A 72,089-nucleotide genomic window follows, 5' to 3' on the forward strand; every position below is an offset into this window, starting at 1 on the left:
CGTTAACAGTTATCTCAGATTCAAAAGATCCAATCACTTCTAAAGGTTGTGTTCTCCCGTATGGCATGAAGACTTTGTCAGGATTTTTTATTTGATTATAAACTCGGATCTTCTTGCTTTTCAAATTTACCCACGTTTTATCCGTTAATAAGTTGCATTTACTTCCTGAATCTATTAACAATTCGACAAGTACTCCTCCCAAAGTGACAGTAATAAGGTTATCGTCATCGTCAATGTGAAATACATAATCATCTGCATCATCGATATACCTGGTATCGTTTATCTTCTGCTTTTTTGTGTCTTGAGTCTCTTCCTTGCCGCTGCTCTTAAATCCAGGGTGTTTCCTCTTGATTGTTTTGCAATATTCTCTGTAGTGACCGATGTAACTACACTTGAGGCATTTCTTATTTCAAGCTGGGCATTTTTTGTCATCAGCCCAATGGTTTTCACTCCCACACCGGTAGCATTTTGTTTTGGTCTTTTTCTGTGTCGTCTTTAATCTATTTATTTCTTGCTTTATGTCTGCTCCCGAGAAATCTTCTAATTGTCGGGTCACAGCCTCCAAAGCGTTGGCTTCTGCGATGATCGCGTTTAAATTAATTGCTTCGTCATTCATTAGTAATATTTTCTTCCTTAACTTTTTCATTTTACATTTTTCCGTCACTTGATCAATTATGCGTTTATTAGCATCAGAAAATTTACATTTCTCTGCTTGACTCCTTAGACGGACCACAAACTTTTCGAATTTTTCTCCATCTTCTTGTTTCATTAATCTAAATATGTGACGTTTGTATATTTTACTCTGCTTCGGGGCGAAATACTCGTCTAATTTCTGTATAGCTATCTCATAAACTTTCTCATTTTCCGTTCCTGATCTTTGTGCTCCTGGAATGCTATAGAATATTTCTTGGAGTCCCAAACCTCCAGTATGTAGAAGAGTAGCTCTCCTTGTTTCCTCTTTTTCGATATTAGCCGCTGTAAGGAATATCTGGAATGCTCTCTTCCACTTCTCCCATTTTAGGCCTATTGCCCCTGGATCACCATCGCAGTCAAATTTCTCCAATGAGAGTAGAGTGGAAACCATCTTGGATCACCTTGTATTTATTTAATCAATTTAATTTTAGAGGCTTGTAATTAATTTTGTATATATATTTTGTACAGTATGTTTATATATTTTATACAAACTTCATAATAAATTCATTACGTGGCCCTACTTGCTGTAGTATTCTATATAGGTACATCAGGTATTTAATCCTGCATGGCCCTGAATATTAATAATAAATTCATATTACGTGGCCCTTAGTTACAGTAATACTCTATATAGGTATATCAGGTATTTAATCCTGCATGGCCCTGAATATTAATTTGTATTGTATTTTATACTCGCATAGTCTTTAATGTCCAATGCGCCAAGTTTTACTTGCGTGGCCCTTACGTACTTCACGACTTAACGCGATGACGTTATGTGTGCTTGATGCACCAAGTTCTACTTGCGTGGCCCTTATATACTTCACGACTTAACGTGATGACATTTATTATGTAGATTATTGTTGTCCTGGTTTTACACTTGCTTTGATTCTAGATCAGCCTGAGTGTGCGTGATCTAGTCTCATAACCTCAAATGTTACCTTACCTCTCGATAGTGAGATTTTCTTATATTGCTGCCAGCTGTTCGCACCCGAACTCCGGCTAGTTAAATTTAATTAATCCTCATCGCCAATGTAGTAGTCCTATAGGGCTATACTAAATTAATAAGGCCTTTGTTACGCTGCGTGTTCTTCAGTCGATCTTTATTCTCCTCTCTCGCTCACATACATACGTATATATGCGCCATCCGCGCCATCTCCCCACTCTGCTCTCGCAGCACACTACAGGTACGTCACGCTCGGAGCGCGTGAACACCACGTCCAGAGTCGTACGAGAATTCTGTCGCCAATTATCTTAAGCTAACGCAAGTAGAAATCGTGGCGCAAGCCACGTCCCAACGTAATGAGGACCGAACTCAACGCAATAACGCGAGATAAATTTCGGCGCGATCGCGAGGAGACGCGGAATATTATAACTAACGCAAAAATACGGACTTAATCTAACGCACGTAATAACTAAAGTTAACGCAAGTCATTCTGCTCGAATGCGGCACACTGTCTCCAGTGACCTTCGAACGCGAAGAAGGATACGCCGAGGTACTCAACATAACACGAAATACTAGAACGGACGCGAGGTAAAATACGGCATTACCGCAAGCAATAATGGAACGCAATTATGAATGCAACGAGTCTGCCGCGAGAATTGAATAAACCACGCGAATAACGTTCTCCCGCCAGCACGACTAATTCTCACACGCAATTACCGAAACAACGCATCCGAACATAACTATCCTAACACGAATAATATCCTAATGCAATTAGCCAACGTGAACGGCATGTTAACGCGATTAATGTGCCGACGCGGACGACATGCCTACATAAGTAATATTTGGTAATTCGATACGCCGTGAACACCGTGTGCGCGAGACGCAACCACGAGCGCGGACATTACACGAAATTATCATTTCATGAATATTCTCACCCTTGACAATTAAAATTAATTTGTATTAATATTTTTCACAGCGATATATCTTCTAAGAATAAGAAATATCACAGAAATTACCATTTGATTAATACAAAGTATAATACAAGAGATGATATCAAACTGCCATCAGTAATTAAGGAGAAGTCACTCTGCAAGAATTTATCTGTACTTTCTGTAAGTATTCAAATGTATTTTGGGGATAAAATATGTAGTTGTGGAGAGTAGTAGTGTATGGTTGGATGTGTGGAATATGAGTCCCCAACAATATCATGCAACTCTTTGCGGGTCACGATGATATGACTTTCCACATGTACATGTCTGCCTATAGCTTATATCGTCGATCGGGACAATGAATATTGTTGTCGAATTTGTTTACTTAAGTCGGCGCTATCTTTGGTAGGGCTACCACATGTAATCTCATGTATTGAAATTTTATTTTTTATCTTTGCAGGACGAAATAATTCTAAAAATATTAAAAAACCTAGATATGAGGTCGTTGAGTCATATGTACGCAGTAAATAAACGTCTCAGAAGAATAAAATGGGATCGTAGTCTCTTTAAATTAAAATGTTTAAATTTACGTATTATACAATGTAAAAATTCTACTCACATCCATAATATAATATCTTTTTTTTGCACCCACAAGTAAATATTTAAAGCAGTTGGATTTAACATTAAGTGGATTTTCTGCTACACATTTGTTAAGATTGACAAAATTTTGGCAGGTTTTTAACTCACCTGCGATTAAGAGACTGCGGCTCTGTCAATGACTATGTTTTATAAAAAATTTTTGAGGATATGTAAAAAATTTGAAAGGTAATTAAATTAATTTATTTGTTAAGATTACGGGTAAATAGGATATGATACCAATATATATATATATATATATATATATATATATATATATATATATATATATATGGGGCATTCCACGCCAATTCGCAAGGGGTCAAACTTCGACCTTTTTATTTTTGATGGCCGCTCGTTTTTTAACAGGTCTTTACGAGTATTAGACCCCTGTTAAATCGTTTCTATAATAAAAGTAGCGTTTCCGAAATAGAGCCTGCGCAAAATGAGGACTGCAAAATTTTCAATGAATTTTTTTGCCTATTAGCCAACGTCTAAGAAAAAAATTTATTGAACATAAAATACGCTATTTAAATCATAGTTTAAAAAAAAATTATCCCAAATTTTTATAATAATGATTTTAAACTAATAAAGTAAAAAAACACACAAAAATTTGAATATCTCAAAAATCCCATTTTCTATTTTTTTGAAATTTATAGGAAATATTCTAGGGAGTATTAGAAAAATTTTAAGACTAGTTGGAAGTTGCGCAGAATTTTTGGGAATTTTCTATAAATTTTTTTGTGAGGCAGTAGTAATATTTGACTCACAAAAGTGTAGTTAAAAACGCGTTTCAGACAATTCTGAATCGATTTAGATATACTTTTTTACTAAAGCATGATGAAGATCTCGGCATAACACACGACAATTGCGATGAATAGTGTGGGAAAGGCGAAAAAAATAGATTTATGAGGAAGTATAATTCAATAAGTACATTTGTTTAAGAACATATTATTTATAATTTTATTATTTTGTGCTCAGTATAATCATTCGAAAATGAGTAATCTTTAACAATTAATTTATAATTTTTGGTATGACTTGGTATGACGCAGTGGACACGTTGAGTCTGAGGTATTCTTTTTGTTTGATCGTACCGATCTGTCAAAAATTCGGCGGCGATTGCAAGTATTGGGACAAAAAAAATTATGAAATTGCCGCCGAATTTTTGACAGGTCGGTACGATCAAACAAAAAGGATACCTCAGACTCAACGTGTCCACTGCGTCATACCAAGTCATACCAAAAATTATAAATTAACTGTTAAAGATTACTCATTTTTGAATGATTATACTGAGCACAAAATAATAAAATTATAAATAATATGTTCTTAAACAAATGTACTTATTGAATTAAACTTCCTCATAAATCTATTTTTTTCGCCTTTCCCACACTATTCATCGCAATTGTCGTGTGCTATGCCGAGATCTTCATCATGCTTTAGTAAAAAAGTATATCTAAATCGATTCAGAATTGTCTGAAACGCGTTTTTAACTACACTTTTGTGAGTCAAATATTACTACTGCCTCGTAAAAAAATTTATAAAAAATTCCCAAAAATTCTGCGCAATTTCCAACTAGTCTTAAAATTCTTCTAATACTCCCTAGAATATTCCCTATAAATTGCAAAAGAATAGAAAATGGGGTTTTTGAGATATTCAAATTTTTGTGTTTTTTTACTTTATTAGTTTAAAATCATTATTATAAAAATTTGAGATAATTTTTTTTTTAAACTATGATCTAAATAGCGTATTTTATGTTCAATGAATTTTTTTCTTAGACGTTGTCTAATAGGCGAAAAAATTCATTGAAAATTTTGCAGTCCTCATTTTGCGCAGGCTCTATTTCGGAAACGCTACATTTATTAAGGAAACGATTTAACAGGGGTCTAATACTCGTAAAGACCTGTTAAAAAACGAGCGGCCATCAAAAATAAAAAGGTCGAAGTTTGACCCCTTGCGAATTGGCGTGGAATGCCCCATATATATATGTATATATTATTTTTAGTATTGGATTTCGCTGCATATCGAGACAACGCATTAACGGACAAAGGTCTCTCGAACATCCGCAACATAAAAGGTCTAGAACATTCGGACTTTAGAATGACGTTTAGAACAGCTAAACCTGTTTGTAAAATACTGCAAAAAACTCGATGAATGCGTGTCTTACTTTGCCCTGGCGGCGTAACAGAAGATCTAGATACAGACGCAATTACAATGCAGTTAAGAAATTCGTGTCCAGATTTGGAAATTTTAGATATATCGGGAGGTATTATTTCGTCGCGAAATATTGATGACCTCTGTGAATGCAAAAAATTTACGAAAATTGTATATTTTATGGATGTAAGTTTGCGCTATATTTTTTTATTGCATATTATCATATTCTTTATTATTGAAATTTGTATGTTTTCGAAAATTAAATCTCTTGCAAACATCATGAACGGTTGTTGTTTTTTTTCTTCTTTGCGATTGAACCGTAATAATAGTATGGCTTTTGTTACAGGAACGATGGCACACTCAATAGACATTTGTTCCATAGATTGTTTTCTTCCTGTCAACGCTTGGAAGAAATCAATTTGGTGGATCACCATGACGATATCAACGAGCTGACACTGAGTAAAGATGTAAAAGTAGTATACTTGCGGCAATTATCTAGTTCCGCAATTTTCGAGCAGCATCCTAAACTGAAAGCGATTCATGTAATGCATGATCACAATGGCGACTTCTTTGCTCAAATGAAGGAAAGATATCCACATGTGTATATCTGGAGTCTAATATCCGGTGAATGTCTTGTCTGACTATGTCAAGAGACACGATAGTGTTTTGCGCCAAATACCGTGTATCTTTACGCGAACAGATTGGAAACTTTCTACTTTATTAATGCCGGGTCGTTGCATATGAAGTATGAAATATTATGTAAAAAGGGTTAAATAAACGGATTTTTTTTACAACTGAGTGAACGATGTAATTTCTTTGCGATTGCATACCGTAACATAGAAGCGAGGCGCCGATGTTCTGGCGGACGTCGGCGCTCGCTTTTGTAATGCGAGACGTATTGCGATTCGCGATACGATCTATGTATTCATATAAAATTCATATAAAATTAGATCCTTTTATATCTAATTTAGATCTTTTTATTTTTAATAATATATTTTTACATCTGACCATATTATATTCATTTTTTTTCTCGGGTATGATCATACTCTTAACATGTTCTTAATGTGTACTTAAACTTATAATACTGCATATAATAGTTAAATAATAGAAACGGCCAAATTACGAGCTATTAATAGATGTTTATTTAATAAAGTCAATTTAACAACAAATGTGTTCGCAATATAAAAAACAACGTTTACGTTATTAAATAAACATCTATTAATAGCTCGTAATTTGGCCGTTTCTATTATTTAACTATTGTTATCGAGCGAAATCGGACACTTAACTGCATATAATATTTGCACGCTGATAGGACAAATGTCATTATATGTATATGTTTATATATAATTATATATGATTATATATAATTATATTCAATAGACATCACATTTTTAATTACCCCATGCCGTGGAATCTCCTCACAAAATCCGACAAATCATGCGCTACCTGGTTGATTCGCAATCTCCATGGATTACGATGGGAAGACGGAAACGTGCCGTACAGCATGGTAAAACGCCTGATTACATCGGCCGTTCTTGGTGTAGAAGAAGACGAAGAAGAAGAAGAAGATGATGACGACGTGATGCCGACTCTCGTGTACATACGTCAAGGGATGCCAGAAACGAGAATGGCTGGTGGATCTGCTGGAGAATTATGCGCGAAAAAACCTAATCGTCGAAACTCTGGATGCGCATTACGAAGATATCGAATCTTTGAATAAACCCCTACTGAAAAAAATCACGTCACGAAATCACGTCATGAAATTACATCACGAAATCACGTAACGAAATTACGTAATTAATGACATAATTAATCACGTAACGGATTGTTCCAAATCGGTACGTGATTTTAAAAATCACGTAATTTAAAAAATTACGTAATGCTGGGAAACACATTTTTTTTTTTAATCTGGATAAAGTTATATAAAAACTACTAAGTTTGTTTAATTGCTTCTTCGTCGTAACTTATGCATGTAAAACATGATTTAAGCAAAATAAGTGGTTCTAAATAAAAAATCAATACTGTAAATTAATTATATTGTCTATAATTTTATTTTTATGAGTCAACTTTTTAAGTATATAAGTGAGTATAAAAGTGCATAAGTATAAGTATATAAGTATAAGTACATAAGTATAAGTATATAAGTATAAGTATATAAGTATATAAGTATATAAGTATATAAGTGAGTATATCAATATATAATAATATAATAAACTAAATAGCATATATAACATAGACAACTTAGATATATGTTATGATAACGTTAACAAGATTAACTCATTTTAACATTGGTAATATGGTAACACTAAACTTAATCACTATCCGATAATGATTCACTGGAATTTGAATCATTGCTACTTTGTGAAGAACTTGATGAATTGGGCGATGTTGGGCGTCAATGACGTTTTTTTTGTTTTTCTTCTTCTTCTGCAAAACATTTTTAACATTATTATTATTAAGGTGTTTTTAATTTTTTATTAGTAACTTTTAGAATATATTGTTTTCTAATTTTTTGTATTTATTTGTTAAAAGACTTTGTTTTAAAAAATCTAGACTGTTAAGATCTAGCATGTTAATTAAAAATGTTTATTATTTTTTATAATCATCTATGCTAACAAATGTTTAAAAATATTAAAATTTTTTATTTAATTCAATATCTTATATTTTACATGTATACACAACTATATTACAAACTATTTTTTTAAGTATCTTTTTACTGTTAAAGAGTTCTTTAACTGTGTATAAAGCAATGAGAAAAATATCATATATTAAAAGAAAAAGTACTATACTTTAAAGATTAATTCCATTAAGTTACTTGTTTTTATAAATTTTTATGAATATATCAATCTATAAACACATATTTTCCATTAAAAATACAAAAAAAATATTACCTTTAAACATATAAAAATTATTTGTCTATTGTTGTTTAAAAAGTATTGACAAGCAGGTATGACGAGAATTCTTGAGTAGGTGAGCGATAGAAAGAGAGTTCCTTTTAAGAAAATTTCGTTTTTATTGTATGTAGTTCTTTCTAAAAATATGCCAACGTAAAACAAATTGATATGAACTAAAGAGTTTTTACGTGAATATAAACAAACAAATCAGTAATCAGTCCTAAAGATAAAATAGAGAATAAACTAAAAAGAGTCAGATCTTACAGGACGGAATCAAAGTATCTAAATTACTGACTGAGAATGAGAGTCCGAAACGTATTTGAATGTAATGCTGCTGACAAAAAAAAAGATAGAAAAATGAAAAAGGGGGCCCTCTCTGCATGAATGTCTATTAGATCGATTCTTGGGCTAGAATTTTAGGCCAGACCCACAAGAACAAAATGCAGATCTCAGATCTGAAAACGAGAATGAACCTAGCAGAGGCCCTTGTACTTTGACGACCAATGTCGATCTTCAATATGGCGTCTTAAGATTCGGAATCTATCAAAGGCCCCGCTCATGGGATTAGATATCTCGCCTCGATCTTCCCTCACGGACGCTAGTCGTTGCAGCTCTCCTTTTCCTGCTGATGAGTCCACTCCTTGGTCATCTGAATCTTGCTCGGTCAGAGTCCAAAACCTTTGCTGTTGTCAAGATGAATCCGAAAGAAGGGCAGAGAATCGATTCGTCCGAAAGATCGCATGCAACTGCGGCCATGACACCTGAGCGCTCCCACCTCCTTCTTCTCTTGTCCTGAACAAGGTGGGGGCGCTCAGGTGTCATGGCCGCAGTTGCTTACGATCTTTCGGACGAGTCGATTCTCTGCCCCTCTTTCGGATTCATCTTGACAACAGCAAAGGTTTTGGACTCTGACCGAGCGAGATTCAGATGACCAAGGAGTGGACTCATCAGCAGGAAAAGGAGAGCTGCAACGACTAACGTCCATGAGGGAAGATCGAGGCGAGAGATCTAATCCCATGAGCGGAGCCTTTGATAGATTCCGAATCTTAAGACGCCATATTGAACATCGACATTGGTCGTCAAAGTACAAAAGCCTCTGCTAGGTTCATTCTCGTTTTCAGATCTGAGATCTGCATTTTGTTCTTGTGGCTCTGGCCTAAAATTCTAGCCCAAGAATCGATCTAATAGACATTCATGCAGAGAGAGCCCCCTTTTTCATTTTTCTATTTTTTTTTGTCAGCAGCATTACATTCAAATACGTTTCGGACTCACATTCTCAGTCAGTAATTTAGATACTTTTATTCCGTCCTGTAAGATCTGACTCTTTTTAGTTTATTCTCTATTCTATCTTTAGGACTGATTACTGATTTGTTTGTTTATATTCACGTAAAAACTCTTTAGTTCATATCAATTTGTTTTACGTTGGCATATTTTTAGAAAGAACTACATACAATAAAAACGAAATTTTCTTAAAAGGAACTCTCTTTCTATCGCTCACCTACTCAAGAATTCTCGTCATACCTGCTTGTCAATACTTTTTAAACAACAATAGACAAATAATTTTTATATGTTTAAAGGTAATATTTTTTTGTATTTTTTAATGGAAAATATGTGTTTATAGATTGATATATTCATAAAAATTTATAAAAACAAGTAACTTAATGGAATTAATCTTTAAAGTATAGTACTTTTTCTTTTAATATATGATATTTTTCTCATTGCTTTATACACAGTTAAAGAACTCTTTAACAGTAAAAAGATACTTAAAAAAATAGTTTGTAATATAGTTGTGTATACATGTAAAATATAAGATATTGAATTAAATAAAAAATTTTAATATTTTTAAACATTTGTTAGCATAAATGATTATAAAAAATAATAAACATTTTTAATTAACATGCTAGATCTTAACAGTCTAGATTTTTTAAAACAAAGTCTTTCAACAAATAAATACAAAAAATTAGAAAACAACATATTCTAAAAGTTACTAATAAAAAATTAAAAACACAATAATAATAATGTTAAAAATGTTTTGCAGAAGAAGAAGAAAAACAAAGAAAACGTCATTGACGCCCAACATCGCCCAATTCATCAAGTTCTTCACAAAGTAGCAATGATTCAAATTCCAGTGAATCATTATCGGATAGTGATTAAGTTTAGTGTTACCATATTACCAATGTTAAAATGAGTTAACCTTGTTAACGCTACCATAACATATATCTAAGTTGTCTATGTTATATATGCTATTTATTTTATTATATTATTATATATTGATATACTCACTTATATACTTATACTTATGCACTTTTATACTCACTTATATACTTAAAAACTTGACTCATAAAAATAAAATTATAGACAATATAATTAATATACAGTATTGATTTTTTATTTAGAACCACTTATTTTGCTTAAATCATGTTTTACATGCATAAGTTACGACGAAGAAACAATTAAACAAACTTTGTAGTTCCTATATAACTTTATCCAGATTAAAAAAAAAATGTGTTTCCCAGCATTACGTAATTTTTTAAATTACGTGATTTTTAAAATCACGTACCGATTTGGAACAATCCGTTACGTGATTAATTATGTCATTAATTACGTAATTTCGTTACGTGATTTTGTGATATAATTTCATGACGTGATTTCGTGACGTGATTTTTTTCAGTAGGGACTAAATGACACCAATACTATGCAATGCGGAAAACATAAAAAGAATTGCGCGTTACAAAATGTAATAAAACTATTTAACTGGTGGTCGCGCGCGACGCCATAAGAATTTGTGATCTTTTTTAAAAAATAAATTATATATAACTTTTTATAATGTTTTATTTCTTACTCCCTCTCCCTTTCCCCATCATCACCGTTAAAGTAGGCTTTACTTCCCCCTCTCCTAATAAAAAATCTACTGCGCAGTTCTATAAACATTAATTCCACCTCCCCCTTCCCCACACATCATTACTTTTAGAATTGTCGCGTATACTCGATTAATTTCATATGATCAGTCTTGTCGCGATCGCTTGTACTGACGGTCAACTTCTCAAAGCCTACAGGACGAAAATGTTCTCCTTTGAAGGATGCAGCAGCTGCAGCAACAGCAACAACGATGCAAAATGCGCGAATGCCGTGAATTATTACGTGCCGATTCATGACGTTGAAACTGAAACGTATGAGGCCAGTTGTGATAGGTAAGTTTCTTTTAGGATAAAATAACATATAGAGCCCAGCTTTTATATCTTTGTAAATTGTATTACTTATAAAAATAAAAAACTAATTTCATTTTTTTATCCAGTATTTCGGGGAACCGTCGCGCGGTTCGTATACTCGGCAGACGATACGCGCTAACAGCTACGGGATACAAATTCCTCGAAATTGGCATCAACGTGGGCCCACCGAGCTATGTGGAGATCGTCGTTAAAGATCATCGAGGAAAGGAACTGCTGTTGTCTCTCGAAACGTGGAAGGCACTCTACGAGCAACGGCGAAATATTCAGAATTTCTTTTGCAATGTATAAAGATGTCCATAGTTTTATAAACGTTGGACGGCTTACGGTGAGAGTTTGTACGGTTAAAAACGTCAAACTCATACGTTTAGAATCTGCAAACGTACGCTTGATGATGACCGAATCGATGTTGCATCGTATGTTCGATCTCGATCGGTGCATGATGCGAGATTCGATCGTTTGGTCAGAATACTTGCGGCAATCGATGCAAAGTTTGCGCAGTTCTCCGATATCGCATCCACCGTGAAGGATCTCAGGGAAGCGTCGAATGTAATATACGCTAGCGATGCGTTCAATACGAATCAGCTCATCGATTGTGACCTCGCAGCTTTAGTTTTTTTAGTACATGAGGTATATTATGTAAAAAAGAGTTAAATAACCAGGCTTTTTTTACACCTAAATGAACGATGTAATTTCTTTGCGTGCATGTCCTTTCCTATACCTAACTTTTATCATCGCTTCGTTGCAATCGATCATCGTCGATCAGTCATTTTTTGCTTCCTCATAAAGGAAGCTTTGTTTTCGTTTAAAAAAATTTTTTTGTTTTTCTGAATGTGTTCAGAATGTTCTAAAACGTCGAAAAATTGCATTTTTAAAAAATGTATGTGTGTGTGTGTGTGTGTGTGTGTGTGTGTGTGTGTGTGTGTGTGTGCCAAATTTACCAAAATTTCTATAAGTCCAGAACTAATCAACCAAATCTTAACGAATTATATATGAAATAGGGGTAGAAAAAACTGAAGAATATAATAGAATTAATAAAAATTGCTAATAATCAAGGGGTTCTTGTTTAATAAAATTTTGATTTTTTTCAGAAATGTTTGTTTATGCTTTAATTTCCGCAAATTTGGAGATATCGATCTATTTCTAATTTTATTATATTTTGCAGTCTTTTCTACCCCTATTTCATATATAATTCTTTAAAATTTGGTTGATTAGACTCAGCTTTATACGCGATCAAAGGTTTGGACCTAAAGGACCTAATTTTTAGAAAAATGTCTGTAATAGCTTTAACTTCTGTAAATTTGAAGATATCGGTCTATTTTTAATTTTGTTATATTTTTCAGTCTTCTCTATTTTTATTTTATATAATTCTTTAAAGCCGGTATTCATAGTCGGGTCTTATATTCAAGATCGTCTTAAGTATAGTCTTAAGGCGTCATCAGCCAATCAGAGGGCTGTATTAGCATCTTAAGACGTCACTTCCTCTATGAGGAAGCCAAGTGCAAATTTCTAATTTGCACCATTTTTTTCTTAGCACTAATTTTTTAATTGGCTTTATAATTTTCTATTATTCTTATAATATTTCTGCAATGTTGTTCTAATATTTCAACGAAATGTTGCAATTGTCTCTACAACATTGCATTGCAACTTGTAACGTTCTTGCATTCTCTTGCAAGTTTCATGCTATATGGGTCTGTTTTAATTAAAAAAAACTCAAAAAATAAAAATAAAATTATCGTGTACCGGTCTTAAAATAACGTCTAATTCATGTCCTTTTCATGACGTCATACTTTCGTCCACAATAAGACGCCAAATACACGTCATATAAATGACATATGACGTCTTGGACGAAAAATGACCTTAAATTGACGTCAAAAAGACCATGTGTTAGTTATACGGTCTTTACAATAGTGATGGTTTCCATTTGAGAGATTATTAAAAGCGTAATTTACAAAGGGCTTCTGCACGATAACGTAATTAGCACTTGCGCGAAGTAATATTTAAAAAATATCTCTTATTTTCATCGTGTAACGTTAATAATCTCTTCCTCTCCCTACCTTCCTCTCTCTCACTCTCTCTTTCTCTCTGCTTCTCTCTGCCTTTCTTTCTTTCTCTTTCTCTTTCTTTCCCTTGGTTCTTCATGTGCGCACTATTTTATATATTTTTTATATTCTATATTTTTTTATATTTTTTTTTTAAATCCTATGTTAATATGTTAATGCGTTATATGTTATATGTTAATATAAAATTACTGAAGAAAAAAGACATCGTCAAGGAGACAGCAACAATTTAATTAATGAAATGGCAAATAATGATTCTGTTTCGTACAAGCTCGCGCAGGAGCCTAGGCTTTAGATTTAATGAGTAGATGAAACGACACATACACTTTACTTTTCGAGGGAGAGATCATATATTTTACTTGGCAGAAATAATTACAGAATACCAACATTTGTTGCATGGATAAGGAAAACTGCCAAAAACCTTATCAGTATTCGTTCAACACATAAGAAATAATGATACAAAGAAATAAATAGCAAGTAATATAATACATAATATTTCTCAGACGAATGATCCTTTTGTCAATTTGCATAAACTAAAATACGCTTCCCAATATTCAGATCATAAAATAACTTTTGAATGTTGATTTCTTTAATGAAGTAATATTATCTTAATCTTTCTCTGGACTGTATGTAACTTCAACTATTGTTTGTAAGACTATAACTTACATCGTAATAAGTTCGTGGAATTAGACCATTCGTATGAAACAGATAATACATGAAATAAAGTAAATTGTTACACAAGACAAACAAGAAATAAATACATAGCACTATAGAATATGTGATGGATAGATTGATACGTCGCATTAACTTTTGTAATGTAATTTCCTTCTAGTTCGAATGACCAATATCTTTGGAAGTAACTCATAAAATCAGAAGATAATAGAGAATGTGCAATAAGTTATACACTATATTATATGTCACTGTTTTGTATATATATCCCAATATCTAAGAAAAGACGTATCAATCTATAATTACTTCTTATCGGTAATCGTCGCTGCATTGCATCGGTCAAAATGAATACATTAGAATATACGTAAACATGTGAAGGAATATAATTATATCCTCGAAACAATCTATGACGCAAAGAATCGAACTACTTGTAACACAAGTGAGGAATAAAGTAACGTAAATAATTTTATATAAATAGAAAGTGTTTCTCGGTTGAAATGATAATAATTCGTTATGGAATCGAATTAATCCGCGTATTAATCAAAGAGAAATAATCATATATGTATAGGTTGCAACCATTAACAAATCAATCTAATTATTTTACTGAGCTCAGATTCGAATCGTTTTGAATGTTACATGTGATGTCAGACTTGTTCTATGGCAATCTGCATCGTTCTCTGAGGACATTAGCCTCCCTCAATATATATCAAGAAATCTGGAACCACGATCGAAATAAGGAGAGGGGAATATTATTCCACCCTAGCACTCTGTCATACGAGAGCTTCTCTAAACCATGTAATGATCTGTGGTTGCCGGAAATCTGAAAGTTACCTCTTTACTGTAGAAATCGCTGCTTACTGAACAGATTCTTAATATAAGAATCCCCTTTTTTCTCTTTCTGATAGGCCATCAAACATCTCAAGTCGTTCAACAGCGGTTATTCCTTTGTGAGATACGACGATACGGTAATGGCGGATCGTCCTTCCTTCTTTGCACGCAGTTATAAAGGCGTGGTCAATCTCTGAGCCGGTATAATCTCGTAGCTGATGCTTCGTAAAGTCTATTTCTTGTTGAACAAAGCCGCTATCCATGTAGCAGATATCAGAAATCACGTCGTTTATACTATAATCGGTATTTGTCAATGCTACGATTCTCGCTTCTCGAATATTCTAACACCGGTACGTCTCAAGCACGAGCACGTTGTTACCTCGACCAACGCCCGGAAACGAATGCCCGCTCGGTTCGTCGCAGGCTCGCACGCTTCTTCTCGCGCACGCGCAATACAATTCCTTTCTCAAATTACGACGCGTCCAGCGCAGAACGCGCGGGAACACAACTGACGACGCTCGTATCGCCATCTAACATGTCTCGATCTGACTTATTTATTACGAACACAGTCTCGCTATATTTCCGATATATGATCTCTCCTCCTATTTTTCTTACATTTTAAACAGATTCCTTAATTTTATATTAACATATAATATATAACGTATAACATATAACGCATTAACATATTAACATAGGATTTTAACATATATATTATTTACACATATAATACACATATATTACACATATATATTTTATTTACACATATAATACCTACCAATGACGACATATTGTTCTTTATTTGCAAAAATATGTTGCAAAGCGATCGATCCACTGCCAAGCACTTATTCGCAAACTTTCGACAGGATAGGTTACAAATTTTTTCGTTTCTTTTTTGTTCCGTAACACAGCTCCGTGCCATGGGGAACCCACTCACTATAACACGGAACGGAATTGAAACGGAACTACTCCGATTGGTTAACCTCCACCATATCTCTTTTCCGTTATTGTTCCGTTCCGCTATTCCTTCTCCATCGGGATGCACCCTTATGCTAAGACTCCATAGACGCGGAAACGCCGTGCGGCAGAGTGCGTTAACCAATCACAAATTTTGATTTTGCCGCAGACGACTTGCGGCAGCCTTCTGATTGGTCTATGGAGTCTTAGCATAATGCTAAGACTCCATAGATGCGAAAACGCCGTGCGGTAGAGTGCGTTGACCAATCAGAAGGCTGCCGCAAGTCGTCTGCGGCAAAATCAAAATTTGTGATTGGTCAACGCAATCTGCCGCATGGCGTTTCCGCGTCTATGGAGTCTTAAGGTGAAATTTCATGGGCAGTGAAAAGCAGCAGCAGATTGTACTGATTGTTCCTTTGTCTCACGTACTGCGTCGTAAAAAAATAGCGAAATTGTTTAGTCTACGCGATAACACCCCCTTTTCCTCAAAAATGTTGTTTACGACAAACATGTCCCGACAGGTTCGATGCGTTATCGGGTCGATTATCGTCCCGATGACGTCATTTCTACCTTTGTCTCGCGTACTGCGTAGATAGATTGTTTAGTCTACGCGATAACCGCCCCCTTTTCCTAGAAAAATGTTGTTTACGACAAACGTGTCCCGACAGGTTCGATGCGTTATCGACAAAACACGCTCCTACGCAGTGCGCTATCGAGTTAGTTTTACCATTGTGCGCCGCCTAACGGCGTCGTTGCAAATGAGGCCCCCGCGGCCCGACGGACCCCGCGGCGCGTCATCCCGGTGATATGTCAAGGTCAACCCCCCACCCCCTCCCCTTCCCCGCGAAATCCGATACCCTTGTGTAACCCGATACCCCGCTCCCTCCCCCTCCCTCCTACGTTATCTTCTTGTAATTTGATACCCTTGTGTAACCCGATATTTCGCCCCCTCCCCCTCCACCTCACCCCCCGCAAAATCCGATACTCCTGTGTACCCGATACCCCGCCCCCCCCCCCTTACCCTCACCCCCCGCGAAATCCGATACCCCCCCCTCCGTCACCCCCCCTCGGAGCTCCCTAGTTAGAACGCCCATAGATTAACTACTCGCGGGAAAAACTCTCATGAGTACCCCTCACCCCCCGGGGAGGGGATGGGCGTTTATGCCGGACTCTTACCGGCTAAAACCCCCGCGGGTGGCCTTCCCTAGCGCATTGGGGGCGCCCACTAGCTATATTTATATTCTTCCCTCTCTCTCTTTTTTTTTGTTTAATAACAACGGGAGACACACATAAATGTTGGCAGTCTCCAAATGAAGAAGTCATACAAAGCATACGAGTTTCTTTCCCAAACTACATAAAATTGACATATCATGGCTGCGTTCCTTTTGATGCTTTCAGCGCTGTAAGCATTATTCTATCTCTGTTGCACATTGAATATCAAATAGAGATGGAGCGACGCTTTCAGCGCTGAAAGCGTCAAAAGGAACGCAGCCCATATATGATGTTCTACACTGCTATAAAGGACACTATTTAATATCTCGATATACATCATTATTGTACGTACCACGTTTTTACTTTTTTATATTATGTATCTATTATTCGTTGTAGGGGGGGGGTGTATATATGAGGTTCGAAAATATGTCTACATTTTATATTATTTTGTGTATTTATTCTATTATGGATAAATGAATGAAAATACTGATACCATGAATGGGGTGTAACTAATCCGTACAAAATTACCTTTTTTAAGAAAAGGTAAAAAAAGGCGCCAAGTACACGCATAGTAGTGTATATGTTGTTACCTAAAAAAAAAAGAAAGTGGTAGTATTATACCTCGAAAAAACCTAAGTAACAAGTGGTAAACGTAATCTTTATATCTCGAAAAATCTCGAAAAAATCTAAGCAGTAGTATCTTTATTTCCGAAAAATTATAACCCAAGTGATACACATCACAAAATTATGTTACCTTATCAAAAAGAACAATCGCGCTTCAAGTGATCTATTACAATTACAAAAAAGAAATGATATCTTTTTAAATTACAGCGCCAATTACAGAGAGAACATATATATTGCCTCAAAAAATAATTGTTGCACTACTTTGAAAAATCTTTACATTGTGTCAATTAGAAAAAAATGTATGATAACAATTTTATAAGATTAAAAAATTTTATTTAAATTTAACAAGGGAATACAAGATATTTAAATACAAAGTTTACATGTGTATTTTTTAGTGGTCACAAAGAATTACAGAGGTAACAGTACAAAATAAAAATATTTTATTAAAAAACATAAAATTTTCTTGTAAAAAAACTTGGCGCTGCTAGACCTCGAAATTTTAAATAAGTTACGCATTTTATAAACAGTATGTACAGGGTAAAGCTATTTGAAGGTATAATACTACCACTTTGTTTTTTTCGAGGTAACAACATAACAGGGTAACAACATAATACATATACACTACTATGCGTGTACTTGGCGCCTTTTTTTTACCTTTTTTTTTTAATTTGTATTACGATAAAGTATTTGTATATCGCAAAACATTTGTATGTAAACAACATACAGAATAATACTCTTTGAATAAACGTGGCAACTTTACCTTTTGCCAGATTCATTATACGGATCGGTAATCGATATAACTATATTGTGCTCATAATTCGGCACATTAATCGCAAATGCTCTGACGATGCAGGGTCTCGGAAAATTTAATACTTCATAAATAACGCATCCGAAGTAAATATTATAATATACGTCAAAATTAGTTTAAGTAATACTTGCATATCATATTTCAGATTCTCATATCGTGCGGTTATGTATAAATATCGATAAAAAAACTCCGTACTCTGTGTCTAAATTCACAATACAATGAAATCACAATAATACAAAATAATACAATATTAAACTGTATAAACACGGTATCTGGAACAAACGCAAGAGAGGGAATATTTAAATATTTTTTTTATCGATTAGAGAATATATTATTATCTTGTTTTCATAGTTAAATAAAAATCAGAGACATTAAATAAATATTCCTGCAAACAGGATGAAAAATATAGATTGTAACAATATAATAAAACAACTCTTAGTTTGTTCTGTAGTTTGCTATATTTTTACTGTATTACACTGTCTTTCTTTTTTTCTTTTATATTAAAATATCTTTAATTTGTCCAAGTTTTGTAATTGTACTACAATTTATCACTATTTTTTAAAAAAGACAAATATTTTTATATATAATTATGTTCCTACAGAATAATACAAATTTCGAAAATTATTACATATTTTGATAATTAAACTTTTATATATTTACATAGAATCATATATTAATAATTTAACGATAAAAAAGTCCAATACCCGGGAAAAAATGGAGGAGATCTAACCATGTCTGATTTGATAAAATGAGATACAACGAGATCTGAAATTCAAGTAAAGTCAGATCTGATTGGATATAATTTTATCTCGCCAGATCTGCATGGCCATATTTAATCACATGCAGCCAGATATGCTGAACTATAATCCGATCTCACCAGATCTGACCATTGCTGCCGTTCGATATATACCCATGTGCGAATGTCGGACTTCTGCCAGAGTTGTCCGCATGGCCCAGAAGTGGCACAATATTGGCTGCCAAGACTTGATGGGTGGTACTGCCCCAGTACGGATAAACCGCTAGATCAGTATTGTGCCAGTCTCGGTGACCAGTACTCCCATACAACCATATTCTGTTCCGAAGCGAGTCTCGTCTCAGTACTGACCGTGTATAAGGCCAGAAATGATATTGATCTACGGCCGAAAGTCGGCTCAGTACTGGGGATGTATTGGGTCGACTTAGAAAATTTTCGCTCGGAACCGGAGGTAACAACCACGCGAAAGCAACACGCCGCGAGGGGACTTTTCGCTAGAGTCCACGCCGGAGGTAACGACCGCGTTCGTGCCTCTCGGTTACAAGTACCCCCAATTATAGTGTCATTCGTCTCGCTTCGCGTCTAGCCTCTGGCGCCCGTAAGCGACCGTGCGTAAGACCGTGCGTCGCCGATCGCTCGGCCAGCCGGTTGGGTACTATAAGAGGTTCGGTGCGCTCGGCGAGCCGAGCGACACGAGCGATACGTACAGACGTGCAAACGCGTTTCGCTTGGTCCGTACAAATGTGTAAAACGTTTGTGGAATACGTACACGAAAGGGGCAACGAAGTCGATGCGGGGAGCATCGTTTCCCAACCATATTTTGTTCCGAGGCGAGTCTCGTCTCAGTACTGACCGTGTATAAGGCCAGAAATGATATTGATCTACGGTCGAAAGTCGGTTCAGTACTGGGGATGTATTGGGTCGACTTAGAAAATTTTCGCTCGGGACCGGAGGTAACAACCGCGCGAAAGCAACACGCCGCGAGGGGATTTAGAAAGCTTTTTGCTCGAGCGGCGCCGGAGGTAACGACCGCGGCACGAAGCAACACGCCGCGAGTGATATGGCAATCAGTGTTGTCACCGTACTAGTACTCTGTGTCGGGCCAATGTTGGCGCCAAGAGTTAGCCCAATACTGGCAATCAGTGTTGTCCCCGTACTAGTACTCTGTGTCGGGCCAAAGTTGGCGCCAAGACTGGGACCCGTGTTATTATTCCGACATTGCCCCAGTAATGACCCCGATCTTAGCTTGTACTGGCCCAGAATCGTCAGCCAGTACTGGTAATTTTGGCACCAGTACCAAGCCAGCACTGAGCCTTTTTGAAATTCGCACATGGGTAATCGCAGATCCAATCGGATCTCTTCCGATCTAATCGGACATTATCTGATTGCTTCAGATCTCCTGAAGTACAAGCAGACATTATGCCTCAGATCTTGTCGGATCTGAGCAGACCTAGCCAGACATATCTTGATTTCACCAGATAAGACCAATCTTGGCTTACAAAGTTGTGTTGCTGATCCAATCAGATCTCTTCCAATCTTGCTGGATCTGAGCAGACCTAGTCAGACATATCTTGATCTCACCAGATAAGACCAATCTTGGCTTACAAAGTTGTGTTGCTGATTCAATCAGATCTCTTCCGATCTTGCCGGATCTGAGCAGACCTAGTCAGACATATCTTGATCTCACCAGATAAGTCCAATCTTGGCTTACAAAGTTGTGTTGCTGATCCAATCAGATCTCTTCCGATCTTGCCGGATCTGAGCAGATCTCGCCAGTATAGAACTTATAAAAATTTCGTTCTCAAATCGTCTATTATTAATTTTTACACCCAATGTTGGAATTATATCAAATATAATATTAACTCTGTAAAGGGGAAGCTTTTAAATGATTTTTGGTCAAAAAATCAATTAATTTTTATATTAAAAACAGTTTTCTCAATTTTTAAACATTAATGCCAATTTAATAATAATTGTTAATTTCGACACCATATTTAGAATTTATTATAAATATTCCATTAAAAAAGTACCGTGCAAAATTAATTAATAATAGGTAAATATAAAAGATTAATGTGTATATGTATATATAAAACATAAATCTTTTAAATTATTTTGCAAACATATACCTTATAATTTAAACTGATAAAATAATATAATCACCCTGGTAGAAATTTTGACTGGGCGCTTGTCTGGCACTGACCAGCGTTCCACACTGCCACTTCAGGAGCTGGCATGGCACGCTGGTAAGCGCCATCCGCGAAACGTCACGTTTTGCCCGCTAGCGCCACAGATCTGATGTGGTGCTGGCACGGCGCTAACATGGCGGCAATAAAATACTATCATAATGCAGACATGGGGCTAGCGAGTTTTTAACGTGGCATGTGTATGGCGCTAACATGGCGCCAATAAGGTACAATTTCTAAATCCATATAATGCATTTATTTAAAGATTATTCATTAATTAGTTATTTTTAACAGACTGTTAATTGAACTAATAATATTTACTACTCCTAAATTAACTACTATCTCATAAATTAGGAAACATGAAAATAAATATGTATTATACATTGACAAACGTGACTCTATATCAACGAGATAAAGGAAGTGGTATTAAGTTCAATAGGGTGATAAAATGACACCATTATAATTAAAAATAAAATACCTTAATATTTGGCAAATAATCACAGTCTTACATCGACAGTTTTACATTTAATAATTTCTTATGTTCCAGATAAAAACAAAAACTTTGTACTTCTTTTCACCTAACACTATAAGGCCTTTATTCACGAGTAGGACATCGCAGCGAAATTAAACGAACAAATATTCGCTAGTCTCCAGGTAGTCTTACACATCTTTGTTGCACTTGATTCGGTTTGATTTTGGTAATGTATGTAGGTAAAAGTCTTTGTTGAAGGATTTTTAACAGTTTATCCAGATGTACGAACGGAATTTTACATTCAATAGCCCACACCCGTAGTTTCGATATTTCTTCAATTTCTTCTACATCTATTATATTATGCTCGTCCACATCACTCTGATCGCTATCGTTATTATCGATTTCTTCATTTACAATGTGTTTGCACAAGCTCGCGCACGAGCCTGATCTCGAGAATTTGTTGAGGAAGGAAAAAATAAAAAGAATCCGTTTATTGAGAGAGAGATTGCGTTTCGTGATTTATGTAATTAAGAAAATTTAGATTGGGCAGAACTATACAAAGAATACCAACATTTGTTGCATAGGGGAAGGGAAACTGCCCTAAAACTTTCCCAGTATTCGTGAACAAAATTATACATTTGTAATAGAAAAATAAAATATGAGTAAAATAAATGTATCAAATACACAAAAGAAAAAATGAATGGTTATCGTACAGTCCTTTCTTTTGAATTATGAAAAAAGAAATATATTTCTTATATTCCTTGATAGAATTCTGTATCATTAGACAATGTTATTTATAAAAGGAATTGAACTTAGTATGTACGCATATAATGTATATTGACGAAGTCAAGCTCAGAATTAGTTGTTAGTTATCAAAGAAAGGATCGTTCAAAACATCGACATAACTCAAATTAAAAACATGAATATCAGTGTAGATATAATTCAAACAATCAGGGAAATAATGCATCAATCGTTTAGTTAAATCATAAATAATGGTTATCGGCCTTGTGGATAATATTCTTCGTGATTTGAATGTTAACTGAGTATTACAAAACTTGAGTATAAATCACGACAAAGGAATATTTTACCTCATGAGCTTTTACTACGACACGAGCGATAATTACGACAAGAGCAACTACAAAGGCAATGAATGCAACACAAGCATTTAATACGATACGGGTAATAATTTTCAAATGAGTGTATTGAATTACACTTTTAAGAGGCCTTCCTCTTTGATTGACACATTAACTCACCATAGAATAAACGTAATATTAGATAATTAATAATTCGCAAAATAATCACTAGGATAATATAAAGTAATTGAGTAAGAGATTTTATCGCAACGCAAGCAAACGGTTATTTGATAATGTTATTACAACGCCTGAAACGATTTATATGTATTTCGCAAGTAAAACATTCTAAGTTAGTAGTGAATGTAACGAATGTACGCAAGGGCTCTCGCTTCGGACGCGGCAACCAATGCCAGCCGTCGCAATCTGCACTACGTGCAAATTCGCGGCAAGTCACTCGGAACGATTTCCGAGTGACCGAAAATGGTCTCTTTGACGTTCCCTTTTGCAACCAGGTAAGTAGCATTAGTACTAGAATCAATTTTATTAATTCTCCTTTTTTTTCAGGTACCGGGTCTTCGCGGGATCGTCTCGCCCAATCAATGGACTGGTGAACATCGTCGGTGAGTATCCGAACGGTAAGTATATAAAATAAGAGGTAATGCATAATGTTGCATAAAATACGACTAATCGTACTTGTCTCGACAAGGAAAACATAAAATAAAAGTTATACAATGCAAATTCGCGCTTCACGACACTGTCTCGCTTCGCGGAGCTACGCTCGCTTCCTATTGGTCGGTTCGTCGCGCTTATCGGAAAAGGTTGCGCCTAGCGCTCTCATTGGCCCTGGGCCTCGCAAAATCATAAATCAATCTAAAACTTTGGAAAATTATATCGAATTGCCAGGAATCGCTCCTATTGGCTATCGCTGTGTCGAGAATACTCAAAACTGACAAATCTAACGCAACTAGCGCTATTCTCAATAAAATGGACCGGGATGAGTCCCATTGGTTCTCGTTCGTAGGCATTTCGCCTTTACTGTCAAACTTTTAATAAAACACAAAAAATGAATATAAAATATTAAAGTATGGGCTCGTTTGGCCCTCGCTCGCGCTCTTCGCACTCGCTTTCGCAAAACATGCGTCGAGAGGTTTTAAGGGTCCTCGGGAACCACTCTGGGATCTATCTCGAGGCTAAGTAATAGGATGTATAAAGTATAAAGGGTGAAAATCATGCTGACGGTTTGTACGTCTGGAAAGTTAATAATTATTGGTAGGAATATGATAAGGGTGACCACTAGGTATTCCTTGAACTTCATCTTTGCGATATTGAATCTTTCTTATGCCTGGTAATACGGTACGGCTTTGGTAACATTGGAATACGCTAGCAGTAGAATATAGACTATTGATATAGCGAATAAAGAGAAAATGAATGCTAGGACTATTATCCTGTACTTGTCTGAATCCATAATTGAACGTTGGCCTGTGATTGGCTCTTTTGCTGAATCTACTTTCATACTTTTGATAATGTAACCCGTCTCTGACTCGAAATGTTATTGGCTCTAAGATGTTGAAACTTGTTTCTTTTTAATTTGAATTTAATGTAATGTAGTTCGGTAGGTAGGGATCTGAATAAGGATATCAGGTATGATAAACATATATATATTCTTACAAAATACGCTCGCTCTTCGAGTGGTTATCAAAACATGCACAATCGTAATGTTATATAAGAAATGAAATAAAATAATAATAAAAAATAGAATAAAATGATATGAAATAAATCATCGGTCCTTTGCTCGGACTCTTTCCTCAATTGCACATGCGTTAATGCTAAAGTTGATAAAAGTCGTATAAAAATGTTTGTGTTATATCGCGCACGGAACTCGTCTATTGGTCCGGCGCCCCGGCTTGGCTCAACAGGCCAAAGTCGTTGTTGTCGTTCCCGGTGTCCTTTGGTTGGCCGGTTCCTCCCTGGGATGCCTCGCAAATACCAGCGGGCTGTGTCTGCGCCTCGCCGTGTCCAGCGGGCTGTGTTTGCGCCTCGCCGTGTCCAGCGGGCTGCGTGTCGATCGGCTGACCTCTTTCGAGGCGTATGGCCTCAGAAATAATCTCCTCGATGGGCGAGAGGATCTGCGTGCTCGCGACGCTCTCGAAGCTGCAGTCCTCCTCGCCTTCGATGTTCTGTAGGTCGGGATTGGTCGTTTCCCCCGGCTTGTTCAACGGCTCCGCCATGCCCTGCGCTGAGTCCGACGTCTGGGCTGCCTTGGTTGGCTGGTGCTCTCCGCCGCCGTGTTCGGAGGTCGACGCTGAAATTGGTGGTACAGCCATCGATTTCAAGGTTATGTTGTAACGCCAGACAAGCGTCGTAATTGTAAAGATTTCAAGTTGAATCAACTCATACGATGAGCTTACGATAGCAATTACGACGAGCGTTACGACCGCTTACGGTGAACATTACGATAGATGTAGTTGTTACAGTAAACATGTAAACATTACCGCACTGTTTCGACTCGTGTGTGGAATCGGCCATCCGTCGCACAGATGACGCGCGCGCAATGGGCCACTTTCCACGCACTTTGTAATATAAAATAGGGTGTGTAACACGTGCGGGTTGAGAATTGGACACTTGTGTGGGTGATCGCACTCGTGTCCAATTCTCAACTTCTCCCACTTGTTACACAAATAACTATTATATAGATATATATTGGCATAGATATACGCGGTTTACGACGACTTCATTGCTTACGATCACGATCAAAGCGTTACGATGATGTAGTTGTAGCCTATCAGTTCTTCTACAACTGATTAGCGCTCAATTTAATTATTTATTATTTATTGCCGAACCAAATTATTTATTTACCATTTATTTATTATTATTTATTATTATTTATTATCATTTATTATTATTTATTATTATTTATTATCATTTATTGCCAGATAAATTAGTAGAGCTCTGCCAGCCGAAGGACCCCGGCCGCGGCAGGTGAAGGATAAAATAATCCTGTCTCAATTTTAACGTACATGTTTTAATAAATTTCTAAAAATTAAGAAGTCGATCTAGAAGCCAAAAAGAAGAATCTCGACAGCACCTAACGTGGCGCAAGTGTGGATCGCATTAGAAACTCAGTCAAATCCAGACCTGCGCCCGTTCAATTTTATGTAAATGCCATATTAGGCGCGGACATGGCCCTGATATGGCTCTTTCCAGTTTTTAGAATAAGGCTGTGGCGTGGCAAACTTGCATGGCGCTGACAAGTGTCGTGGCGCTGGCAAGGCAATTTCTACCAGGGCACATATAAACTTATATAGTCATATAAGATTATATATGATCAGATCATAATGTTATTGCATCTCAAAGTATCCGATAGATGGCATCCGACGGAATCTGATTCTCGTATTTAAAATTTGATGAACAGTGGTATAAGAACGGTATCAGACACGGCAGTGTCGTGCTAAGTTGCGCCAAGTTATGTAAATCGTGGAACGGCACAACTTTTGTATCATGGAGTTCATTTTTATAATAAAGTAGCATATTTGAAAAATAACATTTGAAAACAACAATTTTCTGCAGTGGATGGACACCGGATCGGATCAGATCTACTCATGTCTGATTGGATCTGAGCAGATATAATAGATTATTCTCGTTACATATCTGACTCTATCCTTTAGGATCGGATCAGATCTACTCATGTTTGATTGGATCTGATCAGATAGGGCCAATATTTTGATCAAACCAGATCTGAGTGGATTGGATCTGATGAGATCTGCTCAAATCTGTTCAGATCTCTTCCATTTTTTCCCGGGTAGCAACAAAATATAAAACGTTACATTAGTTTCTATTTAAAAATGCTATAAAGATTATACATCATGAAGATCTTGACTGTGTATAAAAATATAACTAATTGTAAGCTGTAAGAAATTACATATAGATAACTAAAAGTTATCATCAGACTTTCTTATCACATAAGAAATATTATTGTATTCATGAAACTCCCGAAATATGAATATGCGTATGTTACATATGATTGCATGTGTGTGTACTGAGTTTATAATAAAATATTTTGCTATTTGCCTGCTCTATGTGCTTTAATAATAATTGTTAATAATAACTGTTTAAAATTGATAATCATTATGTATTAATAAAATTTGCTTACGATATAAAAATACGTGACTATGTTCGACTTAATTTACGTGAAGATGAAAAATATAAAACGATTGCTAGTAAAACATTTACCACATATTTATAAATTTTAACTAACTGCCGATAACGCTTTGAATGTAAAAGCTGAATAGCCATAGTACTTTAATACGTAAAAAGCCCAGTTTTGATCATTGAGCGAATTACATAATTTATATTTAGATTACGCTCATAAAATCTAATATCGGTAGGCTTCTATAAGAGAAGCATTGTATTAATATGTCGCAAATATTGGACTAATCATAGCCTGAAAAAAGCTTTGTGCGCTCGACCATTCGGTATTTGACCCTGTAGTCTTAATCTGCGGACAGCTTCTCTCAAGTGCTTTGGTTGTAATGGACCAGTTTCATTCTGGACCTCCATAACATCTAAAGCTATACAACAAGCACAATATAATCTAGAATTAAATTCCAATATTCTAACTGTACTTATAAGAAAGAGCTCGTACCTTCTTCAACAATCTCGCCAACAAATACCTTAGCAATTCCCGACATAGCTATGACAACGTTCTGAGACACTGAACAGCCTGTTATGGTTTGCATAATCTGTGAAACATATTTAGTATAATACTTCTTTAATGGAACGGCTATTTCTTTTGTAAATAACGACTAAAAATAAGGTGCGTACCCTCTTTATAGCTGCTTTTGGAAATGCAGATCGTCTGTACATCTCGTATCTGTCCAATTGATCTTCAGTGAAGTTGGATACTAGTACTCTGTTGTTGCGGCCCCGATTAATATAACAATAAATAGTATTAAGAATAAAGACCGCGAAGAACAATAGGGAACGCGACCGCGAAAGCCCGAAAGAATTACGCAACGCCGAATTAGCAAGAGATGAGTTGCGCGATCGGCCCAGATACGATCGAGCAACTCAGCGATATCGAAGGACAGGACGAGGAGTCAAAAGGAAGCGACAACAGGAGACGAGAGGGCAATGTGTGTCGGGCAGCGACGAACGGGTCTTGTACGAAATAAGTTGTAAAGGCGAAGTAATTAGTAAAAGTCGTGTTTATTGCATCCAAAAGTGTTAGTCATTTGCCTCCCGCCTCCTCCTTGGAAAGATCGAATCCAAGTGTCCCAAAAAAGGGCACAACAAATGGTGGCAGCGTGAGGGATCCAGTGGCAGGACGGGAACGGCAGCTGAAACAGAAAAATAAGTGAATCAGTGAGGCAGTGCAACATCCTCAACGGAGACACAGGCAGCCAGATTCAAAAACAGCGGACAACACGGTAGCGGCCGACGAGGGACAAGCGAGCAGCGTAACCCGAGAAGGCGCCGACCTACCTCAACGGAGGCTCACCGACAGATAAGGCGGCACGAGCACCGACCAGCAACATGCGACTAGCGACCGTAATGTAAGTCGATTAAGCAAATTATGTAAAGCGCAATCACCGTAGATGTCGGAAAACGAAAATCCACCTGCGGAACTAAACTAATCGTGGCTCTATAGCAAGACGTCACGACGAGCGCGTAGAAATAGACCGTTAAGCCCCGTGCAAACGACCAAAGAAGTCGTAAGCGATAATCGCGAAACCGTGTGTTGTGCCCTCCTTTTACGGCGGGACACAATGGGATCGTTTATCCACGGAGGAGGCGGGATTGATTATCAACACTTTTCAATAAATGACAACTTTAATAAATCCACTCTGAGTTACAATCGTTATTCGCGTTTGATGCCCGTTACTGCTCTGCTCCCTGACTCCGATTGCCCCCTCGTCTCCTGTTGTTGCTTCCTTTTGAATCCTCGTCTTGTCCTTCAATATCGCTGAGTTGCTCGATCGTATCTGGGCCGATCGCGCAACTCATCTTTTGCTGATTCGGCGTTGCGTAATTCTCTCGGGCTTTCGCGGTCGCGTTCCTTATTGTTATTCTCGGTCTTTCTTAATACTATTCTTATTTTATTATTACATTTTAATTGGGGCCGCAACATCCCTCCCCCTTTGAGAGAAGGAAACTACGGTCTGTAGTTTTCGTTACAATTTTTTTCGCTGCTTATCCTATTTCTATTTTTATTTTAGGGTGGTTTATTTTCTTTATTATTTTTGTTTCTGAGGTTACATTCTTCTTATTTTCTAGTATAGTATCGCTGAGTCGCCCTGTACGTGCGGTCGGGCGCTTGCTCGTTTCTTATGTCTTTTTATTACATAGATGATTATTCCTACTATGCTTAATATAATTAGTAACGTAAGTGTCGATCCTACAGGATATATGACACAGGGATTTTTTATTAGGGTGTCTTGGGATTTTTCCAATTCTTTATTTATGTCGCTTATTTCTAGACTTAATTCCATTAATTCGTTCGGATTCCTAATTACAGGTTCTAATCTAATTTCTTTTTTCGCTTGTTCGTTAATATTTTTATTTTTGTTTGTTAGCGTTAGGTTAAAATCTGCTAAGTGCATTTCTATTTGTCTCATAGTCGTTTGTCTTTTTGTTTTTATAATAATGTCGGGAGTGGTTAGTTTACAATTTTCGATTATACTTAGTTTTCCTGTTCTTTCTATTTCTATTTTTTGTTCTGCCTGTTCATTACATTGAATCGTCAGCTGTTGTTTTTTCGGCGTTGAGAATAGCCACGTTTGTGGTTCGCTTAATGTTATCCATAAGGTTACGTTTGACATTATTTGACGTTTCTCGCAGGCGTTTACATATCCTGGCGTTTTTACGTAAACTTGTACTTCGCATGGTGCGTCGGCTTTTACAAAATATACCGGGTAGTTTCGGTTACATACATATTTTACTCCGTTTCGTTTATAGTCGTTTAAATCGCGTTCCTCTAGCGTTATGTAATTATGATTCTCTTTATCTATTGCTAATATGTTGTGAGTAATTCTTAGGAATGTGAAAATATTCGCGTGGTTATGGACAGGTAATGGTGTCGTTTTTATTATGTCATACACGGGGTATGCTACCACGGGAAATTTGATTATCGTATAAATGTTCGGTTTATCATAATATGCGTTAATTTCTACATAGTTTTGTATCTCGTTCCAATTTTCTAATCTAGTTTTAAAAGGAAAGTGGGATCCATGCGTCAATTGTGACGTTGCCTCTTTTAGTTCGGTTATTATTTTTTCTATTGGTAATAGGCGGGTGAGTATTACTCCTTCCCGCGAATATGTGAGGTAGTCTATCGTGTCCTTCACGTCTTCCATTAGATCCTCTGTAATTGTGGTTAGTATTAAAAGCTGATCGTCTATTTCTTCTCTTTTGGCGTATAGTGCTGTGTCCAGCTGTATCCGTCTCGTGACGTTCGTCATCAATCGTTCGTTGTGGTATAACGATTTTTCTAAGGCCTCCATGTGGCCTATCGTGGCATTTATCACCTTTAATTGGCTTTTTGCGGTGTGCCGTAGAGTCTGTTGCTGATTTTGTATCAGTTCAAGCTGCTCCTGTATGTGTTATGCGTCGTCGGCATCCATAGAGCCGAACAGCGTTTTGCTGATCGTGTCGATCGCGTCTATTAACCCTCGCTTATTGTTATTTGTTTTATATATAGTCTGTAATCGCGTTAACAATTGCGTTAATTTTTTGTTATTTTTCTCTATCGTATGGAGAATGTTTTTGCACGTCTGCTGCGTGTCATTTGCGATTATCGTTTCGCATACTTCTTCGGCTTGCTGTAGAAATTCCTGAAGTTGGTGATATCGGTTTCCTAGGGCTGCTACGTCGATTTTAATCGTTAATTTCCAAGTAGCTTCTACCTGTTGCAATATTCCGGTTCTCTCAAAGTATATTCCCGGCTCGCTGCTGAATTGTCGTATCTCGTACGATGGTGCTGTCTCAGGTTTCGCTTTTTTCGCGAAGTGCTGGACGACGATCAGCGTCCTGTAAGATAAGGACTCATGTTACCTTTCTTCGAATTTTTACCTTGGCTTGATCATGCCTTCTCCTCGCGTTTTTTCTCTCCTCGCGCGTTTAGTTGCTCTTGCGACGTGGTTTAGAGAGTACTTTTTGTTTGCGCTAATTATGAGGTGCCGTCTGTGTAACCGTTTTTTTTGTCCCGACGACGTGCGACGCATGTTGGCGCACGTATTGGCTACGCGCTGCTCGTGCGGGTGTCGTGAGTGAGGGTGCCGCGCTTAGTGCGCGGATGGCGGCGAATTTGGGTTCGGGGCCGACGTCGCCCCCTCCCTCCTACGCAGAAGCGTTGCTAACGCCCCCGGATTCCTCCTGGATGCGTCTCCTCTACCCCCTGGAGGTCACATTGGATGTGGCCACCGGACGTCGTGTGGTGCGACGTGTTTGATGTTCGGTAAGTACTTATTATCTAATTTTCGTTAGTTTTTACTATCGCCTATTTTCTCTTGCCTACTTTCTATTGCTTGTTTTTGTTCTCTTACGCTGTTTTTACTGTTCTATAAAGGGCTTTAATCGGTTTACGTGTACTCGCGTGGTTTTCCGTCCCTTTCTGATCGTGTAATTGACGTCTGAATGTTTTTCGATTACTTCATATGGTCCTATCCACGGGGATTCTAATTTTTTCGATCTCACTCTACGCACCGTTTCGTCGTGCAAGAGAACTTTGTCTCCCACTCGGAAAATGATTTCTTTTGTCTTCTTATCATACGTCTCCTTGGCCTTAGATTTTTCGTTTCGCAAATGTTCCTTTGCAACTCGTTGTGTTGCTCTTAATTTTTCTTTTAGCTCTTGCGCGTAATCGTCATAAGTATACGTTGGTTTCGGTGGTTGCGACAGTGCCGTCGGTAGTGTCGCTCGGTGCCCGTATACTAATTCAAAGGGTGTAAACCCGGTCGCTGTGTGTGGCGTCGTGTTATACGCGAACATTGCGTATGGCGTCCATTCGTCCCAGTCTGTCTGGTCCGCGTTAATATAATGTCGCAAGTATTCGGCTAATGTTCTATGAGAGCGTTCCAATGCTCCATTACTCTCGGGATGGTAGGCCGTTGTTTGAATTTTTTCTATCTTCAATAATTTACACGTGCTTTTAAATATCTCGCTAAGGAAATTCGTTCCTCTATCCGTCAGTATTTTGTCGGGGATACCGTATTCAAAGATAATCTTTGTGACGAATTCTTTCGCAATTGTATTCGCTTCTTGATTAGGTACGGGTATCGCCTTACTGAATTTTGATAAATTATCCTGAAACATGAGGATATATTTATTTCCGTTTTCGGTCACCGTCAGTGGTCCTACTATATCTAGAGCACATTTTTCGAACGGTTTGTCCGCGGTGTCTGTTATTACTAAGGGTGCTTTATTTTTTCGCGATAACTTGTTCTTCTGACATAGTTCGCATTTGTTAATGTAATCTTCGACGTCTCGGGTTAATCCTCTCCAATTATGCGTCAACCTTATTCGGTTTATGGTGCGTTCCACACCCTGATGTCCTCCTACAGGTGCATCATGGTATTCGTATAATATACGTTGCTTCTCTTCTTCTGTGTATTTTCTTTCGCTCTCCTCTTCGTTATTCTCTTCCTTCTCTATCTTGTTGATATCTGTCGGCACATGTCGACTCAGCGCATCCGCGTTTCTATTCTCTTGACCGGCCTTGTGTACGATAGTGTAATCGTATTCTTCTAATTTCAACCTCCATCGGATTAATCGTGATCCGGGGTCCTTTACGTTAAATAGCCAACACCAATGATTTATGGTTTGTCACTATGGTAAATTTTGTTCCATAAACGTATGGTCGGAAGTGTTTCACCGCCCATACTATCGCTAGTAATTCTTTCTCGGTAGTATTATAATTTTGCTCGGCTTTAGATAGTACTCTGCTCGCATACGCCACGGGTTGATCTTGACCTATCTTTCCCTGTGACAGTATGGCTCCTATTGCGTAATCTGACGCGTCGGTCGTAACTACAAATTCTTGGGAGAAGTCCGGGTATTTTAATACCGGTGCTGTAGTTAATTTTTTTTTAAGTATTTCAAATGCGTTTTGATGTTCTGCGTTTCACTCGAATTTGATATCTTTGCTGGTCATTTTTGTGAGTGGCTTGGCGATTGCTGAAAAATCTTTAATAAATCTTCGATAATATCCGGCTAATCCTACGAAAGCCTGGATGTCCTTTACCTTTGTTGGTCTTGGGAAGCTTTTTACTGCTTCTAATTTTGAAGGGTCTGGCGAGATTCCGTTTTCTGTTATTACATGTCCGAGATACGTCACTTCTTTCCGAAGGAATTCGCATTTATCGGGCTGTAATTTCAAATTATAGTTTCTCAGTCTTTTTAGCACTTCATTTAATCTCTTATTGTGCTCTTGTAAACTTGCTCCGTATACTATTATATCGTCTAGATAGACTAAGCATTGTAATCCTACTAGTCCTGCTAAAACGGCTATTATTGCTCGTTGAAATGTCGCTGGGGCATTTTTCAATCCAAAAGGCATTCGATTATACTCGTAATGTCCGTATTGTGTCGAGAACGCTGTTTTTTCTTTATCTTCTTCTTCCATCGGGATTTGATGATATCCCGAGGCGAGGTCTAGCGTGGTAAAATATTTTGCTTTTCCCAGTTGGTCTAGGATATCGGTTATGTTTGGCAATGGGAAGGAATCTCCCTCTGTTAGGTCGTTCACAAACCGAAAATCTATTACCCACTCTCAGTTTTAATTTTCCTGATGCGTCTCTTTTCTTCGGTACTACTAGCAACGGCGCATTCCACGGGCTCGTGCTAGGTCTAATAATTCCGTTTTTCAACATCTCTTTCACTTGTCTATTCACTTCTTCCTTGTGCTTTTCTGGCAAACGGTACGGTCGGACATTGACCGGTACGCTGCCCGCCTTCGTGGTAATCTTATGCGCGACGATATCAGTGCATGTCAGTGGTTCTCCTTCCACATGCAATACATCGCTGTAATCTCTGCAAATTTTCATAATGGCTTTCTTTTCTTCTTCGTTTAAGTGTTGTGTGCGTATCAATTTTTCGACTTTTTCGCTACGCGGCATTGTTTCTTCTGCTTTGTCTACTTGGTTTACTTCTATCTCTTTTGCTTCTTCTTGCTCTAACTCTTCTAATGTTACTTGCGGCATTAGCATTTCGACTGTCTTCTCCGTCGTATTTAGTATGCTTGCCGGACATAGAAAGTTTTCTGGCATCACTAGGCAATTTCCTATGAACACTCCTGGCATTGTCTCTTCTGCTTGTATTATTCCTAGTGAATTTTTATCGGTCGCGACTTGTACTATTGTCTCGCTTCGCGGTTTCAAAACCATTTTCTTATACGGGTATAATTTTAATGTGCTATTCCCTATGCGTATTGCGCTCGATTCGTAACTATATGACGCTCGATGTTTCTTTATAAAATCTACGCCTAGTATTCCGTCGTATTCTATCGGAAAATCATCCTTGACGTCATATATCGTGTGCTTGATCTTTCTATCTTTCAAGTTAATAGTTGCTGTAAATTTTCCAATCGTATGGGCTTTATGACCTGTTACTCCTGTAAGGGCCATTTTATCCTCTTCTATCATTGTTTCGCCTTTCAAATGTTTTACTTTTATTATTGATACGGCCGCTCCGGTATCGAACAGTAAATTTGTTTTTTCGCGCTTCGCTTCTCGCATGGGCAGAGTGATTAAGTCCAGCCCTGCATGCTTTCGCGGCTTGTTCGTCAGGTGTGACACCTGATACTCTAACGCCGGTCGGCGCTGCTTTGTGTCCTCTTTATCTTCCTCATCGCTATTCGCGGCTGAATTACTGTCCTTTTTTCTCGGGCCATTCGTTTTCGGGTGAAAATTTTTATTTTGTCTTTGCGGATTATTAGGTTTGTTGTGATTCGTCCTTTCTTTATTTGGTCGACCATTTAACAACCAACATTCTTCGCGCATGTGTCCTGCCTTCTTGCAGTAATTGCAGACTTTATCTATCGCGTTTACGCGGGGTGTCCTATCGGGTTTCGGTAAGGAGAAACGGTTCGCATATCTATTGGTACGACATTCCCTTCCGAGGTGTCCGTATTTTCCGCATTTTTGGCATTGTACTATCGATCGGTTATCGCGCGGTTGCGGCGAGTACGCATAATTATTTTTGGGACGCGGCGGAATTCCACTCGGCCCGTTTACTTTTTCTTCGGCGCTCGCTCCGGCAATCGCTTCTTGCAATGTTGCGAAATGCTGAGCTCGGACAAGTAACTTGATCTCGTCTCTCAATCCTAATTGAAAATTCTGTAATGCCTGTTGTTGAATCGTTTCTAATATAGTTCGCTTGCTTTCTATGGCGTGATTTCTTCCCTCTATCATGGAGTCGTATAGCTCCATCGCTAGCTTATCGGCTCTTAATCCGAATGCTCTTGCATTTTCTCCGGGTTTTTGCTTGAGTGTATTAAACTCTAGTTGTAAGTGTGTTGTGCTTTTGCGGCTCAAATAGCAAACTTCTAATTCCTTCTTTAGTTGTGCAAAATCTCTTATCTCTCGCGTTTGAAAGTCTATCATCGCTCTTCCTTTTAGCTTTGTGCATAGCACTGCTTCTAATAGCGTTCCTTCTTCCATAGGATTTATGTTTTTCATTGCATATGACGCGGCGCTTAAGAATTTTTGTAGTTTACTCGAGGTTCCGTCGAACTCGGGTATCATGTCTCGTGCCTCTTTTAAACGTAGATATCCGATTGCGCGTTCCGCTTGGTTCCGAATATCGTATGACGTTCTTCCGTACGTTACTTTGAACGGGAGGTTACTTGGCTCGCGTCTCGCGTGAAATTCGCGGCGTTCAGGATTCGCCGTTTCTAGTTGATTTACGCGATCTTGTAAGTTGCGGATTCCGTTTAATATCTCGTCGAGAATGGAATCTCTATCGTCTCGCGGCGGTCCGGCCCGTGCGGGTATCCGGTTACGGTGATTCGCCGGGGTGCCTCTTTGTGATAGCACTAGATTAAGACGGTTTATTTCTTCGTCTATTTCCTCTGGGGTTATCGGCGCGTTGTCATTTACGTTATTCGCGTCGTGGTTGCTATTTGTTGCTTCCGCCATCTCGATTACGTTCACGTGTCTCGGGGCAGAATAATACTCTTGCGGGTCAAATACGCTGCTATCATACGAGGTCAATGAGAACTCTCGTCTGTGTGTTCGCCTACTGGTCGTACTGTTCGCGTCTTCGGATTGTGCGTGCGCGTGTGAGGGGTGAAGTCTTTTTGTCGGGGCAGTTATTTTGTCCTATTACTCTCGCGTCTAAAATTATAACGGAATCGTCGATTTGTTCGCGTTTGATTACGCTGTTCGGGTGTAATTCCGGTTCTGATTCGCTTTCGCTTGAGTAGTATTCGTCTAAATTTCTACGCACGGTTTCGCGATTATCGCTTACGACTTCTTCGGTCGTTTGCACGGGGCTTAACAGTCTATTTCTACGCGCTCGTCGTGACGTCTCGCTATGGAGCCACGATTGGTTTAGTTCCGCAGGTGGATTTTCATTTTCTGACATTTACGGTGATTGCGCTTTACATAATTTGCTTAATCGACTTACATTACGGTCGCTAGTCGCATGTTGTTGGTCGGTGCTCGTGCCGCCTTATCTGTCGGTGAGCCTCCGTTGAGGTAGGTCGGCGCCTTCTCGGGTTACGCTGCTCGCTTGTCCCTCGTCGGCCGCTACCGTGTTGTCCGCTGCTTTTGAATCTGGCTGCCTGTGTCTCCGTTGAGGATGTTGCACTGCCTCACTGATTCACTTATTTTTCTGTTTCAGCTGCTGTTCCCGTCCTGCCAATGGATCCCTCACGCTGCCACCATTTGTTGTGCCCTCCTTTTACGGCGGGACACAATGGGATCGTTTATCCACGGAGGAGGCGGGATTGATTATCAACGCTTTTCAATAAATGACAACTTTAATAAATCCACTCTGAGTTACAATCGTTATTTGCGTTTGATGCCCGTTACTGCTCTGCTCCCTGACTCCGATTGCCCCCTCGTCTCCTGTTGTCGCTTCCTTTTGAATCCTCGTCTTGTCCTTCAATATCGCTGAGTTGCTCGATCGTATCTGGGCCGATCGCGCAACTTATCTTTTGCTGATTCGGCGTTGCGTAATTCTTTCGGGCTTTCGCGGTCGCGTTCCCTATTGTTATTCTCGGTCTTTCTTAATACTATTCTTATTTTATTATTACATTTTAATTGGGGCCGCAACACGTGCGTAGAAATTTAGACGCGTACTACTCAAGCGAAAGCGAATCAGAACCGGAATTACACGAACAGCGTAATCGAACGCGAACAATTCGACGATTCCGTTATAATTTTAGAGAGTAATAGGACAAAATAACTGCCCCGACGAAAACAGACTCCACCCCTCACACGCGCACGCACAATCCGAAGACGCGGACAGTACGACCAGTAGGCGAACACACAGACGAGAGTTCTCATTGACCTCGTATGATAGCAGCGTATTTGACCCGCAAGAGGATTATTCTGCCCCGAGACACGTGAACGTAATCGAGATGGCGGAAGCAACAAATAGCAACCACGACGCGAATAACGTAAATGACAACGCGCCGATAACCCCAGAGGAAATAGACGAAGAAATAAACCGTCTTAATCGAGTGCTATCACAAAGAGGCACCCCGGCGAATCACCGTAACCGGATACCCGCACGGGCCGGACCGCCGCGAGACGATAGAGATACCATTCTCGACGAGATATTAAACGGAATCCGCAACTTACAAGATCGCGTAAATTAACTAGAAACGGCGAATCCTGAACGCCGCGAATTTCACGCGAGACGCGAGCCAAGTAACCTCCCGTTCGAAGTAACGTACGGAAGAACGTCATACGATATTCGGAACCAAGCGGAGCGCGCAATCGGATATCTACGTTTAAAAGAGGCACGAGACATGATACCCGAGTTCGACGGAGCCTCGGAATTACAAGAATTCTTAAGCGCCGCGTCATATGCAATAAAAAATATAAATCCCATGGAAAAAGGAACGCTATTAGAAGCAGTGCTATGCACAAAGCTAAAAGGAAGAGCGATGATAGACTTTCAAACGCGAGAGATAAGAGATTTCGCACAACTAAAGAAGGAATTAGAAGTTTGCTATTTGAGCCGCAAAAGCACAACACACTTACAACTAGAGTTTAATACACTCAAGCAAAAACTCGGAGAAAATGCTAGAGCATTCGGATTAAGAGCCGATAAGCTAGCGATGGAGCTATACGACTCCATGATAGAGGGAAGAAATCACACCATAGAAAGCAAGCGAACTATATTAGAAACGATTCAACAACAGGCATTACAGAATTTCCAATTAGGATTGAGAGACGAGATCAAGTTACTTGTCCGAGCTCAGCATTTCGCAACATTGCAAGAAGCGATTGCCGGAGCGAGCGCCGAGGAAAAAGTAAACGGGCCGAGTGGAATTCCGCCGCGTCCCAAAAATAATTATGCGTACTCGCCGCAACCGCACGATAACCGATCGACATTACAATGCCAAAAATGCGGAAAATACGGGCACCTCGGAAGGGAATGTCGTACCAATAGATATGCGATTTCTCCTTACCGAAACCCGATAGGACATCCCGCGTAAACGCGATAGATAAAGTCTGCAATTACTGCAAGAAGGCAGGACACATGCGCGAAGAATGTTGGTTGTTAAATGGTCGACCAAATAAAGAAAGGACGAATCACAACAAACCTAATAATCCGCGAGGACAAAATAAAAATTTTCACCTGAAAACGAATGGCCCGAGAAAAAGACAGTAATTCAGCCGCGAATAGCGATGAGGAAGACAAAGAGTACACAAAGCAGCGCCGACCAGCGTTAGAGTATCAGGTGTCACGAAATCAGGCTGACGAACAAGCCGCGAAAGCATGCAGGGCTGGACTTAATCACTCTGCCCATGCGAGAAGCGAAGCGCGAAAAAATAAATTTACTGTTCGATACCGGAGCGGCCGTATCAATAATAAAAGTAAAACATTTGAAAGGCGAAACAGATAGAAGAGGATAAAATGGCCCTTACAGGAGTAACAGGTCATAAAGCCCATACGATTGGAAAATTTACAGCAACTATCAGACTTGAAAGATAGAAAGATCAAGCACACGATATATGTCGTCAAGGATGATTTTCCGATAGAATACGACGGAATACTAGGCGTACGAGATTTATAAAGAAACATCGAGCGTCATATAGTTACGAGTCGAGCTCAATACGCATAGGGAATAGCACATTAAAATTATACCCGTATAAGAAAATGGTTTTGAAACCGCGAAGCGAGACAATAGTACAAGTCGCGACCGATAAAAATTCACTAGGGATAATACAGGCAGAAGAGACAATGCCAGGAGTGTTCATAGGAAACTGCCTAGTGATGCCAGAAAACTTTCTATGTCCGGCAAGCATACTAAATACGACGGAGAATACAGTCGAAATGCTAATGCCTCAAGTAACATTAGAAGAGTTAGAGCAAGAAGAAGCAAAAGAGATAGAAATAAACCAAGTAAACAAAGCAGAAGAAACAATGCCGCGTAGCGAAAAAGTCGAAAAATTGATACGCACACAACACTTAAACGAAGAAAAAAAACCCATTATGGAAATTTGCAGAGATTACAGCGATGTACTGCATGTGGAAGGAGAACCACTGACATGCACTGATATCGTCGCGCATAAGATTACCACGAAAGCGGGCAGCGTACCGGTCAACGTCCGACCGTACCGTTTGCCAGAAAAGCACAAGGAAGAAGTGAATAGACAAGTGAAAGAGATGTTGAAAAACGGAATTATTAGACCTAGCACGAGCCCGTGGAATGCGCCGTTGCTAGTAGTACCGAAGAAAAGAGACGCATCAGGAAAATTAAAACTGAGAGTGGTAATAGATTTTCGGTTTGTGAACGACCTAACGGAGGGAGATTCCTTCACATTGCCAAACATAACCGATATCCTAAACCAACTGGGAAAAGCAAAATATTTTACCACGCTAGACCTCGCCTCGGGATATCATCAAATCCCGATGGAAAAAGAAGATAAAGAAAAAACAGCGTTCTCGACACAATACGGACATTACGAGTATAATCAAATGCCTTTTGGACTGAAAAATGCCCCAGCGACATTTCAACGAGCAATAATAGCCGTTTTAGCAGGACTAGTAGGATTACAATGCTTAGTCTATCTAGACAATATAATAGTATACGGAGCAAGTTTACAAGAGCACAATAAGAGATTAATTGAAGTGCTAAAAAGACTGAGAAACTATAATTTGAAATTACAGCCTAATAAATGCGAATTCCTTCGGAAAGAAGTGACGTATCTCGGACATGTAATAACAGAAAACGGAATCTCGCCAGACCCTTCAAAATTAGAAGCAGTAAAAAGCTTCCCGAGACCAACAAAGGTAAAGGACATCCAGGCTTTCGTAGGATTAGCCAGATATTATCGAAGATTTATTAAAGATTTTTCAGCAATCGCCAAACCACTCACAAAAATGACCAGAAAAGATATCAAATTCGAGTGGAACGCAGAACAACAAAACGCATTTGAAATACTTAAAGAAAAACTAACCACAGCACCGGTATTAAAATACCCGGACTTCTCCCAAGAATTTGTAGTAACGACCGACGCGTCAGATTACGCAATAGGAGCCATACTGTCACAGGGAAAGATAGGTCAAGATCAACCCGTGGCGTATGCGAGCAGAGTACTATCTAAAGCCGAGCAAAATTATAATACTACCGAGAAAGAATTACTAGCGATAACGTAAAGGACCCCGGATCACAATTAATCCGATGGAGGTTGAAATTAGAAGAATACGATTACACTATCGTACACAAGGCCGGTCAAGAGAATAGAAACGCGGATGCGCTGAGTCGACATGTGCCGACAGATATCAACAAGATAGAGAAGGAAGAGAATAACGAAGAGGAGAGCGAAAGAAAATACACAGAAGAAGAGAAGCAACGTATATTATACGAATACCATGATGCACCTGTAGGAGGACATCAGGGTGTGGAACGCACCATAAACCGAATAAGGTTGACGCATAATTGGAGAGGATTAACTCGAGACGTCGAAGATTACATTAATAAATGCAAACTATGTCAGAAGAACAAGTTATCGTGAAAAAATAAAGCACCCTTAGTAATAACAGACACCGCGGACAAACCGTTCAAAAAATGTGCTCTAGATATAGTAGGACCACTGACGGTGACCGAAAACGGAAATAAATATATCCTCACATTTCAGGACAATTTATCAAAATTCAGTAAGGCGATACCCGTACCTAATCAAGAAGCGAATACAATCGCGAAAGAATTTGTCACAAAGATTATCTTTGAATACGGTATCCCCGACAAAATACTGACGGATAGAGGAACGAATTTCCTTAGCGAGATATTTAAAAGCACGTGTAAATTACTGAAGATAGAAAAAATTCAAACAACGGCCTACCATCCCGAGAGTAATGGAGCATTGGAACGCTCTCATAGAACATTAGCCGAATACTTGCGACATTATATTAACGCGGACCAGACAGACTGGGACGAATGGACGCCATACGCAATGTTCGCGTATAACACGACGCCACACACGGCGACCGGGTTTACACCCTTTGAATTAGTATACAGGCACCGAGCGACACTACCGACGGCACTGTTGCAACCACTGAAACCAACATATACTTATGACGATTACGCGCAAGAGCTAAAAGAAAAATTAAGAGCGACACAACGAGTTGCAAAGAAACATTTGCGAAACGAAAAATCTAAGGCCAAGGAGACGTATGATAAGAAGACAAAAGAAATTAATTTCCGAGTGGGAGACAAAGTTCTCTTGCACGACAAACGGTGCGTAGAGGGAGATCGAAAAAATTAGAATCCCCGTGGGTAGGACCGTATGAAGTAATTGAAAAACATTCAGACGTCAATTACACGATCAAAAAGGAACGGAAAACCACGCGAGTACACGTAAACCGATTAAAGCCCTTTATAGAACAGTAAAAACAGCGCAAAACAACAAAAACAAGCAATAGAAAGTAGGCGATAGAAAGTAGGCGATAGTAAAAACTAAGGAAAATAAGATAATAAGTACTTACCGAACATCAAACACGTCGCACCACACGGCGTCCGGTGGCCACATCCACCGTGACCTCCAGGGGGTAGAGGAGATGCATCCATGTACCCGGGGGTGTTAACAACGCTTCCGCGTAGGAGGGAGGGGGCGACGTCGGCCCCGAACCCAAATTCGCCGCCATCCGCGCACTAAGCGCGGCACCCTCACTCACGGCACCCGCACGAGCAGCGCGTAGCCAGTACGTGCGCCAACATGCGTCGCACGTCGACGGAACAAAAAAACGGTTACACAGCCTGCACCTCATTTTACAATTAGCGCAAACAAATATGTGCTCAGATCTGAACCACGTCTCCAAAGCAACTAAACGCGCGAGGAGAGAAAAAAAACGCGAGGAGAAGGCATTATCAAGCCAAGGTAAAAATTCGAAGAAAGGTAACATGAGTCCTTATCTTACAGGACGCTGATCGTCGTCCAGCACTTCGCGAAAAAAGCGAAACCTGAGACAGCACCATCGTACGAGATACGACAATTCAGCAGCGAGCCGGGAATATACTTTGAGAGAACCGGACAATTGCAACAGGTAGAAGCTACACGGAAACTAGCGATTAAAATCGACGTAGCAGCCCTAGGAAACCGATATCACCAACTTCAGGAATTTCTACAGCAAGCCGAAGAAGTATGGAAACGATGATCGCAAAGGACACGCAGCAGACGTGCAAAAACATTCTCCATACGATAGAGAAAAATAACAAAAAATTAACGCAATTGTTAACGCGATTACAGACTATATATAGAACAAATAATAATAATCGAGGTTTAATAGACGCGATCAGCACGATCAGCAAAACGCTGTTCGGCACTATGGATGCCGACGACGCAAAACACATACAGGAGCAGCTTGAACTGATACAAAATCAGCAACAGACTCTACGGCACACCGCAAAAAGTCAATTAATGGTAATAAATGCCACAATAGGCCACATGGAGGCCTTAGAAAAATCGTTATACCACAACGAACAACTGATGACGAACGTCACAAGACGGATACAGCTGGACACGGCACTATACGCCAGAAGAGAAGAAATAGACGAACAGCTTTTAATACTAACCACAATTACAGAGGATCTAATAGAAGACGTGAAAGACACGATAGACTACCTCACATATTCGCGGGAAGGATTCATACTCACCCGCCTATTACCAATAGAAAAAATAATAACCGAACTAAAAGAGGCAACGTCACAATTGACGCGTGGATCCCACTTTCCATTTAAAACTAGATTAGAAAATTGGAACGAGATACAAAGCTATGTAGAAATTAACGCGTACTATGATAAACCGAACATTTACACGATAATCAAATTTCCCGTGGTAGCATACCCCGTGTATGAAATAATAAGAGCGACACCATTACCTGTCCATAACCACGCGAATATTTTCACATTCCTAAGAATTACTCACAACATATTAGCAATAGATAAAGAGAATCATAATTACATAACGCTAGAGGAACGCGATTTAAACGACTGTAAACAAAACGGAGTAAAATATGTATGTAACCGAAACTACCCGGTATATTTTGTAAAAGCCGACGCACCATGCGAAGTACAAGTTTACGTAAAAACGCCAGGATATGTGAACACCTGCGAGAAACATCAAATAATGTCAAACGTAACCTTATGGATAACATTAAGCGAACCACAAACGTGGCTATTCTCAACGCCGAAAAAACAACAGCTGACAATTCAATGTAATGAGCAGGCAGAACAAAAAATAGAAATAAAAAGAACAGGGAAACTAAGTATAATCGAAAATTGTAAACTAACCACACCCGACATTATTATAAAAACAAAAAGACAAACGACTATGAGACAAATAGAAATGCACTTAGCAGATTTTAACCTAACGCTAACAAACAAAAATAAAAATATTAACGAACAAGCGAAAAAGAAAATTAGATTAGAACCTGTAATTAGGAATCCGAACGAATTAATGGAATTAAGTCTAGAAATAAGCGACATAAATAAAGAATTGGAAAAATCCCAAGACACCCTAATAAAAAATCCCTGTCATATATCCCGTAGGATCGACACTTACGTTAATAATTATATTAAGCATAGTAGGAATAATCATCTATGTAATAAAAAGACATAAGAAACGAGCAAGCGCCCGACCGCATGTACAGGGCGACTCAGCGATACTATACTAGAAAATAAGAAGAATGTAACCTCGGAAACAAATAAAGAAAATAAACCACCCTAACAGAAATAGAAATAGGATAAGCAGCGAAAAATTGTAGCGAAAACTACAGACCGTAGTTTCCTTCTCTCAAAGGGGGAGGGATGTTGCGGCCCCAATTAAAATAACAATAAATAGTATTAAGAATAAAGACCGCGAAGAACAATAGGGAACGCGACAGCGAAAGCCTGAAAGAATTACGCAACGCCGAATCAGCAAGAGATGAGTTGCGCGATCGGCCCAGATACGATCGAGCAACTCAGCGATATCGAAGGACAGGACGAGGAGTCAAAAGGAAGCGACAACAGGAGACGAGAGGGCAATGTGAGTCGGGCAGCGACGAACGGGTCTTGTACGAAATAAGTTGTAAAGGCGAAGTAATTAGTAAAAGTCGTGTTTATTGCATCCAAAAGTGTTAGTCATTTGTCTCCCGCCTCCTCCTTGGAAAGATCGAATCCAAGTGTCCCAAAAAAGGGTACAACACTGTAAAAGAAAAGTTCTCAAAAATATATTCTCAATAGTCAAGCAATAAACTTGTTTGACGTCAAATACGTACTGCATCTTTTCTTTCTCTTCCTCTTCTATCTCTCTTCTACTCTTCTCCTTACTCTCCCGCCTTTCTTTCGTACTGACTGGGTTGGCGCGAGGTATCATAATATTATTACTGAATATATCCTCTGCAGTCTTCGTCTTCCTTCCTGTCAAATTCCTGCTTCACAATCTCTATTGCCTCCACAATCCGGTAGGTAGAATTAGATCCTGTATTTTCAGTCTCTTCAGTATCCGACTGCGATTGAGAGCTCATTGCATCCAACAACTCCGCCTAAGTAATACAGATAATGATTAGTTAACTCTCTTAAAAAATAAGTTATAAAATTTAATTAAATGTTTAATGTTTTTTCTACTAACAGTAAAAATGGAAAAGTTATAAATTTTAAGTAACATCAAAGGAAAAAAAGACGTAAAAAGAAGGAAAATAAAAGAGATAAGTGATTTTGAAGTACAACAGATAGTAAAAGTGAATAAAAGAGAGAAGGAAAACATGTAAAATGTATATATAAAATGAAAAGAGATCATTTTTATCTTTTTCTAACTCTTAAAACTGGAAAAGAATAAAAAATAAGTTGAACCGATAATAATAACTTACGATAATTCCTTCGCGCGTAAACGGGATTGATCTCTTTGGCATCAGCTCCCTGCCGTCAATATATATCATCTAAACGCGCAATCGCAATCGCGCGGCAGAAACGCCTCGTGTAAACAGGCTCCTTGATCTCAGTATCAGCTTCCTGCCGTCAGTCAACTCCTTGATTGATCTCAGTATCAGCTCCCTGCCGTCAATCCCTGCCGTCAATATATATATATATATATATATATATATATATATATATATATATATATACAGGGTGAATTTTAATGGATGTCCCATCCTTTTACCATCAATACTTCATCGAGCATCCTTTTTTTGATAAAGAGCACTTCACTTATATAGAATATGTTAAACTTTACGTCTTCGTTACAAAATGGAAAATTTTTTTATATATATAGAAAGAAAATTGAGACAATTGGCAGATGACAATTGTGAATGGGACATCCATTAAAATTCACCCTGTATATGAAATATATAGAATAGGATAATTATAAGATAATTACATAAAACAATTACCTTGAATTAATCGTCGCGTCGCGTAAAGAGTCACACGGTCGGTCTCGCTCCGCGCGTAGGCGCGTACTACCGTGTCTCTCGATCGATCGAGATAGATTAACTGATGAACTGACTGACAGCGCGCTAAACAAACGCACTGTCTGCACTGCACTGCGCTGCGATACTAACGCGCTAGCCGCCAGTGTCAAAAAAGTGAAAGTAACGTTTCTGATTATATATATGTCATAAGACGTCGGCGTTAGAAGTAGAAGAAGAAGTATCTTAATAAAAATTTTCACATTTGGACTTTGCGTCGCAATATCTCCGCTCGTAGGGCACGGAGCGGAATATTATAAGAGAAACCCCCCCCCCTAATTGGACCCCAAGCTATCGATCAAGCCTACTTAGAACTTGATCCGTTCACTCGTTATCGAGATCTCAACATCTCGGGTACTCGCAACCCGTCGCGTCGCGTAAAAGAGTCACGGTCGGTCTCGCTCCGCGTGTACTTGGCGCGAGACACTACCGTGTCTCTTGATAACGATTTGACATATAACGATTTGTTTCATACTTTGCGCAATAAAGGGCCATTGAAACCACAATGTATTAAATCGAGAAATTATTTATTAAAAATAATACGTCAAAAGTATGAGCAATATAATTGGGAACCTGCATATGAAAATAAAATAAAATTTTTAATATTAAACTTTTCATTAGCATTAAATAAAAGATGGGTTAAATGTAATACACTGTACAAAGTATTTATGGAAAAAAATGCCGAGTGGCTAAAAACAGCATTTATTGTTTCTTTCAAAATTAAAAAATTATCTAATGTTGGACGACCAAAAAAGGCTTTTACCGAAAGTTCAAAATCTTTAAAAAGAAAAGTTGAGGAGTTAATTAAAACTTACACGGCTTCAGAATTGTTGCATGCGGCAAAGATTGTGATGCAAAATTCGGACAACAGATGTACTGCCCAGCTCATTAATTGATCATTAATTGATATATCAAAAAACCGTACAAAAGAGAATTCTAGAATTCTCTCTAGAATTAGAAAAGGTCTTAAAAATACGGGCAATATGAAAAGGCCTGTTCCGTATACTGTCGATGAAGCGTTGTTTTTTTTTCTTGAAAACGATTTGACAAGACATATTTATTCTTCGTACAACGATATAATAAATGCTAAAAAATTGTGTTATTCGGATGATTTATACATTTCGGAATCCACTTGCAAAGTTTCAATTCAAAATCTATTGAATCATACAGCATCACGTATTCTCCAATCACTCAATTTTAGAAAAATTTAATTAAATACGACACATTTTGAAATGCTGTGCAAGTGGGGATGCGATGGCAGTAATGGCCACGTGCAGTACAAACAAAAATTTGATTCCTCTTATTCAACAACAATCACGGGCAGTGATCTATTTTTGTTCTCATTAGTGCCACTACAGCTTCGTTGTTTGGTTGATGAACAAAATATTATTGTTTATCAAAATCCGAGACCCTCTTTGAAGAGATTTTGCAGGCCCATAAAATTCTGTTTTAAGAAAGAGACGATTGACAGTACTTTGGAAAAAGTAAAAGATGTTGAATCTAAAATCAGTCGATTAATACCTACAACGATAATAAATGAGGGAAAAGAATTACGAATCAAACATAAATTAATTTTTTCTATGATCGATGGAAAAGTAAGTACAATCGTTAACAACAATTCTGTACAGAAGTGGGAAAAAATAGAAATTTTCACCGAACAAAAAGCGATTTAGAGACCCAGATCAATGAAAAAGTTATTACCATATTTTCTTCAAGTGTTTCAATCTTCACATTCTGTACGTATGATTTCTACAATGAAATATTTTAGGTATGTAATTCTATGATAAGATCATCAAGCCAAGTATGTTACATTTGCGGATTGACTCTTAAAACTAATAACAATATAGAAAAAGTTTTGAATATGAAGCCGAATTCCGAGAATTATAAATTTGGCTTATCTACACTCTATGCGTGGATACGCTTTTTTGAATGTTTCTACATATTTTATATAGATTACAATTTAAATCTTGGCAGGTATAGTAATTTATACAGATTTATAAATAAATATTGAATGAATGTTATTATGAATATAACTTTTATATGCAGGTAAGATCAGAAGAAAATAAAAAATTGTTTGCTGTACGCTTGCGGGCATGTAAAACCATGGATAAAGTGCTAAGAAAAGTTTTGCAGTCTCTATACCATAGTTTTGAAATTTTTTTATGTGTATATTACGTCCACTTGCCATTACTGATAAAATATTGTTAAACCGATTGATTAAATTACCATCAATTCCGGTTATTTGTGCTGATTTTTCTGCGTGTTTGAAAAAACATTGTGCGGTATTTCCGTCATTAATTGTACCTACATTGTACATAACATTAAGTTCTTTTATATACATACACCTTAAAACAACCTAGCTTCCGAAGCGCGGATCTAGCTCGCGGCTGATCAGGGTTCGGAGTAGGCGCGGAGGAAGACACAAGATTCGGTTGAAATAGAAAACGTAACAAGATTTATTTAACTAAGTTCGGCGATACCAGGGACAACGGGGCGGGGGAGTAACGGCGGCTGTCGTAGGCTGTCGCGATAGCGCGTCTGCTACCCGGTTAAGGGCTCCTTTCCTGTAGCGGATCTTTAGGTCGTACTGTTGGAGCTCGAATGCCCACCGACCCAGTCTCCCGGTGGGGGCGTCGATTTTCTGCAACCACCAGAGCGACCGGTGGTCCGTGAGAACGGTGAACGGGTACCCCTCGAGATAGTTTCGCATGCGGCGGATTCCCCATATTGCGGCTAGGCATTCGAGCTCGGTCGCGCTGTAATTCCGCTGTAGTTCAGCCTGATTGAGAGTTCGGCTCGCGTACGCGATGACCCGTTCGCCCTCCAGGAAATTTTGCGTTAGTACGGGGCCTCTACTCCTGTCGTGCTGGTGTCGGTTTGCAAGACAAAACGGCGCGTGAAATCTGGAGAGAACCGGCGCGGTAGTCAGAGTCGTTTTTAGCTGTTCGAATGCGTTCTCTTCCTCGGGTCCTCACGCCCACTGGGCGTGTTCGCGGGTTAACGCGGTGAGGGGCGCGGCGACGGTCGCGAAGTCCTGTATAAATCGCCGGTACCAGGAGGCGACGCCTAAAAACTGTCGGATCTGTTTCACGGTTTGCGGCCGGGGCCACTGGGCGACGGCTTTGACTTTCTCGGGGTCGGTGCGGATTCCTTCGCGGTCGACGATGTGCCCTAGATATTGTAGGCGGTCTACGCAGAACCGACATTTGTCCGGATTGTTGTGAGCGCACAACGTAGTTAAGAATAATTAATGCACTTGGCAACACCAAGTGCCTCCGACACGAAATCCGACCCTAGCGATAAAGACCGCTGACGCGAAAATCTGCACAAGTTTCGGGAATGACCAAATATGGTCATCCCGGACACCACCTGTCCGTTAGACCTTTGATCAAGGTATCAAAAATGCTGACAACTAAGTCAGCAATACCGATCGGATAAAACGCCCGCCTTTCCGACGAGCGGCGGGCAGTCGCTAGTTACCATCTTAGCGGACACGTGCGTCCAATTAACTATTCATAAATCACTTACTGAAACGCAAGTGTCGTAACTAAAATAAAGGGAACTGTATCAAAGAGTAAATGAGAAATATTGGCTGTTAATGTTATGCATCATGACGAGTGTTTCTTCTCCGACCCGAGATTCCCGAATCCTGTGCCGACTTTTTTTTTAACGTAGGGAAAACTCATCATGAGTACCGCCGCCCTCGGGGATGGGCGGACGGTTATGCCGGACTCCTACCGGCTAAAAACCCTACGTGTGGCCTGCCTGGTGTCTCGGGGGAGCGCCCGGGAACTGATTATCATTACTTCCAAAACGCTCCCACCACCTAACCCCAACTCGGGGTTTCTACTCCCCGAGGAATCCACGAGAGCGGGCAAATACCCCAACCTCCCATGAATCCCCCGGGCCCCCGCCGCGTGCGTCGATGATGGCGCACGGGGCTGAGGTACATTCCCTAGGGCGGCGACAGGTACCACTTCTGGGGGGCCACCCTAAGGCCCAACCTGCGCATCGTAGCCATCACTGCCCTCACTGCGATATTCGCTTTAGCGATGGCCTCCTCCCAATTGTCGCCCTCGACTCCCAGGAATGTATCATCGGCAAAGCCGTTGAGCCAACATCCCGGGAGGAGGGCGATCCGGAGTACGTAATCGTACCCAAGGTTCCACAGGAGTGAACCGAGTACCGATCCCTGCGGAACTCCCCGCACGACCAACCGGACTCTGACTACACCGTCTCGGTCCGTATAGGCCAACCGCCTGTCCCGGAGATAGTCGTATAGCACGGCTATCAGGTAAGGGGAGACGCCGTGGTGTAATAGCGCCCCCTTATCAACGGCCACGGCAAGGTGTTGAAAGCATTTGCCACGTCAAAACTGACGCCCAACAACACCCTGCCGGCCTTTACCGCGGCTTTCGAGAGGGTCTTGATGCGCTCAATGGCATCCACTGTGGACCTGCCCTCTCGAAAGCCATACTGGGCCTGTGACAAGTCAGGCCCAGTCCGGGACAAATGCTGGGCGATTCGGTCGGCAAGGATTCTCTCGAAGAGTTTGCCGACCTCGTTCAGCAAGCAAATTGGCCTATACGCCGACGGCTGGTCGGCGGGTTTCCCCGGTTTAGGGAGGAGGACCAATTTAGTTGTCTTCCACGCCTGGGGGAACCGGCCTCGTTTGAGGCACTTGGTGAACAAGTCACGCAAGCGCTCGGCCAGTTCCCCCGTGGCCGAGGACCATGCTTTTCCGGGAACTCCATCCGGCCCTGGTGCCTTTCCTTCCTTAAGTATTTTCGCGGCTTTTCTCATCTCGTCCATGGATACCGCGAGTTCCTCAGCCCACTCCACCTCGGGTGAAGCGGGACCGCCGTTCACCCTCTCCCCTGGATCATCGGAGAAGAGGGTGTTCACCACCTCACCTCGGGGTCCATGGACTCTGTAACTGGGGGCGCCCAGGTCCTCAACTTATTGAGCACAATTTTATATGGACGCCCCCACGGATCTTCATCCAGGGCCTGCAGGAGTTCCCGCCACGATCGGTCCTTGGCCTGCTTTATGGCCCAGGAGTAGAGCCGCTTGGCGAAGCGGTACTCCACTCCCGTCTCGTCCAAACGTTGCTGCTGCCCGCTTCGCCTTGCGTGCAGCCAACGGCGCCTTGCGTGGACGGAGAAGCGCCTTAGCTCGGCGATCTCCTCCGTCCACCAGTAGGCCGCCTTCCTTAGGTGAGACCGGGACCGGGGCATGGTGGCGTCACACGCAGCCGCCATGACACCCCCGATCCACTTTGCGGCCTCATCCACGTCTTCCGACGATGCCGCAAGATCGTCTACCCACAGTGAGGCGTGGATGGAGGCTCTCAGAAGGTCTCCATCCAGCTTTCTCACTGCCCACCGTGGGAAACGAAGCTCCGCTTCTCTGCGGCAGGCCTAGACCTCCGGAGGGGTGACCGAGAGACTCATCTCGATAAACAGATTGTCTGACAAAGACTCTCTTTCTTCGGCCACCCTCCAACCCCGCACCTGGCAGGCGACAGAGGGGCTTGCCCACGTCAAGTCGATGATGGACCCCCCTGACGCCTCATACAGGTTTGCGCGTTCCCGGAGTTTAATATGATCAAACCCAGGCCCGCCGCCCATGCTTCAAGTATCCCGCCCATTCTATTTACTTTTGCGGCCGGGGAGCCCCACAACACCGACTTGGCATTGAAATCCCCGGCCACAACTATTTGCCTGTGCGCAGGCGGGATCCTTGTCAGACAAACCCTTAGGTTGTAGCCGGACGGAGGATAGACATTAACCACACGTCTCGATATTATCATTTATCACGGTCGCCACTCGATTTTAACCTCGGCCTATCGAGAAAGATACTTGAATGAGGACCAACCTTTTGCTGACTTCGCTAATTCCCCTCTCTACGACTCTGTTTCAGCTTCCATCTGTCTCCGGATCGACCCGCTGGACCTTCGGACCTCTGCGCGCAAGGGACTTCCGTCTCTTCTGCTGGACTGCCGCTTCGCTGGATCTCTGCCGCTGGGATTTCGTCGATGGAGGATTTCGGACGGCCGACAGGTAAGAGTATTACTGGGATAGGTAAGTCTTTGCAGGTTGTCGTCTCCAAATAATCGTCACACGTAATTTACAACAAGAGGTAAAATCTAATTTATTTCTCTTTTTTCAGTTGATTTACATGGACACGAATGCAAATACCGCACACGGATAAATACGCTGTGCTTTACAATGCTGAGTCTAATCTATACGCGTCGCGTCTCTAGTCGCGGATTGTTTGAGCGTATGATTCGGACTTGCGGGATTACCCACCGCTGAGCGGGATCGTTCTCGCTCTCGTTCACCGTTCGCGAGTACGCTCAGGCTAAGTTCCCCGATGCCCCTGTTTACAGGGAGGCGACATTCTACGCTTGGTCGAGAAGACGAGTTCCTCGATGCGACCGTTTGCATCGAGAGCCGAGAGACGAATCCTCGATCGCTGGGCTCGATTGCCCTGCCTCGCTTAGGTGGGGACCCCCCACTCCGCGCATCTGCCGAACACCTGTGCTTTTCGCTCGCAGCTGTGTCAGCAGTCTCGCATTCCTTTAGCTCTCTCATGAATAGCCCCTTTGTTCTCGGTCGCGCATCTGCCGAACACCTGTGGCTTTCGCTCGCAGCCGCGTCAACACTCTCGCATTTCTTTTGCTCGCGCTTGAGCAGCCCCTTTATTCTCAGCAGCACATCTGCCAAACATCCGTGACTTTCGCTCGCAGCTGCGTCAAAACTCTCGCATTCCTTTCGCTCGCGCATTTCGCCCTGTTCACGAAAACATGTTTATCCTCGCGCTTTTACAATGACGATCCTTGTCGTCGTACATTCTGGACGTTTCCACATGCTTCCGTGTACCGAGTTCTATGCTCACATTGATTACACTCATGCCGCGTGTCCGTCGTGACGCGCTTCGCACACTCTGCCGCCGGCGCGCGGCGCCGCGGCGGCACGGATCATGAGTTCGCACACAGAATGAATTGTAACTTACTAAGGAGTGATTTCTCCATCTGGACTTCCTATACTTTTTTGTTGACAACATTTTCTTTTTTTTTTGGCATTTTTTTTATTGAAATCAAAGATGCCAATCTTAAAGAAAAATTTGAATTTATTATTAATGTTAAAAAATATCAATTAATTAACTTTTTTTATTAATAATGCATAATATATCTCGAAAGTGTGTGAAAAATACTTAAAAAATCACTGGTCATTATTTAAAATCGGTAATGTTTACGACAAATTATCGATGTGTGAAGTGTAACATGACGGCTTCAACGCCGAAACTTTAAACCCCTGTAAGTAGACAACGCGTTGGACAAATGTCTAAAAAATTGGTGTGGATAATTATGGTCAATAGGGCAATAGATTGTGCAAATTTCAGCACAATAAAAAAAAACATTTTTTTTTTGGGTAGATCACTTCGCATGGAATGCCCCGTATACATGTTAACGCCCTTGCGCACGGTACACCATTTATACGTGGATACACGCATTCGTGCTCCAATCACCGCGTCGAATCTGCCTCCACACAGCGGATGTCGTCTGGCTGGATAATATTTCCTGGGCTCGTTCTGGTAGATCGCTGTGATGACTTCCTTGGCGGTTCAGTCGGCTTCGGCTAAAATGGCGCCGTGTCCGGAATAGCGGGCGGCTGCAAGGTCGTCCAGGACCTTCTCAAACAAGGCCGTCTCCACGTTAGGGGCACGTATACCCCTCAGGGAGTGGGGGAGGCCACCGGGGACTCTTAGGAGTCCCTAGGAGCCTTCCCCACTACGGGTTTTGCGAACTCGAGGTACCCGAGCACACCAGTACAGTAACCTTCGTTAATCTTCGGACTGGCGGAGGCCGGGGAGTCCCTTCGGGGACTCGCGAGGTAGGCGGCCTCTATAAAAAGTCCGCCCGGTCGGACAGGATCGTAAGGGACGAGATGGTGCGAGCCATCTCCGTTACCCAACCGTCCTAAGGAAAGGAAAACCCTGACAGAAAACCGGGGGTCCGGCTGCCCTGGTTAGGAGTCTGGCTAGCTTCGGCGACCCAGACTCCAATAACCGGTAGGGGAAGGCGACCCTGAGTGCAAACGCCCGGTCGGCCGGGATCGTTAGGGAGGAGTTTCTACTCCTCCCGCCGGCCTAGAGGAAGGACATCTCGAGAAAAAACCACGGGGCGAGGTCTCGGATCCCTCAACCATTGCACGCCGGTGCTCCGGCAGGTTGGGGGATTCGGACCAAGTTAAGGAGGGTTAGGGTTTTTTTCTTTCTTACCCATTGCACGCCGGTGCTCCGGCAGGGTGGGGGGAGGACCCACGGGGTTTTTGGGCGAGGGAGGGTTATTTCCCCGTTCCCGAGGCGGGCAGGGATGCCGTCTCGCCGAGAGAGCGGGAAGGGCCACCTCAATGCTTCCCTGATGCCGGTGCTCCGGTGGGAAGCGAGGTGGTCAACCCTCTTTCGGGCTGCCTCGGTACGTGGTGCCGAGGCAACCGGAGGAGAGGCCCACATCGGCGGCTTGCACACCAGGGTCGTGGACCCTCGGTTCCGCAGATGTGGAGGGTCGTCCCGGGCCGCTCGAACGTATTTCGAGATCGAGGCCGGAGCGACCTGGGTAAGAGACCCGTCGGGCCGCTCGGACATCTTTCGAGGTCGAAGCCGGCGGGTCTAGCCGTCGAACACATGAGCCGGCGGCGAGTTTAGTAGCTCAACGGTCGACGATCGCTCCAACTGGGGGAGTCCCTGTGCCCTGCCCTTTCGCGGGCGGCGGCGGACTGGGATCGAGTCTCTCGGCCGGTCGGGGCGGACCGGGATCGAGTTCGCTCGGCCGGTTCCCTTCCTCCCCGCTAGTCCCGCGCGCGGGAGGTGTATGATGGGGGCTCCCCCTACCCTAAACCGACCAATGAGCAGGCGGGGTCGCCGGCGTAAAGGTCACCTCGGCCAACGACTCGTGACTTTAGGCTGGTCGCCACGGTGGGCAAGATCATGGGTGGATTGCGACACCCTTGGCCCCATTTGTCCGTGGGGCCCCCCGCTTGGCAGCACCCGCTGTGGTGCCCCAGGTGTCGGAGCCCAGGGACCCCTGAAAGCCCACGGTGCGTCAGCTCCTTGATGGGCCCCGCCCGTGGGTGTGTAAAGGGCTGGAGACCAGTGCCCCTGTTGATATTTCATAGCCACCTTCCCTAGGGGAACTCGGGGGCGCCGGTCGGTCGGATAGTTATTCGGTCGGCCGGTGAGGGCATGCCCTGGGTGGTTAAGCCGCAGCGGGGAGTGGGATTTATCCAAAGATGAGTTGCAGCAATAATCCTAACCCCTTTAAGACGAGCTTAGGGAGCAACGGCAACAACCGGGGGCTGGATACAGGCCCCCGGAGGGGTTTTGCGAAGACGTAGGAGACCCGTGCGCCTGTGAGTGCGGGGACAGGAGGGGAGATGAAGAGCATGCTAACGGGGGTAACAACCTGCTCTCCCGCTCTAAGCGTGACTCAAGGATCGAAGGTTCTCGGTCCGAAGAGCGCCAGAATAAAGAGAGCGAGGGATAATAACACCAATCCCAACCAGGAGGGAATGACGGAGAAAGATCACGGGCGTGTCTCCTCTCGAGACAAATCCAATCGATCGAGCTCCAGCAGCAACGAGGAGGAGAATGAGAACGGAGGCGACAGGAACCTTCGCAGAAGGGCGAGGTTTGCCGAAGTGACCGTCAAGGAGAAGAAGCGACAACAGCAGCTTCAACTCCTCAAGATTAAGAAGGAAAAAAGCTGGAGAAGAAGCGAAAGGCGGCTTGCTCCCAAGCTCAAGTGTCCCGCCAGAAAGAATACAAGAGAGGAGGACTGGAGGACGACGTCTTTTCATCGGGCTCGGAAACCCGGTCAAGGTCCAAAAGGTTCCAATCGGAGAAAAGCGGAATAATAACGTGACTCGCTCGACTCCAATAAATTGATGGAGGAGGAGACCCAGACGCGGTCGCAACCTCCGGCTCGGGATAAGACCGAGTCTGGAGCGCAAAAGTCTGGGTCGAAGAAGATAACAAAGCGGGAGCTGGAACATATGACAACGGTATTCGAAGAGACGAGGAAAACCGTTGAACAGCTCGTGGGGGCGGACAACTGCCCCCTCAAAGGAAGTATCGGACAGGCCGGCAGGACGGAAGCTATTACATCAAGCAGCTTCAACAGGGACAGGCGGAACTAATCCGCAGGGCTAAAGAGCTCAAAATACTAAGAAACGCTCTAGTGACGGCAAACCTGTCCAACAATAAGAGGTTGGAGGAGGAAAAGGCCAAGAAGGAACTAAGTACCTCCCCTGCGGAAACCCTTCCGGGGGTAATCCTGGAAGCTATCAACGGGGTGGACTTAGTGGCGGAAAAGTCAAACTCGCTCAAGGACGAGTATATAGGGAGACTAAATAGGTCGGCGGCCACCATCCAGGCGGCGCTGACCTTATTAGTACAGCGGTACGACGACCCTGCCGCTGGCTACGCCAAGGAGAAGGAGTTGGAGAAGCTCCGGGAGATCACCTCCCAAGAAAAGGAGCTCTCCACGCTCCAAGAGGTAAGGTATCAGCAATACCTGAAATCTCAACAGAAGATCCAGGAGCTGGAGAGGAGGGATGCGGACACGGATGGCGCAGATGGAGAGCGACACACGCACCACAAGGTCGACGTCGTACGCGCCAGCTCCGGGGATAAGTGTATCCACCAGCAGGATAGGAGGAAAGCGAGTGAAGATCGGCTATTCACCCGAGTTCAGATGACGCCGCGGATGAATCGAGGCGACTTGAAAGCGTCAGGAGCGAGGAAATGGACGTAGTCCCGGAGATGCAGCCGGAGAAGATTGTCGAGAGTACTCGAGACAAGACCATTGAAGAAATCGTGAGGGAAGGCATGCCAGCGGCGGTTCGCCCCTTCCTCCAGGGGAGGAGAAAGGTGATTGACCCGGAGCTGCCACCGGGGGAGAAACCTCCCGAAACCAGGATGGAGGATAGATTGGCTACAATATTAGTCAACTCTGTCAAGGAGACGGTCAAAGAGAAGACCCAGGGAATAGAGGAGAGGATGGCCAGACTAAAGGCTACAATCCAGACCGCAATTGGAGGAAGCGTCATGAAAATGACAACTCCTCCGACCCCAGTTGAGACCAAGGACGGATCTGCCGCCCGAAATAAGAAGGGGAAAAAGGCAGGAAAGGAGATGGGGAAAGCTGCGGTGCAGCCAGAGAAGACTACGCCTGTTCCCGCACTACCTGCGAATCAAAAGTCGTAGGCGCAAGTAGCGGGACAGAAGGCCAACTCCGTTCCCACGGGGTCCGCACCTAGAGTGCCCCCCAGGTACAAGGAGCCAAGGCCGCAACGCACAGCGCCGACACCGAGGAAATGGAGTGGACGCAGGTGTCGGGGAAAAGGAAGAAGGAGAAGGGCAAATCCGGGAACACGATGACGCCAAATACACAGGCGCCCCCCCCCCCCAGACTCGAGCAGGGGGCAACGCAGTCAAAGGCAACGGTAACGCCGCCGCTGCGAAGCCCAACAAGAGGGGTGGGACGAAGGGCGCAAGCCCCTCTTCCTCCCCCAAACAGAGAGGGAAGAGACGTGCACCGCGTACATCGGCGGTCACACTCACGTGCCCAAAAGACGGTTACACCGAAAGTATGGGCATAGTGAGACAGAAAATAAAGTTAGAGGACCTCGGAATCACCAAGGCCCTCAACATTAGAAGGACGGCGAGAAGCGCTATCAGTCTGGAGATAACCGGCCAGGGTAGCGCCAAAAAGGCCGACGCCCTGTCGGCTAAAATGGAGGAGGCCCTCGCGGGCAAGGAGGGCGTCAAAGTTGGGCGCCCGACGATGACGGCCGATATCCGAGTAAGTGGGTTTGAGCCGTCGGTGACGAGTGATGAGATTAGGCCGACCCTCGCGACTAAGGGGAACGTCCTCCCATCTACCGTAACGGAGAAGCCCTCGCGTAAGATGGCTAACGGCCTGTATTCGGCGGTAATCAAATGCCCGCTGGCGGCGGCCAATACACTTGCGCGAGAGAATAAGATTGCACTAAGGTGGTCTCCGGCAAAAATTGAACTGCTGGAAAAGAGGCCACTCCAATGCTTCAAATGCATGGAGTTGGGGCACACCCGCGCGACATGTAAAAGCGACGCTGACCGCACGGGGGCGTGCTATAGGTGTGGGGAAACGGGTCACCCGGCTCGTGATTGCACCGCTCCCGTCAATTGCGCCGTCTGCGCGTCAAAGGGGATGCCCCACAACCACTGGGTGGGAGGACCCGCGTGTAAGGGGTGCCGTAAAGGCAAGTGGAGCGCTACCGCTGCCGAAAAAAAAAGAAGACAGCAAGCCCCCCACCAGGAGGAGAAAACGAAGACGACCGGCAAAGCCAAAAAAGCTGGGCCAAAGATGGTCGAAAGCGTCAAGGTGTCCGGGTTCCAGGTCACCCACAAAGGAAAACTTATCGCTGGGGTGATACCGACGAAGGCCCAAAAGGGCAAGAACAAGGGCTCCAACGATAAGAAAAGTGGGGTGGGTAACACACTCGAACCCAAGCCCATCGAGGTGGATGTGGAGGTTACGCCCCCGCAGCCAAGCGAGAGCAAGGCTGTGGAAAACGCATCCCCACAACCCGGCACGAGCAGGGATGGGATGGAGATCATCCTTACAGAGGTGGTTATGGCGGAGGTGACGGACAACATCGATCCGCAGAAAGAAACCGAAGAGGATAGAGTGGAGGACTCCGTAGGGTACATGTAATGGCCCTACGGATCCTCCAAACGAATCTCAACCCACGCCCGCGCGGCCCAGTTTTGTCATGTCCTGGCAGAGCGCGGGTATGTCTTAGGGATCGCGGCGGAGCCCTACCGAATCCAAAAAACCACCCATATTGGACGGGGGACAAAGGGGGCTCCGTCGCAATCACATGGAGGCATCTGCCGACGTCTCCCCGTGCACCTTTAGAAAAGCCGGGGAGGGATACGTCCAGGTAGATTGAGGGCCCATCTCCGTAGTGGCGGTTTATGCCCCTCCAAGTTGGCCCAGGGCCAGATATGAAAAATTCCTGACAGACGTGGAGGATTGTGTCCGGGGATGTCAGTCTGGCCGTATTATGGTAGCGGGGAATTTTACAGAATTGTGGGCGGCGGGTCTCGGTTTCTGCCTTGTAAATGAAGGCCGAGAATATATGTGTGTGCGGCGGCTGGGGAGATCAGTGGTGGACCTGCCGTGAGCCGCCCCCCCCTAGTCGCCCGCGAGATACACGGATGGAGGGTGGCTGTGGACCAGGAAACATTATCCGACCATCTCTATATAGAGATGGTGGTCCACGCCACCCCCACGGAGGAGCTCACCCGCCGCCGCAATGAACATAGACGGAGATGAGCCTTGAAGAAGATGAGCGGTGATCGCCTTATGGCGGCGATCATCGCTTAAAACTGGTCAAAAAAGGAGGAGGGCGAGATTGAGGAGGGGGGAATCAATGGAGCAGCCGAGGCGATAGTTAAGATCATGTCGAACGCGTGCGACGTGGCGATGCCTCGGCTGCGTCCTTCCCCCCTCCGATTTGCGCCTATTGGTGGACGGAGGAGTTGTCTGATCTTAGACGCTCCTCCGTCCGAGCCAAAAGACGTTGGCTCAGGGCGCGCGCCGGCAGACGCGGCGATCTGAATGAGAAGGAAGCAGGAGAGGCCTGGCGTTCCGCCCGCAAGAACCTCTCCAGAACGATACGCGCGGCCAAGAAGCGCTCCTGGAAGGAGCTCCTCGACAGCGTAAATGAGGATCCGTGGGGGCGCCCATACAAGTTAGTTCAAAATAAGCTGAAGCCTTGGACGCCCCCGATCACGGAAACGCTAGACCCCCCATTCGTTGTGGAGGTCGTCGACACCCTGTTCCCTAGAAGTGAAGGGGGACAAGTGCGATTTCCGGCAACCCCACAGCAGGAATGGGAAGAGGAGTGGGGGGTGAGCGAGGAGGAGCTGTCGAGGGCAACTCTTCGCAGCTCTCCGCAGGGTCAGGAGGGGTAAGGCTCCTGGCCCTGATGAAATTCCAAGGAAAGCGTGGACCTTGGCCGCGGGGGAGCTGGCCGGCGGGATGCGCAGGGTATTCACTGCCTGTTTGCGCACCGGCCGGTTCCCCGACAAGTGGAAGGAGGCCAGCCTAATGCTCCTGCCGAAGGCGGGCAAACCTGCGGGTTTGCCGTCCGCCTACCGGCCCGTGTGTTTGCTGGACGAGGCAGGCAAGATTTTTGAGAGGGTGATTGCCGAACGCTTCGTCCAGCACCTGTCTTGGATGAGCGCAGAGGGACTTTCGGACGATCAATTCGGGTTCCGTCCAGCACGCTCGACGATCGACGCGATCAAACGCGTCTTCGAGCGGACGGAACTCGAGACAAAGGGGGGGAAAGTTGTGATGGGCATTTCTTTCGATGTGAAGAATGTCTTTAACTCTCTCCCTTGGCCAGTGGTGGGGGAAGCACTTGGGAGGTTAGGCGTGCCCCCCTACCTCATCAGGATCGTCCGGGATTATTTCCGGGACAGGGGTCTGTCATACACGGACCGGGGCGGAGTCCTGCGGACCAGGTCGATGAAATGCGGTGTCCCACAGGGGTCCGTTCTTGGGCCCTTGTTGTGGATAACAGGGTATAACCTGGTTCTCAGGACGCCCTTCCCCTTAGGTTGTTGGCTCTCCGGGTATGCGGATGACGTATACCTGGGGGTCAGCGGGGCGGGTGGCAGGAGTTGCGCAAGCTGGCCACGGTGGCATCTGCTAACGTGGTGCGCTCGATCGAGAGCTGGACTTGGAAGTGGCCCCGCAGAAGACGCAAGTTACTGTGTTCTTCGACAAGAAAAAGCGGGGCCCGCCTCCAGAGGGACTCAGCCTCCGGATCAAAGATGTGGAAATCCCGATCACTCCCGAATTGATATATCTGGGATTGTGAATGGACAGCGATATGAGCTTCAGTGGGCACGTCTCCCGCGTGACGCAGAAGGCCACGCGGGTGGCAAACAACCTGTCGAGGTTGCTTCCTAACCTCGGCGGGGCAGGAGGACGTGCCCGTCGCCTCTACGTGGCGGTTAGTTCACGCGGTTATGCTCTATGGCTCATCAATCTGGTGGCAGAAGGTGGGGGAGTCCCGCACCCTCAAAGGCAAAATACTGGCTGTGCAGCGAGTTATCGCGGCCAGCCCTTATGAAAATGTGCCCTTGAGTGCTCAATGGCGGTCAGTGGGAATGTATGGTTGCCCTACAGTTGCAATGCAAATTATATGGAAAAGTTAATGGAAAATATTGAGTGGCAATAAGATGAATGGAAACGCAATGGCAAGATTCGAATGACAACTTTTTCCATACAGGCGTAATGGAAACTGCTAATGGCTTATGAAGGTTAAAACTTGTGTATGGAACTTGCAATGCGAATTATATGGAAAAGTTAATGGAAAATATTGAGTGGCAATAAGATGAATGGAAACACAATAGCAAGATTCGAATGACAACCTTTTCCATACAGGCGTAATGGAAACTGCCAATGACTCATGAAGGATAAAATTTGTATGGAATTTTTCTACCTTCAGTTAATTTGTTTAGTGTGAATTGTAATGGAAATTCGTCAATGGTAAATGTGGCGGTTCGCGCTACCAGTGGTACATGCATCATCATCACGCCCGCGCGGTAACTGTATTACCGGCAGTTCGCATCGACGGCGCTAGGCGTCGCATCGTTCATGCATTCTCTCAAATTCAAGGTTCGGGACGGACTGGTATATGTATGAGACCCCCTACGGGACACCGAGGCAAATATTTTCAGGCGCTAGTCGCCTAAGGCAAGAGCTCCTATTAGATTGTCCGTTGAACCAAAGGCAATGGGAAATGAAGGCATTTATATTAAAGACAAAATAGTACCATTTATTAAAATGCCATTGAATTCTTATTGTTTCAGACGCAATGAAAATAAAGGCATTTTTGCCAAAGATAAAAATTTCCACACAAAATCCCATTGGTATTGCCAGTGTTAATACCAATGGCAATGCTAATGGCAATACCAATGGCAATACCAACGGCAAAACCAGTGGCAATACCAATAGCAATACCAATGGGATTTTGTGTGGAACTTTTTATCTTTGGCAAAAATGCCTTCATTTCCATCGCGTCTGGAACAATGGGAATTCAATGGCATTTCTTAATGGCAATGAAGGGCACATTTTCATAAGGGAGGGCTGCCAGAGCGTATAGGACTGTCGCTCACGTGGGGGCGACGACCCTCGCTGGGATACCTCCGGCACACTTACTGGCCAGGTCGTACGCAGAGGTGTACGAAGAAGTGTGCCTGGCCAGGGAACGGCTGGGGGTAGTTACCCCAGATATCAGGAGGGCGCTGAAGCTCGGGGCGAGGACGACCCTTCTCCAACGCTGGAAGGATTGGGCCATCCGGCAGGAGTATGGAAGAAGGGTAGTCGAAGCTGTCCACCCAGTATTCGAGGAGTGGGTGGAGGGCATGAAACGTAGGAGACTCGCATTCCACGCTGTGCAGGTGCTGGCAGGCAATGATTGCTTTGGCGGGTACCTGCACAGAATCGGGAAGGAGCGGTGCACGCGCTGCCATTACTGCCCGGAAGGGGCGGACACGGCGCAGCACACGCTGGAAGTTTGTTCAGCGTGGGCAGACGAGCGCCGTGTCCTCCGGGCGGTAATCGGAGAGGACCTTGCAACCGACGACAAAATGTCATAGGCTCCTCCTTAAAGCTGATACTGCGAGGGCAAGCTTCAGCACTGATGGAGGCGAGGAGAGAAACGACACCGGCCAAGGAAACAACGAAAACCAAGGCTGAGAGAAAGACAATGGATCCACGGATCATAACCTCCACACCTATCCCAGAAAACGATCCTATCCACGAATCCGATAAGGAAAATACCAGTTCAGAGGCCAATACGACCATACCGATTGACGACAGCGACGCAGATGCGGAGTTGGATCAGCTGATTGAGGCGAGTTAACAACCACGTCCAGAGGAGGCAGTGACAGCTGACAGCCAGGCGGCTTAGAGGTTGGTTGAGATTTGAAGTCCTACGAACATAAAAGGGACATTAATTAATTATGTTAACCGAGAGAGATCTAAGAGTACTAGAGTTTATAACCGTTTACATAATAATTATAATAATGTTGATTCTGAGTAGCATTTTGTTAACTTACCTGATTACCAAAGAAAGACACACGTGTAAAGAGATAAATATAAATATAGCTTTACCGATTGAGCAAATGTGACATTAAATTTTGATATACGTTTATAATAGCGTGATAATTAATTTTAAGAAATATATTATATTATTAAGACGCGTGTATACTATTTTCATACAAAATTAGCCCACAATGGGGTGAATAGCTTCTAAAGAACACATTCGCATATTTTTTAAACGATAACGATCGATAGTTTAAAATCTTCAATGATTTTGATAAATTTCCATATTTGTGAAGTAATTGATACTTAGAATGATAAATGATCAACCAGAGATCATGCGTATGTGGTTTTAAAACGAGATTTATCGATATTTGAAATTTGGTTACATTCGGGCCTACTTTTTCAATAATTATTCGATTCGATTGTTTGATGAGTCAAATGATTTATTTTGTCATAAAGAACAAGTTTATGATGTCAAAAGCGTGAATTTATCGAAAGAACCTAAGTTCACCTCTAAGAGTGACCTTCTAATGACCTTCGTCAATTATGGACCGATCGTAATCTTTTGCGTTTCAAAAACTTTAATTTCATTGGAATGACATGTCTATGCGATAGAATTAGCGAATTCCTCGTTAGAACATAGTTCGACTTAGCGAGCGACCTTCGAGTGACCTTAGCCAATCTTGGGGCGATTCAGTTGCAACTAGTCTGAAAATTCTTTAAATAATTCATAAAAATTATTTACATTATAAAAGTTGCCAATTTCTCATTGTTTCTTAGTTTGTAAATCTCAAGGTCATAACTTCAAGGTCAAGATAACCAGCTTTATTATTAATGGCATAATTTCAATCAGACCAGTCTCAGAATGTCTAAATAGACTATTTGAAGTGATTTATTTGATAAAAATTTTAATTTTATTGATTTTACAAAATTAGAGTAAAAATTGAGAGCAAGCCTAATGATGCCAATCTGACCATGGATATAAGTTGGAATGATTATAAATGATGATATTTTGAAGTGCTTTTCTCAATTTTCTTATTATTTCAAGTTCAAGGTCATTTATTGAAATAACGATAATTTGACAATTTTAACTATTCAGTATGATTTATTGAGACTGTTTGAAGATGTCCACAGCGTGAAAAGTTTATTTTCCGTGGTAAATTCAGTGATTACAGGAAGTGCGTTTTACGCAAATCAGCGACCGTGTGTGGAAATAAATTTTGTCGTTGCAAAAATATAATTCGAGTCACCTAATTGGATTAACATTTGTGAACGAAATCTATGATAACGACTACGTGCTCAATAAAAGCAATCGACACACCACGGGTTGTACTTAGTATATTAATATCGCATTAAATACGAATATTTCGAGTATGTCGGTGAAACATTCGCCGGTTAAAACACGCGGTGCGCGTCAACGAGAAAATCGTGACGTAGCCCAACATAGCGCCGAATCTCAAGAATTCGATATCCACAGTGAAGATTCCAACGCGGAAGATCACCATTTAGATAGGGATAACGCGCATAATTCGCTTAGCGACAGAACTGGTGCTTGCATGCCAGAAGCATCCGGTTCAAATATGAATACTAATAACGCCGCGAGTACGCAAGGCAACAGGGCTGATGCGGTAGCATCCGGTCCGCAACGAATAAATAATGGTAATAATCAAATATTAAATGTAGCATTATCTGACATGGCGAGAAACATGGCAGAATTTACTTTTCAAATAAGGAATAAGATAAATGCGTTCGAACGAAGATTGACGCAATCAGAAAACGCGATGCGCGACGGCATTCGTGTAATAGCAACGGAACGCGAAGCGACAGCAATTCCACCGACGGACAATGCCCCGGTTAACAACGCGAATATGTGAAACGTTGTGAATGGTTAAGCGATTATACCATTCCGATTACCGAGAAAAGGTTGGTTGCAAAACCCTTTCTCAGAATTAGTTTACAAAGGCAATACGGATCCGCAGAATCCAATTCTTTTCTTGAGAAAATTCAGAAAGATAGCAACGGATGAGGATGTATCTGCTCGAGATCAATTAGTCTTTTTCGTGCGATGCATGAGAGGATTAGCAGCGGATTGGGTACAGATTCGCGAACCGAATAACATAGATGACGCATTGAATATGTTCAAAGAAAGATATTGGGGAATACAAGCACAGGCCAAGTTTAGACGTAGTTTGAATTCCGGTAGATATAAACCAGCGTTAGGATCAATGTCTGAATACGCGATGCAATTGATTACTCGTGCGAAAACATTAGAATCACCCATGTCTAAACAAAAATTGATTTTCACTCTCAAGAATCATTTTGACGACGATGTCCGAAGAGAATTGAGACCTTCCGTGGTCAAAACCGTGGAACAAATGGTCGAAATGTTAGAAACGCTCGAATTTGAAAAGTCTAGCCATAGAAATACGCGCGACGACATTAAAATGAATAAGCCGGATATTAATAGAAATAAACGTAATGACGCAACGTCGTTACAAAATAATCCCAGGGATAACGCGAAAGCGCCTTACAACGCGAGTAAGAATTTTCCGACGGGACAGTTAGCTATTACAAGCGGTAACGAAGATCAATCTAACAAATCGCCGAATCAATATTTTCTAATCTGGTCTGGGCTTTCGCCTCTTTACGAAGATGTTCCAAGAAAAGTTGTAATTGTGGGCCTGGGATAACGTAAGGTCGATTAGTATGCGTAAATCCAGGAATGAGACCTGAAAGGATGCGTCCATTTTGATCTAGATGACGCTCACAACATCTAACACGATCAGGAATATAAATATTTCCTTGGACAAACACATGGATTCTACATTCAACAGATAACTGAACTGTATTATCAACGGCCTGACACACAATACAAGCACGATTTCTATGTTGCTTTATAACATTCAATCTCAGACATGAAGGATCATTTCTAATTGCATTTATTTCATTTTTCACAGATCGATTACAATTAAAACAAATCCTAGTATCATTTTGAATATTTATATTTGGCAAATTGTTAGAATCGCGTCTAAACATTGCAATTTCTTGTTTAACTTCATCATCTCCTATACGGGGCATTTGTTGTATATTGCCCAAAAGATTGCAAATAAAGCATCTGAGTCTCTGAGCCATTATATATATATATATATATATATATATATATATATATATATATTCAAATCGTAATTAGAAGCCAATAATGGTCCTTATACGTATAGAATACAAAATGTATTTCGTTTGGATTAGCGAGATGCGTCCGCTGAGCGGGGAGGGGGTGGCTTGCGCTTCGAGTAGCTCGTGCGTAGCCGTAGCTGCTTGAAAACAATTCTCCGCGAGAGAGAACCAAGCTATCTCAATCGCTGGGCGAGCGCACCTCGCCGCGCGCGCGCGCGCGCGCGCACACACACACACACACACACACACACACACACGCACAGCAGAGAGGGTTTGGAGTCAATAAATACTACGGGAGTGACGAACCGTAGGGTCCTTATCCCTGCTGACACACACACACACACCCATACACACACACACATACACACACACGTATACGTGAATGTGCGGTGTGTGTGTTGTGTGTGTGTGTGTGTGTGTGTGTGTGTGTGTGTGTGTGTATGTGTGGAGAGAGAGATATGTATACTTGATTCGTGAAAAAGCATGTGGTCATAGGTTTCCACTTTAAACGTCTCTGGACAGAAAAGTACTGAGTTTAGAGAGTCGTGCCCATTGAGTTTCTTGTTCGGGACGTCGGGGACAACAACATACTTTAATTTCAGCCAATTTCACCGGGGGACAGATTTCGATGTAGTCTGTGCGGGGTCTTCTTTTTTTAAACTTTTTTTTAGCAGGTTTTTGGTGGATTACCTTTATGTTAAGATATGGAGTAACATACGTTCCGCGTTTGTTCAATAAATTCTTGTCATTTTCCGAATTCTTATTTACTTTAATTATCGTTCAATTACTTTTTTTTCAACGTCCAACACAATGGAAAAATTGTTTTCTGAATTTTATATAATTGGATAATCCACCAGGTGTCACGTCTAAATATCCCGGACATAAAATCCCGCGACAAAATATCCCGCGACAGAACATCCCGCGACAATATATCCCATGGCAAAATATCCCCTGGCAAAATATCCCATGACAAAATATTCTTTGGCAAAATATCTCACGACAAAATATCCCTAAGATGCAGGAATATATTCAAAATTGAACATGTGCACAACAACTATTGTGCGCGCCGTATCTTAGGTAGAGCGCCGAACGCCTCGATATCCCTATCCCGTCATTCGGTTATAAACAATAATAAGGAACGTGTACTGGTAAACATATGTCTGGATGTTGCTATCGAAACGGTTGTCAGTCAGTTACATCTGTTAGAAGTGTGCGGTCAGGTGTGCGATGCCTTTGAAATTTGTCAGTAGTCAGAAGGGGAAGCGACAATTAGTGCTTCATGGTTTTATTTATGGTGTGCATCGCGAAAATACTGATGCTGTTGTCTGGCGATGCATTAAGTATAAGGAGAGTTGTCGCAGTCGAGTATACACATCTTCGATGACACGGAATAATAGGTGGATTCGCTTCTCGTTACTGTTCCGTGTGTAATAGTTTTATTTTCAGGAACAGTTCTGAAAATGACCGATCACAATCATGGTCCAAATGCTGGATTTGTTGAGTCGCGACTGGCTATAGCAATTTTTTGAATTTACAGCTTTTATTAATTGATTATACTCATCAGTATTAAAATTATTAGTACAAAAATTATCCTTTTTATTTCCATTAGATAAATCACATGTATCATTTACTACTTTATTTTTCCAATTTTCTTTTGTTTGTAAAATCATGTGTTTCTTCTTCCGTAACTTTTCCTCATGTTTTTGATTGATAATAATTTTGTTTTTCTTTAATGCATTATAAGCTGCTCTTGCTTCGATAACTTTGGTATTAATTGAGCGTACGTGTTTTATAAAAAATTTATCAAATCGGCACGGTTGATGTTCTTCTAACAATAAGACATTTTCTTTGACCAATTGAAAATAATTTTCGGATCGAGCAGACGTTGCAGTATCTTTTGAATTAAAACAGTTTAACATAACATTGGTCCACTATAGAAATTGTTTAAATAAACGTTTCAAATTATTGGTAATTTCTGGAAAATAATACATGTTTATATCATTAAAATTAATTGACATATTTGAATTTTGCTCTAAATGCGTTTTCTCTACAATTTGATCAATATAAAGCGAAATATTATCAGCGTTGCAGTTATAATTATGATCTACTGTCTCAACAGAAAATACATTAATTTCATCGTTACAAGAAATGTGTTCTGTACAATTATTGCCATATCCACAAACAGTAGACTGTCTTATCTGTTTATAATTAATGGAATTATCAAATTTGAACATTTCTATTCTTTTCAGAATCCACTAAATTTCTGCATGACATTTACTCTTGTTTTGACAGACAATCAGAACTGATTTTATACATTTGTTTAAGTCTTGAAACTTTTCAATTGTAGTCATAAATTCTATACATCGTAAATAATAATCTTTTACTGCTGGTTTTGCACGAGATAAAGATTTCAGTCTAGCAACACAATGTATCGGATAAAAAACATTAATACAAATAAATGGCCGTAGTACAGATTTAGTTTTTTCAATTAAAAAATTATAACAAATTGACAAATACTTTTTATAAAATATTCCATTAGTTGCTAAAGTAATTTTGAAGTGTAATTGACATATCAGTGACTATTTCCAAAGGAACATGTGCGCCAGATGAAATCCATTCTTGTAACCAGAATTCAACGATTTGAGTGTCTTGCCGTTCCGAGAGAAGTTGACCACATGGTATTATGATCTTTCCAACGTGAGTAATTATTTGATATAAAAAAATATGATTACTAGAATTATTTTCTGAACGTGTTATTTTACGGACAACACTCACTGTCGCGTCAATAGAAACAGTTGAGCCAAGTTTTATCACGTTATTATAAACGTCAATTTGTTCCGGTGTCCAATATATAAAAAAAATTTATCAAGGCCTGTTTGTTTAATAGCACGACTAAAATCAACATCACTTTTTAAATGTTCAAACGATTTCCATACATTTTTAACGCCAAATTCTTCATTTTTAGCCTCGAAACGCACTCTATTAATAACATTGTTATTTGGTACTGTTACGTCCAACCCCGGAATTAGGATATGAAAATCTGGGAAGCAAGGAAAAGGCTAACCAGAGGGGTCGGGGTAAGGAAGGACGCAACTAGACCCTTAAAAATATTGCTCGCGGGTACACGCTCTGAGGCGCGTGGCGCGAGCCGAACGCACTGTCGATGGCTCAGGAAGGGTCAACGTCCTTAGCGACGGTAGGACGCCTTCCGTGAGCGGTGCGATCGTCGGTCCTCTTTCGAGTCAGGGAATTCAATCCCTTTAACTCAGGATCGGACCTCGTGCGATTTCGAAAGGTGGAAGAGTAGGGTTAGAGGTTTTTCAGTTATAAATCAATGCAGTTTGAAATTAACATTTAACATAAGCTAGACATTTTATTACAATAAAATATTCTATTACAATAATATAAGCTAGGTGAACAATAGATAAGGATTAGGCAGATAAACTGAGTACATTTATAAGTGTGAATGTCGGATATGTGTGTAACGTGTGTGGATTTTTCTCGAGTGGTACATAAGTGCGGAGGTGATCGGACAGGATTTTTAAGGAAAAACCTATTTGGAAATGGCCATCCTGCCCGCTATTATCATAATTATTTAAGGAATAAAGTTACATAAAAGCTAAGTGTAAGAGTGGGTGTAATGTGTGTTAAACTAAAATTAAGTCACAATTAAAACAAATATATGGAGATGTTTGCGGGGTGAGACAAGAATTTATGAATCGACAATAAGGATACCGCTATTGAAATAAAATTAAACTAGTTGTAGGGGTGCGGTGTGTGTATTAAAACAAATAATTAGTCAAGAGTAATCATCTCGGGATGGACTACTTCCTCGAGATCGAGAGTCGAGGCGGTCGAGGAGGTCGGGGACGGACTTCGGGAAAAGGAGGGGGAATCGGGAGGTTCTAGCAAAGAGGCGGGATCGGAGTTGACGGGGACCATGCGAAAAGGGGCCACGCGACAAACAGGGCGGGAAGGTGCGGCAACAGGGCGAGAAGGTAGGACAACAGGGCGAGACGGTGCGACAACGGGGCGATTCTCCTGTGACGAACAGGGTTCCTCCGTAAAAGCTGGTGGAGGCGGTGGAGTGAGGAGTCGCGGAGGACCTGCGTTGACTGATTCCTGAGGGAAGTCAAGCTCCCTTTGCGCCCGCTTGTTCCGACGATTCCGTATATATCTCGCGGCGGTTCGCGACCTTTTGGGGGTGGGACTACCCGAATCCACTACAAATTAGTGGATTGTTAATACTTAAGCCCACTAATTGCGGGGAAGTCAGCTCGGGTTTTAGAAATTAAAAAGACAAAAACAATACTTCGAGTCCACCAACGAGTCAGCTAACTCGAAGTAATAGATTATTCCGAATCCAGCAATAAATCGGCCAATCCGAGAATAGCAGAAGAGATTATTCCGAATCTGCCGATGAATCGGCTAATCCGGAAATAATAAAGATTATTCCGAATCTGCCGATGAATCGGCTAATCCGGGAATAATAGAGGTTATTCCGAATCTGCCGATGAATCGACTAATCCGGGAATAATAGAGATTACTCCGAATCTGCCGATGAATCGACTAATCCGGGAATAATAAAAATTATTCCGAATCTGCCGATGAATCGGCTAATACGGGAATAATAGTGAAGAAGATTACTTCGAATCCACTGATAACTCAGCTAATTCGGAATAGTGAAGAGAAGTGGGGGGTTGGAAGGATTAAAGTTTAATGTTTAACCGAGAGACTTCCCGTACACGAGAATGTATAAAGAAAAGGAACCGACATGTATGTATATATACATATATATGTGCACAGGACTTACTACTTGATGAGTTTTTGGACGTTGGGATTCTCTCCGAAATGAACGTTGGTCTCGTCGGTGGGTGAGTCGGGGCGACTGATGGTTCGTCGGATCTCTTGCACTGACTCTAAATGTGGGATCGTGACTCGAAACGAATGAGATTACGATTATAATACCGAACAATAAGTAGACGCAACAATATGTAGACTAAAGTTTGGGAGACTAAGAAAATTTTCCTGAGATGGAGTCCTGTGATGTCGCGATTATATAGGAAGGTTCGAAGGATGAAAGGGGTGGATTGCGTGTGGGATGTCTGGTTTTCGTTTAAAGGATTTCTGGTTGGCGGGATGTTTCTAATTATTATTTAAGGAATTTCTTATTGGGCGAGATGTTTCTCACCCAAGAAGTAGATTTTAAGTTTTCGCCTATCCTAGAAAGCTAGAGACGGTTATCGATTTTTCCGGTTTTCCATTGGTGAGCCTTCTCGTAAGGCCCCCACTGTCTTATTGAGGGTGTAACCCATCGGTTCTTTCAGTGACGCATTTGTTTTTCGGCTATCGCCGATTTTTCTTTTATTAGGGTTCCTCGGGATAAATGAAGATTTATCTTGCGACCCTGTTTTTATGTCGACAGACGATGCATACTTCTCAATCGTAATAGTAGGTACAAGGCAAACAGAACTTCCGCCACGTGTATTTACAGGCACGTCCTAGGCTTTGTCTCTG

The 72,089-nt window shown here is 41.7% G+C and overlaps 2 protein-coding genes, 1 long non-coding RNA gene and 1 pseudogene across 3 annotated transcripts; 2 read left to right on the forward strand and 2 right to left on the reverse strand.

Annotated features, from left to right (window-relative positions):
• The first annotated feature begins 1,874 nt into the window (after positions 1 to 1,874).
• On the forward strand, positions 1,875 to 3,381 carry LOC139815686 (uncharacterized). The gene is made up of 3 exons (XR_011732801.1): positions 1,875 to 2,221; positions 2,610 to 2,745; positions 3,023 to 3,381. It is a non-coding gene; the product is annotated as an uncharacterized lncRNA (long non-coding RNA).
• Positions 3,382 to 26,956: 23,575 nt separating this feature from the next.
• LOC139815683 (transcription initiation factor TFIID subunit 11-like) lies at positions 26,957 to 28,007 on the reverse strand. Its single transcript, XM_071782751.1, has 3 exons — positions 27,926 to 28,007; positions 27,747 to 27,843; positions 26,957 to 27,672 (listed from the first exon to the last, which is right to left on the reverse strand). The coding sequence occupies exons 1-3, from the start codon at positions 27,965 to 27,967 to the stop codon at positions 27,539 to 27,541; spliced, it is 273 nt and encodes a 90-aa protein (XP_071638852.1). The 5' UTR covers positions 27,968 to 28,007; the 3' UTR covers positions 26,957 to 27,538.
• A 5,852-nt stretch (positions 28,008 to 33,859) lies between these two features.
• On the reverse strand, positions 33,860 to 36,337 carry LOC139816273 (uncharacterized). The gene is made up of 2 exons (XM_071783683.1): positions 33,991 to 36,337; positions 33,860 to 33,940 (listed from the first exon to the last, which is right to left on the reverse strand). Exons 1-2 carry the CDS (start codon positions 36,232 to 36,234, stop codon positions 33,860 to 33,862), a joined length of 2,325 nt encoding a protein of 774 aa, XP_071639784.1. The 5' UTR covers positions 36,235 to 36,337.
• A 1,345-nt stretch (positions 36,338 to 37,682) lies between these two features.
• Positions 37,683 to 38,944, forward strand: LOC139816274 (uncharacterized; annotated as a pseudogene).
• Positions 38,945 to 72,089: the final 33,145 nt, after the last annotated feature.

The sequence above is a fragment of the Temnothorax longispinosus genome, chromosome 7 (genome assembly GCF_030848805.1).
Source record: "Temnothorax longispinosus isolate EJ_2023e chromosome 7, Tlon_JGU_v1, whole genome shotgun sequence".
NCBI classification, from domain to species: Eukaryota; Metazoa; Arthropoda; class Insecta; order Hymenoptera; family Formicidae; genus Temnothorax; species Temnothorax longispinosus.

Excerpts from the sequence above, each read along its gene's own strand:
- LOC139815683 (XM_071782751.1), bottom strand. The coding sequence starts at position 27,967 with ATGTACAGACGATCTGCATTTCCAAAAGCAGCTATAAAGAGG. Across the intron at positions 27,844-27,925 it reads CAAAAGCAGCTATAAAGAGG|ATTATGCAAACCATAACAGG; the intron begins GTACGCACCTTA and ends TATGTTTCACAG. Across the intron at positions 27,673-27,746 it reads TGGCGAGATTGTTGAAGAAG|CTTTAGATGTTATGGAGGTC; the intron begins GTACGAGCTCTT and ends CTTGTTGTATAG.
- LOC139816273 (XM_071783683.1), bottom strand. The coding sequence starts at position 36,234 with ATGGCGGAAGCAACAAATAGCAACCACGACGCGAATAACGTAAATGAC. Across the intron at positions 33,941-33,990 it reads CAGAAAAGCACAAGGAAGAA|CACGAGCCCGTGGAATGCGC; the intron begins GTGAATAGACAA and ends TATTAGACCTAG.